Source organism: Orcinus orca, chromosome 20, assembly GCF_937001465.1.
Source record: "Orcinus orca chromosome 20, mOrcOrc1.1, whole genome shotgun sequence".
Lineage (NCBI taxonomy): Eukaryota > Metazoa > Chordata > Mammalia > Artiodactyla > Delphinidae > Orcinus > Orcinus orca.
In genome coordinates, this window is record NC_064578.1 from 38552682 (window position 1) to 38623861 (window position 71180).

The 71180-nt window shown below is 50.1% G+C and overlaps 1 protein-coding gene across 3 annotated transcripts; it reads left to right on the forward strand.

The window, feature by feature from the left end:
* The first annotated feature begins 17786 nt into the window (after positions 1 to 17786).
* On the forward strand, positions 17787 to 45516 carry VSTM2B (V-set and transmembrane domain containing 2B). 3 transcript variants are annotated; one of them, XM_049703348.1, is made up of 6 exons: positions 17787 to 18138; positions 18974 to 19597; positions 20148 to 20332; positions 21359 to 21388; positions 22679 to 23150; positions 44809 to 45516. In XM_049703348.1, the coding sequence occupies exons 2-6, from the start codon at positions 19516 to 19518 to the stop codon at positions 44895 to 44897; spliced, it is 858 nt and encodes a 285-aa protein (XP_049559305.1). In that variant the 5' UTR covers positions 17787 to 18138; positions 18974 to 19515; the 3' UTR covers positions 44898 to 45516. The 3 variants fall into 3 exon arrangements, with proteins under 3 accessions (XP_049559305.1, XP_049559304.1, XP_004284916.2); XM_049703347.1 differs by lacking the exon at positions 17787 to 18138 and adding an exon at positions 18241 to 18473; XM_004284868.3 differs by lacking the exon at positions 17787 to 18138 and having other exon boundaries at positions 18798 to 19597.
* The last annotated feature ends 25664 nt before the right edge of the window (positions 45517 to 71180 follow it).

Below are 71180 nucleotides of genomic sequence, written 5' to 3' on the forward strand. Positions count from 1 at the left end.
ACACCCTATGCCAAACAACTAGCAAGACAGGAACACAACCCCACCCATTAGCACAGAGGCTGCCTAAAATCATAATAAGGCCACAGACACCACAAAACACACCACCAGATGTGAACCTGCCCACCAGAAAGACAAGATCCAGCCTCATCTACCAGAACACAGGCAATAGTTCCCTCCACCAGGAAGCCTACACAACCCACTGAACCAACCTTAGCCATTGGGGACAGACACCAAAAACAACAGAAACTACGAACCTGCAGCCTGTGAAAAGGAGATCCCAAACAGTAAGTTAAGCAAAAGGAGAAGACAGAGAAACACACAGCAGATGAAGGAACAAGGAAAAAAACCCACCAGACTTAACAAATGAAGAGGAAATAGGCAGTCTACCTGAAAAAGAATTCAGAATAATGATAGTAAAGATGATCCAAAATCTTGGAAATAGAATGGAGAAAATACAAGCAACATTTAACAAGGACCTAGAAGAACTAAAGATGAAACAAGCAATGATGAACAACACAATAAATGAAATTAAAAATACTCTAGAAGGGATCAATAGCAGAATAACTGAGGCAGAAGAACGGATAAGTGACCTGGAAGATAAAATAGTGGAAATAACTACTGCAGAGCAGAATAAAAAAAAGAATGAAGAGAGTTAAGGACAGTCTCAGAGACTTCTGGGGCAACACTAAATGCACCAACATTAGAATTATAGGTGTCCCAGAAGAAGAAGAGAAAAAGAAAGGGACTGAGAAAATATTTGAAGACATTATAGCTGAAAACTTCCCTAATATGGGAAAGGAAACAGTCAAACAAGTCCAGGAAGTGCAGAGTCCCATACAGGATAAATCCAAGGAAAAACACACTAAGACACATATTAATCAAACTATCAAAAATTAAATACAAAGAACAAATATTAAAAGCAGCAAGGGAAAAACAACAAATAACACACAAGGGAATCCCCATAAGGTTAACAGCTGATCTTTCAGCAGAAACTCTGCAAGCCAGAAGGGAGTGGCAGGACATATTTAAAGCGATGAAGGAGAAAAACCTACAACCAAGATTACACTACCCAGCAAGGATCTCATTCAGACTTGATGGAAAAATTAAAACCTTTACAGACAAGCAACAGCTAAGAGAATTCAGCATCACCAAACCAGCTTTACAACAAATGCTAAAATAACTTCTCTAGGCAGGAAACACAAGAGAAGGACAAGACCTACAATAATAAACCCAAAACAATTAAGAAAATGGGAATAGGAACATACATATTGATAATTACCTTAAATGTAAATGGATTAAATGCTCCAACCAAAAGATATAGATTGGCTGAATGGATACAAAAACAAGACCCATATATATGCTGTCTACAAGAGACCCACTTCAGACCTAGGGACACATACAGACTGAAAGTGAGGGGATGGAAAAAGATATTCCATGAAAATGGAAATCAAAAGAAAGCTGGAGTAGCAATTCTCATATCAGACAAAATAGACTTTAAAGCAAAGACTATTAGAAGAGACAAAGGACACTACATAATGATGAAGGGATCGATCCAAGAAGAACATATAACAATTGTAAATATTTATGCACCCAACATAGGAGCACCTCAGTACATAAGGCAAATACTAACAGCCATAAAAGGGGAAATCGACAGTAACACAACCATAGTAGGGGACTTTAACACCCCATTTTCACCAATGGACAGATCATCCCAAATGAAAATAAATAAGGAAACACAAGCTTTAAATGATACATTAAACAAGATGGACTTAATTGATATTTATAGGACATTCCATCCAAAAACAACAGAATACACATTTTTCTCAAGTGCTCATGGAACATTCTCCAGGATAGATCATAGGTCACAAATCAAGCCTTGGTATATTTAAGAAAGTTGAAATCGTATCAAGTATCTTTTCCGACCACAACGCTATGAGATTAGATATCAGTTACAGGAAAAAATCTGTAAGAAATACAAACACATGGAGGTTAAATAACACACTACTTAATAACTAAAATATCACTGAAAAAATCAAAGAGGAAATCAAAAAATACATAGAAACAAATGACAATGAAAACACAACGACCCAAAACCTATGGGATGCAGCAAAAGCAGTTCTAAGAGGGTAGTTTATAGCAATACGATCCTACCTTAAGAAAAAAGAAACATCTCAAATAAACAACCTGACCTCACACCTAAAGCAATTAGAGAAAGAAGAACAAAAAAAACCCAAAGTTAGCAAAAAGAAAGAAATCATAAAGATCAGATCAGAAATAAATGAAAAAGAAATGAAGGAAACGATAGCAAAGATCAATAAAACTAAAAGCTGGTTCTTTGAGAAGATAAACAAAATTGATAAAGCATTAGCCAGACTCATCAAGAAAAAAACGGAGAAGACTCAATAGAATTAGAAATGAAAAAGGAGAAGTAACAACTGACACTGCAGAAATACAAAAGATCATGAGAGATTACTACAAGCAACTTTACGCCAATAAAATGGACAACCTGGAAGAAATGGACAAACTCTTACAAAAACACAACTTTCCGAGACTGAAGCAGGAAGAAATAGAAAATATAAACAGACCAATCACAAGCACTGAATTTGAGACTGTGATTAAAAATCTTCCAACAAACAAAAGCCCAGGACCAGATGGCTTCACAGGTGAATTCTATCAAAGCTTTAGAGAAGAGCTAACACCTATCCTTCTCAAACTCTTCCAAAATATAGCAGAGGGAGGAACACTTCCAAATTCATTCTATGAGGCCACCATCACTCTGATACCAAAACCAGACAAAGAAATCACAAAGAAAGAAAACTACAGGCCAATATCACTGATGAACATAGATGCAAAAATCCTCAACAAAATACTAGCAAACGGAATCCAACAGCACATTAAAAGAATCACACACTATGATCAAGAGGAGTTTATCCCAGGAATGCAAGGATTCTTCAATATATGCAAATCAATCAACGTGACACATCATATTAACAAATTGAAAGAGAAAAACCATATGATCATCTCAATAGATGCAGAGAAAGCTTTCAAGAAAATTCAACACCCATTTATGATAAAAACCCTCCAGAAAAGAAAGAGGGAACTTTCCTCAACATAATAAAGGCCATATATGACAAACCCATAGCCAACATCATCCTCAATGTGAAAAACTGAAACCATTTCCACTAAGACCAGGAACAAGACAAGGTTGCCCACTCTCACCACTATTATTCAATACAGTTTTGGAAGTTTCAGCCACAGCAATCAGAGAAGAAAAAGAAATAAAGGGAATCCAAATTGGAAAAGAAGAAGTAAAGCTGTCCCTGTTTGCAGATTACATGATACTATACATAGAGAATCCTAAAGATGCTACCAGAAAACTACTAGAGCTAATCAATGAATTTAGTAAAGTAGCAGGATACAAAATTAATGCACAGAAATCTCTGGCATTCCTATACACTAATGATGAAAAATCTGAAAGGGAAATTAAGAAAATACTCTCATTTACCATTGCAACAAAAAGAATAAAATATCTAGGAATAATCCTACCTAAGGAGACAAAAGACCTGTATGCAGAAAATTATAAGACACTGATGAAAGAAATTAAAAATGATACAAATAGATGGAGAGATATACCATGTTTCTGGTTTGGAAGAAGCAACATTGTGAAAATGACTCTACCACCCAAAGCAATCTACAGATTCAATGCAATCTCTATCAAACTACCACTGGCATTTTTCAAAGAACTGGAACAAAAGATTTCACAATTTGTATGGAAACACAAAAGACCCCGAATAGCCAAAGCAATCTTGAGAAAGAAAAATGGAGCTGGAGGAATCAGGCCCCCTGACTTCAGACAATACTACAAAGCTACAGTAATCAAGACAGTATTGTACTGGCAAAAAAACAGAAATACAGATCAATGGAACAGGATAGAAAGCCCAGAGATAAACCCACGCACATATAGTCACCTTACCTTTGATAAAGGAGGTAAGAATATACAATGGGGAAAAGACAGCCTCTTCAATAAGTCGTGCTGGGAAAACTGGAGAGCTACATGTAAAAGAATGAAATTAGAACACTCCCTAACACCACACACAAAAATAAACTCAAAATGGATTAAAGGCCTAAATGTAAGGCCAGACACTATATAATTCTTAGAGGAAAACATACGCAGAATACTCTATGACATAAATCACAGCAAGATCCTTTTTGACCCACCTCCTAGAGAAATGGAAATAAAAACAAAAAATAAACAAATGGGACCTAATAAAACTTAAAAGCTTTTGCACAGCAAAGGAAACCATAAACAAGACCAAAAGACAACCCTCAGAATGGGAGAAAATATTTGCAAATGAAGCAACCGACAAAGGATTAATCTCCAAAATTTACAAGCAGCTCATGCAGCTCAATAACAAAAAAACAAACAATCCAATCCAAAAATGGGCAGAAGACCTAAATAGACATTTCTCCAAAGAAGATATACAGATTGCCAACAAACACATGAAAGAATGCTCAACATCATTAATCATTAGAGAAATGCAAATCAAAACTACAATGAGATATCATCTCACACCGGTCAGAATGGCCATCATCAAAAAATCTACAAACAATAAATGCTGGAGAGGGTGTGGAGAAAAGGGAATCCTCTTGCACTGTTGGTGGGAATGTAAATTGATACAGCCACTATGGAGAACAGTATGGAGGTTCCTTAAAAAACTACAAATAGTACTACCATACGACCCAGCAATCCCACTACTGGGCATATACCATGAAGAAACCATAATTCAAAAAGAGTCATGTACAAAAATGTTCTTTGCAGCTCTCTTTACAATAGTCAGGACATGGAAGCAACCTAAGTGTCCATCAACAGATGAATAGATAAAGAAGATGTGGCACATATATACAATGAAATATTATTCAGCCATAAAAAGGAACAAAACTGAGTGATTTGTAGTGAGGTGGATGGACCCAGAGACTGTCATACAGAGTGAAGTATGTCAGAAAGAGAAAAACAAATCCCGTATGCTAACACATATATATGGAATCTAAATTAAAAAAAAAATGGTCATGAAGAACCTAGGGGCAAGACGAGAATAAAGATGCAGACCTACTAGAGAATGGACATGAGGACACGGGGAGGGGGAAGGGTAAGCTGGGACAAAGTGAGAGAGTGGCATGGACATATATACACTACCAAATGTAAAATAGATAGCTAATGGGAAGTAGCCGCATAGCACAGGGAGATCAGCTCGGTGCTTTGTGACCACCTAGAGGTCTGGGATAGGGATGGTGGGAGGGAGGGAGATGCAAGAGGGAAGAGATATGGGGACATATGTATATGTATAGCTGATTCAGTTTGTTATAAAGCAGAAACTAACACACCATTGTAAAGCAATTATACTCCAAGAAAGATGTTAAAAAAAAAAGAGTGCTTGTTAAATGAATGAGTAAATATTATTAATGATGATGAAATTTTTGTCACTGTCCTCTGCAAACTCCTAGAATTTGTAGAACATGTTCATCTATTTCATTGCACCTGAACATACAGCATCTTCCCCAGCCCCCACAATGTCTCTGGGACTCAGGTGGGGCAGCTGGCCTGGCGCCCTTTCTACAAGAATGAGGGCTGAGGAAATTACCCAGTCTTCTTTCCTCAGGGACTGTCATTTTTTGTGTGCTGATTAAGATGTCTTGGAGAGGCCCGTTCACGTTACTAGAGAGCCACCTTTTGGACAGGTGGTGTCCTTGCCTCCTCAGAGGGTATCCCCTCTCCAGGGTCTCCCTGCAGAGCTAGTGAGGCACACAGGCACCCACTGATGTGGGGCTCCTGCAAAGCAAGGCAGGCAAAGCATCGGACATGTTTTAAGAGTGAGATGGAAGTTGTTAGCTCCCATTTTAATTTAACAAGCCCAATTTTATAAATAAGAGTAAATTTTCCCAGGCTATTATTTCTAATTATGCATTTACATCAATTCACATTATGCGGTTGATGAAATGTTAATACCAAAGGCAATTTTCTGCTGACGGGTGGCATGGAGAAGAGCTTTCTTCCCATTACAAGTCAATATTTTTGGAAATAATTACCAAGTTGCTCACCAACGTCTGCACTGACTAACCCAGTAGCTGCGTCTACACAGCCCCCAACTGGAGATACTAAGAGGGGAAATCCCCCAACGGAGAAAGAAGGAGGAGACCAAGGACAGGAGGAGCTGAGCCAGGGACCCTGGACAGCTCCAATTGCTGGCCTCTGCTGGCAGAACAGGCTTCCCTCAGCTCTACCCAGTACCAGAGCTGTGCACTTGGCTTATGTTACTAAATCGCTCCAGAACTCAGACTTTTCATCTGCATAATGGGAATGATAATAGTAACTCTCCCATACGGTGTTAACGCATTCATGCCTTCATTCATTTATTTGTTCAGGAAGAATTTATTGCAGATCTACTCTCTGTTGGTACTCAGTAAATGGTAAGAATGATTATGAGGAAAAGAAGGAAACACACTGGACTTCCTGACAGACCAGGCTGGTGGGTGCCTCTCAGTCCTAAGTGACAACACATCTCAGGACTGACGGAGCCTTGCAGGAAAGAGCCAGAGGCCCACCCTTCAGCACAAAGACCCAGCAACTTCACAGAGCTTCTTTCACAATAGAGGCAAATGCTAGGTGCGGGAGACCTCAGCATGGTCCAGGGATGCCCAGGCCAGTTACTGAGACAGAGATGACCACCACGTTCGCAGCAGACCAGGCTTGTGGAGGGAAGTCATGAGCCTCAGGTGGACATCATGAGGATCCTTTGTGACATCTACATGGAAGCCCACAAAGACAAAGGACCACCTCCATCTGAGCCAGAGAAGAGGGCCTGGGACCAAGTTGGGCAGACTCCAACTCAGCAGCTTGACAAAGATGAGCAGCCAACAAGGAGACTGAGGGGGTGTGGCCAGAGCAGTGGGAGGGAAGCCAAGAGACAGTGTTGCAGAAGCCAAGGGAGCAAGTGCTTCAGGGAGAAGAGCATGCCCAACCATGTTGAATGTGCTAGAAGGTCCAGATTAGGACTAAACAGTGTCCCTTACATTGGAGAATCTTGAGGCACTGAGGTATCTTTTTGGGAGCCATTGCAATGAAGGGGTGAGGCCATGCTGAGAAGGACTGGGCAGCAAGGACACAGACACAGAGCTGCCCCAAGGAAGGGAAGAGAGAGGTGGATGGTGGCCTCTGTGGGCCTCTGCAGGAAGGCCTAGGAACAAGACATACCATCTGCCCTCCCTAGCCTGAGACCTTCCATCCCAGGAGCGGGGGGACAAAGCGGGCAGCGCAGGACCTATAGGCCAAGTTCCTCCTTCCTGTGTGTGAACCCAGCTTCCTCATCTGTAGAAGGGACAGGAATTCTAGACATAGGGTTGCTGGGAGGGTGAAACAAGGGAACAGAGCCTGACTGGCACCAGCTGCACTTCCCACCCCTCCAAGGCCACTGCTTCCCTGCAGCCAGCACCTCCCCAGACAGTCTTTGGGCTCAAACACTCTGGCGCCAGCACAGGTAAGAGACCTAAGCAACTGAAAAAAGAAAAAAGCCCGATTCAAGAATAACATTCTCACCTGAACTTGAAATGGAGAGAAAATTCAGGTGAGTCTGAAAAATCCACAAGTGCCGTACCTCATAGATACCTCCGGTCTCACAAGCGTCCCCACAGCTGGCACAACGGTGTCAGTGTCAGCCCTGCGTCAGTGTCTCCACAGTTCCAGTGGGAGGGTGAGGGCCACATCAAAAGTGTCTTGCCTCTGGGGCCTCGGCTGGGACTGCTGACGAGGCATACTGGACCCCGGGGTCAAATTTAGCCTGAAGACCCCGTAGGGTTTATTTTTGTTGTGAAATCAACTTAAAAATTAGATTTTTCATAAAAACCTGGATTTCTAGCTTCATCTAAAACACTAGAACATCAGGCCTCTCAGGGTCTGCACTGAGCAGTGCCCCCCACCAAGGTGGGGTGTGACAGCGAGGGCTGCCCTGTCCTGGGTACTCCCCAGCACCTCTGGGACCAGCTGCCTCACCCCTTCCTCGTCTGCCTGGCCCCGCAGGCCGGAGAATCCACATGCTGAGCTTCGGGCCTCCAAGAGAGGCCTGGGACTCAGCATGAGGGATGAGGGAGTATCCATGCTCTGCAGGCAGGTGGGCCCTCTTCTGGCCACCCCAAGCCTGTCCAGAGTCCCCATCCACTCCCCTAACCAGAGCCGCCAGGCACAAGATGGAACGGCCCAGAGGAAGGAGGAGGAAGGGAAGCTGGCTCAGATTTGCAGTCCTTGGAGAGAGGAGAACCATTAAAAGGAGAAGAGGAAGGAAGAAAGGAGTGAGCTAGAGTCAAGGGAGGGAGAGAAAGAGGAGGAAGTGAGGGAGGGGGAGGGGAGGCAGGACAAGGAGAGCAGAGTCTCCTGCTTCCTGTTCGCCAGCCCCCTGGCCACAACTTGCCTCCCTGCCTATGTGTGTACCACACACATGCTCCACTTGCACACACACTGTGCACACAGTGTCTGGGCATAGGCACACCATTTACACACACCCATGCTGTCTGCTCACACCAGCAGTCACTCATCCAGGCAAACACTGCCCGTGCGCACAGAGGGCAGTCTGTGCACAAGTGCCCCATCCACACACACAGACACACACACATCCTCCCTGCACATAAACACACCCAGCACGTGCCTACCACCCCTGTCCTGAGGGCGCAGCCTGGGACTCCAGTCTGTGGAAGAAGGGTTGGGGTAGGAGGTCAGGCCCATCGGAGACTTGTGGAGACAGAGGCTGCAGGATGTAAGAGGACGCGCACAAGCGATAGGGCCTGGCCATGCTGAAGGCGGACGTGGGGTGGGCTGCCGCCCCAGTCTGAAAGCCAGGCCCAGGACTGCAGGCAGGTGTGGGGAGAGCCATGTTCCTTCGTCACCCCACCCCGGGTTACTCCAGGTGCACGCTGCCATTCTTTCTTACCACGGAGCACTGCCAGCTCCTCAACCAGAGCCCCAGACATTTCACAGCTATACCAGCCCCTCAACCTGGCCACCCTGGTCTCCCTCCACCACCCTCAGCCGGGTGGGCTCTGGAAGCCCTCCTACCTCAGAGAAGGCCCACAGTGGATGCTGCTGCGCTCCCGTGGGGCCAGACCTCCCCGTCCCCGCACCAGGGAGCTCCACACGTACTCAGAGCCCCTGCGCCTGCTCCTCTGTGTCTAGGCTTGATTTTCCCCCACTGGGCCATGCACACAGCAGGTGCTCACTAAACGCTTGCCAGGCTGAGCTGAGTCTCTAAATACCACCTCTCTAAATGCCACGGCACAAGATCAAAACCTGACAAAAATTCTTGCACCCATACTCCACCCTGGAATGAGTAGGACTGGAGAGGGCAGGGCCAAGCCAGAGAGAGGAGGAGAGGGGCACAGGCTAGTGAGGGTCGGGGCCTGGGGTCTCCCCAACTCAGACCTCTTCCCAAACCAAGAATCTCATTCAACAGTTTTGTTCTGGTTTTTTTGGAAAGAGAAAAATGACATTTTGAAACATGACTGTGAAAATTAATTTAGGTCTGAAGCATCAAAGACATTTTGTAAACAAAACCAGGGCATTTTGTGGCTGGCCACTGCCTGAGTTTAACCCCCCAGGTGCCTTGGCCCAGCCATGAGTCCCCACAGGGAGAAGCAGCCGCACCCATCCGAAACCGCTCTCCTGGGGAAAGTGTGGCCTGACTCCAGAGCCCAGGGGGACAGAAAAGTAATCACACACGTTCGAAGCCTTGGCAGCCCCTGGCTCCCCAGGCAGGGTGTCCTTTTGTCAACTTCGGACAGGGACACAAATCTACCTACCATCACTCTGGATTGGCCTTGATTGGATCAAAATCCCATTGGAAAACAGGGGTGGGGAGACAATAAAACCTCCAGAATTGATATTAAACCACTGACATTTCACAAACTGAGCAGCACACTGGCAGCTGCCAGTCTAACGGCAGGAGGAACTCTAAAGGGGCAAGTCAGGCATGAAGGTCACCGCTGTGCTGTGGAGCCTCTCCCAGGCCCAGGCGTTAGCACCGAGGGGGCAAAGGGCTTAGAAGGCCAGGGTGGGAGCCCCTGCGTGACAGATCTGTCCCTTCTGCACCCTGTCTGTGCGCTTCCCCAGGTGCACTCAGGCAGGGGACGTGAGCTGACCTCCAGAGTCTCCCAGACCAGACGCTCTGAGGCTCTGAAACCAAAGATGATGTTGAACTCAGAACTTGTGCCCATTCCCTACTGTACCTACTGTAGCCCCAAAGTGGGGAGGGGCCACCATCTAGTATGAAACCGGGAAAGGTCCTTCAAAAACAGCCTGGCTCTGAAATTCTCCGCGAGCCGTGCAACTGCCCGAGCTTCCTGCCACATGCCAGGCAAAGTGTCCAGGCAGGTACAGACAAGCGTTCTTTTTCTGCAGATAACTCCACTTGGGCAGGAGCAGGGAGGCAGGCTGAAATATGGTGCCACCAGGACCCTGGCACCGGTCCCTGCCGCTACAGTGAGCCCTCCGGTTCACTCCCAGGCTCTGCCAATCCCAGGCACAGACCTTCGTGTGCTGGCCTTGAGGGGAAGCAAGAAGAGGAAGCTCTGTCCAGAAGTCAGGGAGCCCAGGAATTCACTCCAGAGATGGCATATCCCCTGCTCCCTCTCAGTGCCCCCATGCTGTTGGCAGACGTCACCGATCCATGACAGCACGCTTCCCTGCAGAACCCGGCTGTGCACCCCTGCTCTCCTCAACCAGAGCCCCAGCAGGCACCACCACCTCACAGGAGTCAGCCTGCGAGATGACAGCAGGTCTAGGCCTTCCTGAGAAGAGAGCTTAACCCAGGCACGATGGACAAAACGCAAGGGCAGCCAAGGGGAAGGAAGAGACCATGAAGAAGGCTTACTGGAGGAAGAGGGTCTGGCTGGCTGGAATCAGCCAGAAGAGTGGGGTGGACAGGCAGGTGAGCAAGCCTGAACTGCTTTGGCAGGACCACAGGGGGCTGTGAAACGGGACTCGAGTCAGCATCCTGAGCTCAGCCTTGGGGCTTCTAGGTGGGGCCAGAAGTGAGCCTTCCCCCAGACCTGCAGGGGCTGCCTCAGCCCGGGATGGTCGCAGTGGATGCAGAGCCCTGCTGCTTCCCCTCACCCTTCAGAGCCAGTCACGACACCAAGTCCAGCACCACTTCAGCCCACCCTGCAGGGAAGGAGAGGGAGCCGCCAAGCACCCGGGAGCCTCCTGTGGGCCACAGTGCCTCTCATTGGCCCCAAGGCCCCCATAGGGATGCTCTGGGCTGAAACTTCTAGGCGGTGGCTCAGAAGGATGTGGAAGGAAAGATGCCAAAACCTTAGGGACCTGGAAATGAAGCCATCTGTAAGCCCAACTGGCATTTCCTGAGTGGCTCCTGAGACCCAGAAATGCAGAGGATACCGGACCATAGTCATCAGCATAAATCCCCCACCGTGACAATTCACAAAGCTGCTTCCCAGACTTCAGCTCATCACTTCCCACAGCAGCCCCAGGAGGTGGGGATCCTGGTGACCTCTGACAGGGGGAGCTGAGGCTCAGCTCAGCATGGCAGAGAAACAGCCAAGATTCCCAGCTTTGACCATCCCATCGCTGCCTCCATAGCACTGTGCCCCAGGCCTCTGGGCTCTGTGCCTGTCTTGGTTCCCTGACTACAGGACGCCGAGTCTTCAGAAGGCTGACTGGTCAAAGGTACTGGGAGGTCACCAGAGGGGTCACCTCTGGCCCCCAACAGCATCTCCAGTGGAACCATCAAACAACATCTTGCCAAGGGGGAGATTCTCATGAGTCTAGAGAAAGCATTGGAGCCAGAGACCTGTTTTCTAATCACCATCCTCACCATTAAGGTGAAGAACACTCATGGGGAAATGAGAGTTTTATCTCAAGCAGATCGATCCACTCAGATCCATCTGCCCCAGCCTCTTAATTCTCCATAATGTCAAAGCAACTTTTGGTTAAGTATACAGTCTGTCCTGTACTAAATTAAACTAATAGATCCAGTGGGAAATAAAACCCCAAGTGTATTGCGAATATTAAAAACACACAACGCTCCATGGGTCTGTAAGATTTACTCTGGCAAATAATTATGTACATAACACACACAGAGGCTATAATAAACTCCATTAGAGGACACTCAGCTCTACTTATCACCTCCCCCAATAACACCATCCCTCCCAAGTGCCCAGGCTCAAGGAGAGCCAGTCAAGACCCTGAAATCCCCCATCCAACATTGTCACAACACCAAAGTCAGATAGGCATGCACTTTAAAATGTGAACTGTTGCTGTTAGTACTACATCCCAGGTGCTGAGTGATCTGCTGTAAACACTTTATCTTAAAATCAATCCTTCTATTCACCCTCTGCAGTCAGCACGGCTGGTATACCCTTTTTACAGATGGGAAAACTGAGGTTCCAAGAGGGCCAAGGCAAGACCAGGATCTGAACCAAAGCCCATCTGACTCCATAGCCCTGGACACCACCTTGCTCTGCTTTGTTTTGTTTTGCATTTGTCTTAATTTTCCATTGAGCAATGGATAGCCCAGGCCATGAGGATGATGCTCATCAGAGATGGTATCTAGAGGCCCTGGAGCCTGCCCACATACTACTATTCCTGCCAACCCTGGCCTAGCACCATGGGCATCTCCATGGAAGGTGGGGGAGGGAGAGCAGATAGGGCAGAAATTAGAACCCATATTGCAGTTGGAGAACCTGAGGCTTGAGGGCTTTCCCAACCAAGCCCAGAGGTCCAAAGACCTCAGCAGGTCAAGGACCCAGGAAGGATAGGGTGAGGCACTCTGCTGGGGACTCGGGCACCATGTGGTTCACCTGAAACCCTCACACCTTTTTTGGGCCAGGTGTGCTGTTGTTTTGTCAGAGCCAACTCTCAAGTGCAAAGGGAGTGGAGAGAAGAGAACAGTGACAGGTGAGGACTCATCAAAGGCCCCTCCTTGGAGCTGTGTCCAAACAAGGAGCGGTCTGTGGCAACTGCCTTGCACCTGCTCCCAGCTTCCAGACCTTGTCCATCTTTGAGACCTCCAGTTTCCCTGCTCCCACCCCTAACTAATGCTGCCATCAGGGTCAGATTTCCTCCTTGTCACCTCCAAGCCCAAAGCCTTAGCCTGTCCTGTCCCTCAACTCCACCCGATGATGCTGTCACTGGACTCTTCTCTTTGTCCCCAGACCTGCCACCTCCCATCCTTGCACAGGCAGCTACTTTGGGATGCTGACGCACCCAAACCCTGCCCCCACACTCAGTCAAAATCCTGCTCTGAGCTCAGGGCTGAGGAGTTCAGGAAGTCTTCCCAGGTGGGATCCACCTGCCACCTCCCTGAAGGTCCCTTGCCAGGGCTGGGGTCACTCTGGACTGGATTTGTATTCCCACTGGGCTCTGAGCCCCACTCTTCTAGGTCCAGAAATCCTTACTGTGGCTACAAGGCCCCGCATGCCCTCACCTGCCTGCCCCGCCTCCTAGCCCCACCTGAGCCCCTCATTCACCACGCTCTGCTGCCTCATACCCTCCAACCCCCTTTACCCTACCCTTGGCCTCGGCATTTGCCACGCCTTCTGCCTACAGCACCCTTCCTCTCCCAGGTCTTTGCCTGGCTGACACTTCATATCTTCCCTGACCACCAGGACTCCCACTGTGTGTGTCTGCGTGTGAGAGCATGTTCGTGTGCGGGCTGTGGGCTGCACGTTACACATCACTGGCTGAGAGGATAAGGCTTACTTTTTGTTTCCTCTTTGCGGGTGTGTCTCTGCCCCCTTCTGGGCTGAAATGCAGGCAGGATGAAATGTAGGCAGGATGCTGTGGGCTCCCCAGCACCGGGCACACAGTTAAATTGGTGCCCACAGATATGCACTGGATAAATGAATGATGAGGTTCTCAGGACACGCTGGCTAAATAAATGTTTGAGGTGAAACAGGCTCTGCCTGGAGTTTCTCTCCCTTATTCCATCTCTCCAGACAGTCTCCAAGTCCCAGCAATCCCGTCTCTGACAAGCAAACAAATAGCCCCAGGCTCAGGGAACCCAGCGTGGTGACACTGACACAGCATCCATGGGCCAGACCCTGGGGCCTGATAGCTATGGGTCCCCAACTGCTGCCAACCCAGAACAAGCTGTCTGCAAGCCAGGCCCACTTTGCGGTGTGCACACAGGCAGGGGCGGGCTCACCTCCCTGGCGGCCATGAGGCCTGTGAGAGCAGAGGGCCCTCTCTTGCCTCTGTGCCATTCAGGGGCTGACGCCCCACTGTCTTTCTCCTGGAAGTCAGGGCAAAAGAGGGCAACAGGAACCCGAACTGTGAGCTTCCCCACTTGCCCTCCCCGCCTCGGAGGCACTCCATCATCAGCTCCCTCTCATCATCCAGGACAGAGACCACCAGGGCACAGAGAGGGCCACGCCACTGCCACCCCCACCACCCCTCAGCTGCAGCAGCTGACCTGAGGCGTGCCCTTGGAGGGGAGTCTCCTGGGGCTAGACTTCAGGCCTTTATCCCCTGACACTAATGGCAAGTGAATGACTAAACTGGCCAAAAATAAAAGTCCCCATAAATCTGATCTTTTCCTTTAAGCTGTAGGGTACACAGAGTGTGGCCAGGATTATTGATGGAAAAGTTTATGGATGGACTGAATCTTAAAATCAAAATACATTATGCAAAATCAATGTTGCTGTACGTGATATGGGGAGGACAGGAAAGGTCAGCCGAGAGAAGACTATCGAAACCAAAACTCCAAGAGGGCCTGAACATTAAAATAAATTTTGAAAGTGAGTTCCAGGAAAACCATTTACTCAGGGCTGTAATTTAAGGGTGCTTTCATGAGAGGCTGGGCAGTCTTTCTAACTAGCACTTTTGAAGCATCTTTGAGAGTCCGGTGAATTCATCCACAAAATGGTATTGACAAGCACTGCATACCTCAACTCACAGCCCCATCAGAACAGCGTGTGCTGACGGTGGGCGTGAGTTAGAGAGCTGAGGATGGGCACAAGCAAGCCCCCAGGCACTGCCAGACCGTGGGTCAGGTGGGTTGAGTGATTATTGATCACATTACAGGAGGGCTCACCTCCAAGTCCCTATACACAGCGGTTCTGAAGGCATTTCAGAGCCTGTGGATGGAGAGAGGGAGGGAAAAACCTTGTAGCCCAAAGGATGGTTGTCACTACCTACTGATGACCACTCAGGACTGGGGATGCAACGGTTCTGAAATGCTCTCTCACAAATCCATCTGTGGGAAACCAGCTTCATTTCACATGGCCAATATTCCCTCTAAACAGGGCATCTTTGTGGAAACGCAAGGGACACTGGCAGTTGGTAGGGTTGAGCAGCTGTGTCCCCAGAGAGTAGTTTTCCTTAGGAGAAGCAACACACATACTCCATCACAGATGCCTTCCTTAGAGCTTCCAACTGAGACCACATCCCACCCTGACTCAGTGAGAAGGAACTGGCTTCCTTGCAGGAGCGGGGGCCAGCCAGGCATCGGCAAGGACTGGTGGGGGCTGCTGCCTGGTTTCAGCTCACTGATCCTCCAAATGGCCAAAGGGCTATAGGTGAAAGAGACAGAAGTCCCTGCCCTGCCCATCAGGAAAGCAGGAGCAAAGCACTGCTTCTTGACACTTCCTAACAGTGCTCCTGGTTCCTACATTCACGGAGCCCTACGTGTGGGTCAGCCCCAGCTGGGAGTTAAAGACACAGGGAAGAAAGATGCAGCCGTGGCCTCACAGTCTACGAGACAGGACAGAAGAGCAAACAGACCCTTTCGATACAGAGCTGCTGTGCACCACTGAAAAGCAGGGAAGAAGATGCACAACTAGCTCAGACCTCACCAGGCTGCCATCAGTCAAGGCAGAGGGGCCTTACCTTCTATACCAACTCCAGGTACAAGGACCACAGTCTCACCTGGGGTAGGGGTGTTTGGGTTAAGAATTAGGACCCCAGAGTAAGACAGACTTGGGTTGAAGCCTTACTTAGCTGTGTGACTTTGGGCTAATTCCTCAAGCTCTCTGAGCTCAGCCACCACATCTCTAAGATGGGTGAAATCACAGTGTCTACCCACTGTTATAGGGTTTAAATGAGCTCATTCATTCACTCCACAACTATGTATTGAGTGCCTACTGTATGCCAGACCCTATTCCAGGTGCTGGAGATACATCAGGGAACAAAGCAATCAAAGAGCCCCACCTGAGTAGAATCTACAGCCCACAAACAAGAAACACCATAAATAAGGATATTGGGTCGTATGTTGGAAGGAAGTTAGCGCTAAGGAAAGGAGAAAAAGAAGAGCAAAGAGGGATTGGGAGTGCTGGAGGTGGGGGGTGGAAGAGTGCAAATTGCAATATTAAAATGGTGGTCCCAGCAGGCCTTATTGAGAGGTGACTTCTTAACAAAAATCAGAAGAACGTGACAGAGTTAGTGAACCAGGTATCAGAGGAAGGATCATCCCAGTCAGACGAAACACCTGGTACAAAGGCCCTGGGGGTGGGAATACACCATGTGAGTGGTATTGTAGGAAGGAGGCCAGTGTGGCTAGAGGAGTGTGATCAGGAAAAAGACAGAAAACATGAGATGAGGACAGAGGAGGTGGAGGTGGATGGCAGATGGTTTGACCTTATCAACCACTGCACGGTCACTGATGTTTGTCCTGAATGAAAAGGGAGCCGCTGCAGGGTTTTGAGCAGAGGAAGAATAATCTGAATTCTGTTTGAGAAGGATTGCTCAGTTGTCATGTTGACAACTAATGCATGGAAAGCGCCTGGTACATGAAGAGTATGTAAAAAAGTATAGCTATTATTCTTATTAATAATAACACCAACTCATGCAGTGGGAAAGAAACACCTTACCCCACAAGGTGGTACAGGTTTACAAGATTCACAAACCTTAAAGTAAGCGAGGTATAACTCCCTCTAGCTGCAGGAATTCTCCCCATGCGCATCCCTGATCACTGGCCATCCAGCTTGACTTGGAGCTGGTATCAGGACAGGAGATCGCTGCATCTCCAGGCAGGCCACTGCACAGCAGGCAGCTCTTGCCATCATAACCCTGCTTGGACTCAGCCCCCAAATGAATCTGCTTTCCTACAATCCCACTGGTGTCCTGAGTCTGTGTAGTACAGTGCAAGTCTGCCCCCTCCCTTTAGAAGTTGAGGACAGCAATGGGGCCCTGCAGGGTTTTACATTAAGCGATCCAAGGGTAGTTTCTAAAGGAAGGTGGAATTATCAAGGGAAAGTCCCCTCTTGGGGTTGCGGGGGGGGGAGTTGAAAGGGCAGAAGGCAGCTGGCAACTGCTTCCTTGGGGCACCTGGAGAGAAACTGTAGGAAGAAAAGGAAGTCCCTAGACATTCCTCCCTTCCTAGCCAGAGACCTTGGCTAACAAGGGCTCAATAGATGAGCAACAGTGGTCTGAGTGGGTAGGAATGACTCCTTGGCCCAGATGAGATGCTGAAACCCAGGCCTAGGAGGGGTAAATGGCCCTGCCCAGGGCACCCTGCTGGTAAAGACATGGCTTAGAAAGGGCCTGCGGCTTCTTCCCCCCCCCCGCCCCCACCTCCCCCCCCCCCAACCGTGAGCATCCTGGACCAGGTCAGCTGCTGGTAAGTATTTGCCCAGTCGTTTTCCTTCTCCTTAGCTCTTGGGGAGCCCTCTGGCAGAGCCTCCAGGAAGGTTAGTGAGCAGGGATAGCAGCCTCGTGAATCTGCAGGAGCTCCTCTCACCCCAACCTTAGGTCAGAGCTAAGAGGTTAGAGACCAGGGATAGCGACAGAGATACTGAAATCCACGGACTGGGGTCTCCCTTGAGGAAGGGAAGCAAGAGAGAGCCAAGCCGAGGTGTGGGAGTCGCCCCTACAGCAAGGTGCCCCTCCAAACCACAAGCCCACCCCACGCTTCCCTTTGGGGACCAGACTGCACCCCCGCAGACGGCTGAGGAGGGAGAAGGCTCCGGGTGAAAGCTGTGAGAGGTGCGGGTTGCGGGGGGATGCGAAGCCAGGGGATGGGCTCCGGAACGCGGCTGTGGACCCGACCTTTGCCTCCTGCCTCTTCGGGATACCCCCCTGCACCTGGTAAAGCGAGGGCCGCGACCCGCGAAGAACAAGTGGAGACGCAGGGGTCAGCGAACAAGGTGCAGGAACCCCACCCCCGCCCGGAAACCTCCGGGGCCTTGAGTCGTGCCGGGCGCTCCCCCACCCCACCCCACCCCCGCCGCCTCTGCCGTCACTCACGGCTGCTGCTCTCTGGCTCGCTCTTGCGCTCTCCGCGCCACTGGCACCTGCTCGCCGGGCGCTCTGCGCTCACTTCTCGTTCGCACACTGCAGACTCCCGGCGCTACCGCCGTCACCCAGCCTCGTCCCCGGCCCAGCACAGCGCTCCGCCCTTCTCCCGGGCCCACGGCGCCCACCCACCCGCCATGGCCTGGGCCTGGGACAAAGAGCGGGGCAGCTTATTGCCCAAACCGGGGTAAGAAGTTGAGGGCGGGGGTCTGCGGAGAGGGCCTCGGAACCCGCGGGGCGCAGGGATAAGCGGCTGTCTCCGGCTCTGGAGGCTGGAAAGAAGCAAGGGAGAGTTTTGGTGGGAGGACCCCCAGCCAAAGCGGGTGCGGGGCGCAGCTGCGCTCCAACCAGAGAGACTGTGGTCCCTCCAAGCGACCGGGGTGGGGGGGGCGCTCCGGGGCGGGGGCGGTGCCTGCTGTGGAAGGGGAGAGGAGGGGATGGGAGGGGAGAGGAGGAGAGGGGAGGGAGAGGAGGAGAGGGGAGAGGAGGGGAGAGGAGGGGAAGGGAGGAGAGGGGAGGAGAGGGGAGGGAAAGGGAGGGGTGATGCAGCGGTGGAGGTGGCACAGTGCCCAGCCACTGACAGCCCCCTCCCTTTCTCTTTCCCCTCCCCCACTCCTGCCTCTCTCCGGCTCTGGGTCGGCCACGCCGGACCCTCTCTCCCCGGCGCTGCGCTGGGTCGGACTCCAGGTCTGCGCGCCGCGGCTGAGCGCCCACTTGCCTTACAGAAAGAGCCGAGGAGGGACCGGCGGAGGCGACAGCGGGAGGGCTGGGCGGGAGCCGGAGGAGGTGGCAGTCGGGAGCCAAACCAGAAGGAAACTGAGAGGCAGAAGCTCACGGCTCCGAGGCGCACACTCTCTTGGCCAGGGATGGGTCCCGGGGCGGCCCAGCCCCTGACCGGCCCGCCCGGCAGAGACTGAATTGCGGGTCCCCATCGGTCCAGTGTATAACCAGAGAGAGGGAGGCACGGACCGATCGCCAGTAGCCTCCCGGCGGGACCTCGCGTTCTGCGCACCCGGAGCAGCGCCCCCAGCCGGAGCCGCGCCGGGCAAGCCGGCGAGGGAGCGGGGCTGATTGGCGGCCGCCGGCGGCCGGGGGAGGGAGCGCCGCGCGGGGCCATGGCAGGCTCGGAGACGTCCTAGCCCGAGCCCGAGCCGGATCCGAGCCCGAGCTGCCGCCACAGCTGCCTTTCCGCGCCCGCGCTCCCATCGCCGCCGCGCCCCCTGCGGGAGATGGAACAGAGGAACCGGCTTGGTGCCCCCGGATACCTGCCGCCGTTGTTGCTGCACGCCCTGCTGCTGTTCGTGGCCGACGGTGAGCGCGGGAACTTTGCTGCCGCTAGGGGCTCGGGGGTCCTTGCCGGGGCCGCCAGAGCCAGCCTGCCCTTGTCGCCGAGGAGGAGGAGAAAGAGAAGGGGAAAGCTTCACAGTCTCCAGCAATCCCGGTGTGCAGCCCGGGCCCGGCGGGGTAGGGGGTGGAGAGAGGCAAAGGGTCGCCGCATCGCTGGCGCCCGCGCCCGGGTCGTTCGGAGCCGGACCGGGGCTCCAACTGCGGACAGGCTGCTTGGGGTGCCGGGAGCTGGCGCGCCCCAGCCTGGCTCTGATAGTGCGGCCAGGAGCGGGGAAGAAGCGTAAGCCGCCCCTGCTGCCCCTCGCGATCTGGAGGGAAGCAGCCTGCAGCTGTAGCCGGTCTCCCCTGCGGCCCGGCAGCTGCTCGACCGAACTTTGCCAGCGCCTGGGCCACACTAGTAGCTGGGGGGTGGGAAGCACACGGCCAAGCGAGCCGGGGACCGACCGTCTCTCCTGGGGTTGCCCCAGGCCTCCGCCCCACAGCTGGTCACGCCTCTCTCTTCCCCCGCCCCCAGCTACATTTACTGAAGTCCCCAAAGATGTGACAGTACGGGAGGGAGACGACATCGAAATGCCCTGCGCGTTCCGGGCTAGCGGAGCCACCTCGTATTCGCTGGAGATTCAGTGGTGGTACCTCAAGGAGCCGCCCCGGGAGCTGCTGCACGAGCTGGCGCTTAGCGTGCCCGGCGCCCGGAGCAAGGTAACCGGCCGCCCACGCGGCGCCCGTGCTCACCCGGCTCGTGTCGGGCGGCTGGGGTAACCCGGGCGAGGAAGGCAGGGTGCCGCCCTGTGATGCAACCCATTTCCTACCCTCCCCATGCCCACAGCACCTTCAACAGCAGCATTTGTTACCCCCAGATCCTGTTAATTCACTTCCTTCGCCGGAAACCTCCCCGAACTCCACGCCTGGCCCCTAAGAAGCCGCACCTCATCCAGTTCGCCTGCTTTTACTGGCTGCGGGCCCAGAGGCTGATGGGTGCTGGGTGTTGAAAGAAGACCCCTTGCTGGGGCCGGGCTTTCCCTGCCCTCTGCCACTTTGAGGTCCCCAGGGCACAGGGCCAAGGAGTTAAGCTCCTCTGGGCTGCGTTCCAGAGGCCGGCAGAGCACGGTGTACAGGTTACCTCCAGCCCCCGCTGGATCAGAGGGACTTCCCCCACTGCCCATCTGCCTCTTAAACCACAGTCTCTAGCACTGGCGCTCTCTCATTCTCTCTCTCTCTCTCTCTCTCTCTCTCTCTCTCTCTCTCCCACACACACACACACACACACACACACACACACACACACACACACACACCACCTACCTACCCTCTACCCAGAGTCCCACCCTTAGTTACTGTTCACATCTCCCACTGGGTCCTGTCCAGATACACCAGCCCCTCCATCCAAGGGGTTTAGAGAAACACAGCAGGGAATGAGGATGCTCCTCCGGAGGGAAATTGGCCTTTCTTCCCACCGGGTGGCAATCCAGCCTCCCCTCTTTGGCAGGCAGGTGTGCTAGGGCAGCCCCTCCTTGGCCGGGCGCCATGCTAGCTGCAAGCCCTGATTCCTTCAGGGTAAAACTCCTGAAAATCCTGATGTCCTTCGTGCCCTCAGCTGTGGCTACCTCCCGAGCGGTTTCGAGTCCCAGCCCGCCTGCGGAGGATCCTCCTGCAGGAGGCTCATCTGAGTTCCCTGAGCCTGAAGGCCGACAGCCTAATATCTCTCTCTCCCTCTTTGCATTTTAGGTAACAAATAAGGACGCAACTAAAATCAGCGTAAGTGTTGAGCCCAGCGCGGTCCGCGGGAGACCCCTTCTGGCCGCTTTGCGCCCTTCTGGCCGCTTTGCGCCCCGCAGCTTCCTCCCTTTTAGAAAGGCTCAGCGGACGTGCGGTGTAGGGCCCTACTCGCAGCCTTGCACTGTCGGCTGCTTGGCGTGTCGGGGCGCCGTCTGTCACCGGTAGCGGATAGGGTTCTCTTTCGTGTAAATCAAGGGTCCCAGGCCTGAATCTCCTTCCTCCTCTGTACAGTCACCTGTAAAATTCTCCTTCAGTCTCCTTGCCCTAGCTGCGACTGGTGCTTAGGCTTGTGGCCCCCACTCGTGCCCTGCACACACCCGGCGCTCCGCTGCAGCCCTCTCCTCCGCCTGGGTTGCGGGTCGCGGTGCCGGGGTGTTGTGGGCTGGCTTGGGGAGTTGTGATAGGGGGAGGAGTCTTGCCAGTGTTGGGGAGGAGACGTGCCCAAGCTTTCCCAGCTGGAGCGTGGAAGTATCAGGGCCTGGAGACGACCAGGTCTTATGCTCGGTTCAGAGGTGACGGTTCTCTGGGCGCTCGGTGAGGGCTACAAAGCTGTTGCTCCCTGGCGTCTCCACCAGGCGGCAGGGAGATGAGCTTTGTCCGGAGCTTCATGCTGCCGCGGAGAGGCAAGTTCATAAGTAGCAGGGACTGAGCGGGTCCGGCAGCAGCCTCTGCATCACCTGCCTCCTTGGGAGGGCGGAGGGTTAGCTGAGAAGGGCTGGAGCCGGGAGCAGGTATATATGCGCACTCTGAGGGCAAGGCGGCTTTCCTACGGACACCACCCCGGTCCACCGGATTCTAGAATTAAGGAACGTTAGTGCGAGTAGATGTGGAGGACCGGACGTAAGGCCATACCTCACAGTGGATGCGGGGCCGAGCCTGAGGTTTCTCCAAGGTGCCAGAGGGAGGAAGAAGGGGTGGGTTCTGCGGCTCTGAAGGGAAAGCTATGGGAAGACGCGAAGGTAGGTTTGTATGAGCAGTGGGTGCAACCTGAGGCACTCCTTTAAGATATGGGGCAGCTGGAGACTCGATGCAATGGGCAGGGCCACCCAGGGTCCACTCAGAGTTGGGAGCTCCATACCACTGGGGAGCCACGGGGGTGAAGGAAACCTGAATCATGATGATGGGCAGAGCCGGGTCTGAGAAGTGTTGGGGTGCTGTGGCCTGGGAGCGCCCTGCGGGGCTGGGCACAGCTGCACTACGCTGGCCAGGAGCGCGGATTACGGGCCTGCCCATCCCGGCCTCTGACCCCAGCCCCCCGCTCTCTTGCAGACCGTGCGCGTCCAGGGCAATGACATCTCGCACCGGCTGCGGCTGTCGGCCGTGCGGCGTCAGGACGAGGGCGTCTACGAGTGCCGCGTGTCGGACTACGGCGACGACGACACGCAGGAACACAAGGCCCAGGCGCTGTTGCGCGTGCTCTCACGCTTCGCGCCGCCCAACATGCAGGCCGCCGAAGCCGTGTCCCACATTCAGAGCAGCGGCCCGCGTCGCCACGGTCCCGCCAGCGCCGCCAGTGCCAACAACGTCGGCGCCGCGGGCCGGGCCACCTCGGAGCCCGGCCATGGCGACAAAAGCCCGCCTCCCGGGAGCCCTACCGCCGCCCCGGGTCCCGGAGTCCCCGAGGCCGCCGCCAACTCCGCGGCCCACGCAGCCGCCACCACTGTCGCGGCCGCGACCGCTGCTTCCTCAGCGTCGCCGCCACCCCGTGAGGCGGTCCTTCTGCGCCAGAGGCACGGCTCGGGTAAGGGCGGCGCCGAGAGGGCGCGCTTGCGCGGGGGTGGCTCTCGCCGGAGGGGCGGTCCAGCTCGGGTAGTTTGCGGATGCAGAGTCTTTGGTGGTTCATCTGGGTGCGCCCGGGAGCGTTTTCCGCAGCCTCGCTTCTGCGCTCTTCCTGCTGTTTTCCTGCCTTCACTGTTGGCCGCTTGGAGCATTCGGGACGTGTGTTTATGAGTGTGCGCGCTGCCCAGCCAGCGACTTCCCGCTACACACGGGCTGGAGGGAGGGGAGCCCTCCTTGCGTTGGGAGAACTGAACCCTGCGGGCTGCCCTCCGACGGCAGTGGGCCTGCTTTTCTCCTGGAACCCTTAGCGCCTAAAGGGTGGGCACTAGCACCCAGTCTAGAGTGAGAGGAGGTGGTTACAACTCAGGTCTGGTAAGTCTGGCTGGTGCCTGACTGGACTGAACAGACATACTTTGTTCAAGCCAACAAGGGTGGCCTGGCTGTGTAGGCTCTGCTCTCCTTGGCTACCTCCAGGCTGGTCCTAGACACAAGCTCTGCTATAACTCACCACTCCAGTCTGCTTTAGGCCCTCGTGGTGGGGGGTTGGGGGTGAGGATGGAGCCCTGCTATTGTTAGAAGGGCACCCAGAGGTTAAGGCCTGCTCTCCTAGGGAGCTGAGAGGGTTGGGGGAAGGGGAAGGGAGTGATGTTGAGAAGGGAGTCAGAGAACAGAGAGTAAGGACAATGGACTGACTGCAGAGCAGGCAGGTCTGGAGAAGGAGGGGCTGCTTAGCAGTGGTGAGGTTTTATGGAGGGTGGAAGGGCCTACTGCCCAATGTGCCCTTCCTCCCAAGGCATCCCCCACTCCCAACTCAAAGATGGGGCCTCAGAAATGAGCTCAGCCCCAGTACTCACTCTCTGTGTCTGACTTTAGGCTCATCACTCCCTCTCAGTTTTGTTTGATGCACAGTCCCATAGAGAGCATCTCTACTGTCCTTGCATCACTGGGAGGCTGGGCTCTGGGACAGTCGTATATAAACCTACTGGGGGGCAGGGAGCACACTGTCATGCCCTACTCTCATGGTTCTTAAAGTACAGACCACCTGCCACCAGCATCAGCACTTTATAAGGATGCAGGCTCCTGGGATCTCCTGCTGAATCCGAGGAGACAGGCATCCTAGCCTCCCTCCCTGGCTGATTCTTAAGCCTTCAGACCCTGCCAGTTGTCTTCCACATCAGTTCAGTTGTTTCTCACGAAGTTATACTCCCTGTGGGAGCTTCTCCATGTGGCTCAGACTGCTGGCTACATCTGGAGGCCTCGTCCCCCTTAGGGTCCACAAGACCTTCCCCCAGACTGTGGGGGAAGGTGGGTCAGCTGGGAACCTGTGGAGGTCCTCTCCCCAAACTCCCCCACCTGTCTTGGAGCTTTCCCCCATATTAGTTTAAGATAATACCAGTTTCTGTGCAAAACCTCAAAATGCCAGAGGCTTAACACAATTCAAATGTATTATTTCTGGTTTACATCACGGGGGGGGGGGGTGGTGGTGGGAGGAGTGGCTCTGTTCCATGCAGTCATTCAGGGACTCAGGCTGACAGAAATTCTACCATCTTTAAGAGGTGGCTTCCAAGCTCACACTGGGCATCAACATACAGCCCACAAACAAGGGAAAAGAGAATGGAAGCAGCTCTTCTCAACCCAGTTCCCTGAGCAAACCAAGCCCTAGGGCTCTAAGGCACACATTGCATGTGATGAATTGACTTCTTTCTTATGCATTTAGAATGGATCTAGTTATCTGTCATTCTTGTAAGATTGAGAAAATGGCCACTCAGATCATTTTGGTAGGGCTTAATTCTCTCAGAGAAAAGCTGATATGGGGAATGACAAAGGAAGTTTTTAAAGGCCAGGCCTGGTAAATGTTAATTCCACCCTCATCCATTGGCCAGAACTCAGTCAGATTGTTCAACAGATGCAAGGCAGGCTAGAAAATGTCCTCAGCTTGGCAACTGTTATCCAGCCTCATCTATTCAGGGTGGAAGAGGAGCCTGAATCATGGGGCACGTAGCCATCTCTGACTAGCACACAGTACATATACTGGAAAAGCGCTTACTCACTTGCAGGGTGACTGGCTTAGTTGATGAAGAAAACACCCTTCTGCCCCATCCCCTTGGGCACTAGCAAGTAAACATGTGTGTCTTGAGCTGGAATATTCCTCTGGGATATCCCCTAGACCATGAGTAGAGCGGCAAAGCAGAGGATTTGGAAGGCCAGAAGCCCAGATATGCATTGTGCCTCCTTCATTTACTGGCTGTGTGACTTTAGGCAAGTGGCTTACCATCTCTGAAAGTACTTCTTTCAGAAATACTTAGTAATCCCTGACCTCAGAGGGAACTCAGAATGGAAATTGCTGTATAAGGCTCATTGTTATCACCAAGGCCATTATCTGCTCTGGCCAAAGAGGAGAGGTTGAGGGAGATGAAGCTGAGTGGCTGGTGGTTGGCAAGCTGTGGAGGGCCTTGAATGCTGAGTGGAGCAACAGGGATCATTAAAGCCTTTGGTCAAGGAAGCGCTATGTGAAAAGAGATCATTCCTGCTTGAATCTCCCTTGCCCCCTGGCCAGAGCCTGACCCCCTGAGCCTAACCAAGGCTGACCTGACTATGCCTGCCATGGCTGGTCAGATGTCCAGTCTCTGGGCTCGACCACAAGGAGGCTCCACGGTAACTCATCGCTATAGCAGGAACCCAACCATGGAAGGTGGCATGGACAGTGCCCTTCTTTCTGGAAGGTCCTCAGGTTAGCCCAGTTCTGATGGCACCTGCCAGCCACAGGACAGCATATTAATGCCCACGTGGATAAGGGCAGCAGCCCAGGCAGGCGACTCCTCTGCCCTCCCTGGAGAAAGCACAGCCAGCTGGGCTCCCACCAGGGCTGACAGGGCAGCGCAACTAGGATAGGGTATGGTGGCCCCTAAGGTCTCTGTTGCCCCAAAACCATTGCTAGCTCCTGAACAGGCCAGTAACCATGCAGACATATCTCAGAAAGAACCCCAAATTTCTCTCCATCTCCAGTTTGGAAGGCCAGTAAGGTGGGGCCTTCAGCTGGAAGACCAAAAGGCTTGTAACCTCCACTCTCCAGGTGAGCTCTTGGGAGAATCACTGTGCTGTGGGCCCCTCTGTGTCCCACTCTGGGCATGGAGAAGTGGATTAGAGGACTTCTAATCCACAAACATACCTGAATGGCTTGATGCCAAGGAGGGACCCATACCATCTTAAGTGCCCCATCTCGCCTCACCACTCAAGGCTGCCAAGCCTGTGGGCTGTGGACGGAATGAAGACTGCAGACTATGTTATGAGTCACAGCATTAGTAACCTTTCTATAGGGCTGTGTTGTCGAGCAGTGCTTGGGCCTCCCGAGCCTCCCTGGGATGCAGCAGCCCAGCCAATCACTCAGAGCCACCACCAGCGTGAGTCAGAAAGGGAGCTCGAGGCGGTGACCTCAGTCTTGCTCCCCCCGCCTGCTGTCCCCACTCTCCTCACTCCACTCTCAGTTCTTAGCAGCTTAGAGGGGAGGGGACGAGGAAGGACTATTGCCCCTTGGTTACCAGGCAAGGGTGTTTGCAGAGTATAGCAGTGAGGATGCTGGCGAAGCAGATGGCACACTCAAGCAGAGTCATGGAGGAGACGCAGTGAGAGTATTTTTTAAAGGTGTGAACAAGGTTAGGACAGCTAAGGATGAGAACTGGTCCCCAGGGCTAGTAGCACTGAGAGCCACTGGCCTAAAAGGGCCTGAAAGGGGCAAGGGGAGGGAGCAATTAGCAGAACCCAGAGAGGTTAGCTGGACGGAGAGGCCTCCCTGAAAGAGCTGAGGCCTTGGGAGAGGGACACAGCCGACCCACAGTAGCCCAGCAAGAACCTCACTCTTCTCCTGCCCTCCAGTTCCCTGTCAGGGCCTCCCATTGGCCAAACCTTCCTGGGCATGGAGGGTAAGGGTACCAGGTGATGCAGGCTATACAAGCCAGCTTCCAGGGGCTCAAAGCAGAGTGGAGAAAGCCGACGGGTGGATCTGGAGGGACAAAGGGAATAACCCAGCTCTCAAGGGAGGAAGATGAATTCTGCCCCACCCCAACTCCAAGACAAACCCAGAACTGAGTTTCTAATTAAAGAGGTCACATAAGGCCTGGGTTGAGTGGATACACTAGCTATTTCAGATTGGCAACCTCAGAGTTGGTCCCAGCCCACCTCCCCAGACAATTGTTAAGCAATTGCTCCTGGGAGGAAGTCAGAAGCCCCAGACAACACTGTGTTGCTGTGTTTTTTAAGCAAGCCTCTTTACTAATGCTAGGAAAGGGATGAGGGTACTTACTCAGAACTTCATACTTTAGCTACCGCACAGCCAGGCCAGAAAAGCCTTCCTATGCTCCATACATGCCCAATGTAGCCAAATACATATTTGCACTAAAAGTTTATGTGCAAAACTCATTCATTTCACATCTCATTTGTCAAAAGACATTTTGATATTTGTGCTTAAAAATAACATGGGCTAGATTAACACAGCAGAGCCAGCACAGGGGATTGGGCTCCTTCTTAGCCATGTTCATAAATCTGACTCCTAATTAATCTGAACACTGAAAATATTTCATGAACACTTTGTTGCTGCCTGCCATTTCCAGAAAAAAAAAGAAAGAAAACAAAACGGTATCTTCCAGATAAACCCTTCTAGCTGGAAAATTGCCACAATGAAGCCAAGTGTGGCCTTAATAGAATACAGTTTGCAGCTGAAATGCCTTGTATGTTGGCAAGAGGTTCCCCTCTGCAGGGACCTGGGGATCAGCTCTGTGGCGTGTGAACCTATAATTAGCCTTGGGGCTCCGGCTTCGAGAAGAGCCACCATGGCCCCTACAGAGAACCAGCTGGATGTGGCAAACTGCTGCCTGGTGCCCACACAGAGAACTGGCTCTCAATATCTCAATTAATAATGAGAGAAAGACAACCAAGGCCATAGGTGTGACAGCTTTAGAGAAACTGTTACTGCTGGGAGCCATCAAGAGGAGCATCCTTGGGTGTGGCCATGGCAACCGTAAACCATGACCGAAGGGGACTGTGGATAAGGTGAAGGCACTTACTCTCGACCCATGCCCCTGGTGGATGACAAAGCTGGCGGAAACAATGCCAGTGTGACCAGGGAGAATCTCCTTGCAGTGGGAAGGGTCTCCAGCTAGGCCAGCAAGCCAGGCGGCAGTCACCTGGTCTTCCCATCTCCCTAGGCCCACAAGGACCTGAAAACCATCACCTTAAATAAACAATCCACTCTTCCCTCAAGCTCTGATGTGACACAAGGATCATAATTAAAGAGAAAATAAATCTGGCAAAAATCGTCCCAGAGAAGAGAAAGTGAGGCTGTCTGAGCATCCTGAAAGAGAAAATTAAAGGATTTCATAAAGGAAATGGCTGAGCCTCACAGCTGACAGGAGGCACCCACATCAGTGGCAAACGTGTGTGATTATCAACTACATGGTGTCCCCTCCCTCGTCTGCCAGTCCCATGGTTGCCATGAGCAGGAACCAGTGATTGCAGTCACAGACTCAGCTCAGAGCATCAAGGGCACCCGTGGAACTCCAGGACAAAGCTGTCTGTGTCAGTGGAAGTCCCGAGGGAGGATAGCCCCAATCCAGCTGAGGCAATCAGAGGAGGCCTCCTGTAGGCAGTGTGTGATTTCAGGCTTGAAAGAGGCTCCTGGGGCTTTGTCCTCCTGCTTAGGTCAGTCCTGGGGAAGTTTCTGGAGGCCTCTCTTTTCCTCCCCACTCTGTGCCCCATGGATTGAGAAAGTCACACCAAATGGAAGGGCCTTTGTCCATCACCGAGCAGTCAGTCGGCTCACTGTGCGGCTGTTCTCTCAGCATCAGGGAGACCCCAAATTAAGGACGAAACAGCTGCACTAAGGATTGTAATAATGATAAATAATACTTGCCTTTCACTGAGTACTTAGTGTATGCCACACACACATCTCACTGATGTCCCCCCTTTCTGCAGTTCCCCATGACTCTTTCTGCCCCACTTCATCCAACAGTCCCCTCCCCAGAGCCCAGACCCTTTCTTCAGCCAGGGTGGCAGCCCCCTGGGAAGGGCGGAGAGCCAGGCTTTCTAAGTGTCACCGGGAGCCGAACCCACCAAGAAGCTTCTCATTAAATATGCCAGGCACACATTTTAAAAGCTCTGAATATTAAGGATTCCCCAAGCATCCATGGGAATAAGTGAGGTCAAGAGCTTTTGTAATATGATATTGATTACTTCTGCCCCATGTGGACAGAGGCAAGGGCTCGGCTGTGGGCTAAACCTCTAAGCTTTATGGCAGATGCCAACTTGGTTTTAAGACACCTTTGCGGCACAAGGAAAAAAAAAGTCTCATCTTTTCTATTCCCCCATGCTTTGCTGACGGTTACTAGGCATCTCTTGGAAACTCCAAAGCAGTGAGAAGCTTCATTTTGTCTTATGTAAGGGCTGCAGGAGAGTTTAAGATTACAAGCAAACAGGCCCAGCACCTACAACTGCTGATCCCTACCTCTTCCTTATGAAGGATGACAAACCTCCTCCCCTGGGATGTAGCTTCTGGGGGAAACAGCCTGCTTGGTGGTGGTTTTGGTGTTCTCAGGGAAGGTGTGCTATAAATACAACATGGATTACCCAGTTCGGCCTCCTCTGGGTTAGGGTTTAGCTGCCATTGAACAGAGAGCCGTGCAAGCGGCTGCAAGGGGTGCTGAGCAGCAGCGAGGGTGTGAGGCCGACCGGGACCTCACTCGGGCCCCCTCTCACGCCACCCCCTCCATGAGACAGCCCTTGAGGGGCAGGCCTTGTGAAGCCTTGTCCCTGCATCTGCAATCCTGGGTGAGGCTATTTCTGGAAAGTACTGGTTGTTCCATTCCATCCTTACCACCCCCCAGGCTGAAATATCAAAGCTACTCTGGACTGGCTTCTGGTCTTTGTGGTTCAAGGAGAGTGTTTTGGGGGGCCCCACCATTCACCCACTCAACCACGCCCTCAGGCTCTGCTCCGTCCATCTCAGAAGTGACCACCCTTCCAGAGGGCTACTTATGTGTGAAGGCCAGCTGTGAACAGGGCACCTCCCGAGTGCACCCAGCTGGACACCAGCACTGTTAAGGGGGGAGACCATGGTCAGTCAGGGCCTAGACAAGATCTCTTAAAGGAGCTGCCCATGATGGTGGAAAAAACAAAACAAACCTGAGAGAGGCTGACAACAGTTCAGGAGAAAGTGTTACCACTTTTCCAACCACTTAATTCTTCCTCTGCATCTCACACATTCAGCTAGCTGTTCAGCTAGCTGGCTAGTAGGCAGGCCAGGGTTTGAATGCCAACCAATCTCCCTATTTCTGGGACTTACAGAGCTCCAGCCACCCAGAAGTCACAGTACATGCCTCATTCTCTCACCCTTCGTAAGTACTGTGCTTCTCATTTTCCACATGAGTCCAGCTGCTTGCATTCGAATCCTTGATCCAACGCTTCCTGCCTCCCACATGCAAGTTCTCACGCCTGTTATCATCTGGATGGCACCAGTGACCGGTGCCAGAAGGCGAGGGGCGGGATCAGAGGAGATAATCCACAGAAAGAGTGGAGCTCAGCACAGGGCCTGGCACCTAGAAAATGCTCAGTAGATGCTGATCTTATTATCAGCGTTATTCGTGGGAATGGCACTGACTGGCCAGGGTCGTTTCATGAGGCCTAGGGGCTCCGATCTTGAGACTTCGCTCTGAGACGTGTCTCCCTCCATGCACTGTGCATGTCATGGGGCTAAAGGAGAGGAGCTGATGGAGCTTCAGAACAGAAAATGCCCTCAGATTGCCAGTGGCTCAGTGAGATGCTATTTTTGTCCTTTCTCCCTCCGTGCCATTTGGAGGGGGGAGGAAAGGAAATGGGGCTGATGCCACGTCCTCATCCTTGTGTGGTGGCGGCTATTTTGCATGAGTCAGGAGCTCCTTGGTGAGCAAGGACAGGTTCACTATGGTTCCTCGTGTCCCACCTGCACATTGCACCATCACATCTGTGCACCTGGACCCCTAGTGACGGTCAAGCAGCCAAAGAGCCTCCAGGGCCGGCCTAAGTGGAGAGGAGGTGCCCAGTGTCCTCCTCACTGGGACTCTTAGCATACGAGATGGAACCACTTGTGTGGGGAGGCCGGCTGCCCCGCAGGGATGGGCGTGTCAAGTGATGGGGCTCAAGCCTGCACTGTCTTCCACCACGTGCTCTTGCATTTTGTCTTTCATATCCATACCTGCCTGGATCCCTTCGCTGTGGCTCACTGAGCCTGATGACTGCCAGTGAAGGTGCTGCTTGGCACCCAGGGACCAATGGGGAGAGGGTAGGATGAAGAGCGGGCTGCATGCAGAACCAGGAGGCCAGGACCCCTTCAGGCCCCACATGAGGCTCATCAAGAAGGAGGTCTGCCTGCCTTTAACGGATGGATATAGCCAAAGGTCCAGAGCCCCTCCCTCTGCTGCCACACCCCCCCCCCACCGCTGCCTTCGGCTCTCCTCAGGAAGGTCTTGGTTTTCTTTAAGCCAGGAAAGCCCAGCTGCAAGGTCAGTCCCCTTACAATGACACTTATTACAATTGATTATCACACAAATGCCGCTTAGCCCAGAGAAAAGATCCTTAATAAACCCCCGGGGAGATGGAGCTGACATAGTTCCAGGGCTCATTCTGAGCTGGGGTAGGGGTTCCTAGCTAACTATATCTGGTCTAGCTAGGGCCAAGGGGTGGGGGCTGCCCAGGGCATCAGATAGACCCCACCTCTGCCTCAGGGAGGAGCTGATGGCCCAGCAGTGGTGGCCAGACTGAGCAGCAGGTACTCTGAGAATGAACTCAGGGCTCAGCTGGGACACAAAAGGGGCTCAGAAAAGGTGCAGCCAGGGTGGGTTGGTAGTGGGGGATCACTCCACAGAGGGAGGAAGTCTTCCTGACCCTGCAGCCCAAGGGGTCTCATCCATCCTGAGCACTCAGAAGGGCCCCACTGCTCTCTTAGGCCCCCAACGTTTCCCTCCTGTCCTGGAGTCAGTGCCTGACTGAGCACCCCATCCAGACTGATGCCCTGGGAAGGCAGGCCCAATTCTTTCTCATGTCTGTATCCCTACCACCCCACATTCACATTCACTGTGCATGGCACTGGTTTGTTCAATCATTCATTTACTTGTTCATTCAGAAAATGTCCATTGAGCATCTTATGTGCAAGAAATATGCTAGGCACTGAGAACACAATGTGAATAGGACCAACAAGGTCCTGGGAGTCAGAAGACGGAGAGACAGACATTGATCAAACGGTCACATAGCAAGTAAAAATTTGCATCTGTTGCTGGCACTCTAAATGAGGGACCCATGGGCTATGGGAACTAAGAATAGGGGGATGTGACCCAGTCAGGAAAGGGTCCCTGAGGGAATGACACTTAAGCCATAATCTGGGAGATGATTAAGAGTTGGCTTGAGAAAGAAAGAGAGTAGGGCCTTCCAGGAAGCAGGGACAGCATGTGCAAAGGTCCTGTGGCAAGGCCTGACAAAGAGTTACTATGACTAAGGCAGAGAGAGCAAGAAGGGGTGCAGGGGGAAATTAAAGTCAAGAGTAGTTCAGGGGTTAAACCCCACAGAGATGGAGGCTTTGGCTTTTGGCAATGGATGGGGAGCAAGTGGCTGGCAGGGCATGATGCTTTTTGAAATGACACCCTAGCTGCAGTTGTGGAGAATGGAGAGGTAGCAGCAGAGTGGATGTGGGGAGAGCACTTTAGAGCCAGTGATCCAGCCAAGAGATGGCAGGGCTGGGACTAAACGTTTGGATGGATGAGTGACGGGATGGATGGATGGGTAGCAAAATAAGTATCTGATGAGTGAGTGAAGGGAAGGATGTGTGACTGGATGACTGAGGTTGGGGGTGGGTGGGAGGAAGGATGAATGGACATGTGGATGGGTAGATGGATGGAAGGAATGTGTGGGAAAAGGGTGTAACTGGGTGGATGGATGGGTAAGTGGGGGATAGAAAGAAGGATGAGTGGATATGTGCATGAAACACGGATGGGAAGTTGAGTGCATGCGGCATGCAAGATGGGCCTTGCAGGAGGAGTGGGGCTGGGGCTGCAGACGTGCCTAGGGTTCACATTCCCCACACCTGCACTCTGCACACTCAGTCCACGTCCTCCAGGAAGGGGAGGCCACAAGGAGAAAGGTCCCAGGTGGTGGCATGGCACAGACTGGCTAGGCCCAGAATTTCATGCCAGGTCATGCTTCTGCCTGCTGTCCCAGGCCACAGAAAGGACGGGTAGAGCAAGGGGACACAGCCAGTCCCCAGCCTGCCCCAGATCCCCGAATCCCTCAATCTTCAGAAGATACCTCTGTCACACGTTGTTGAGGGGCAGGAGCAGGGGACCCCTCCTTCTGCTGGACACTGAGCACTCTGGTGGATGTAGCCTGGCCAAGACTTGATGACTATTGCACATGTAAAAGTTAATATAGATATATTTTTTCAAGCATTTAAAAAATCAAATCTCCAGGTGGGCAGATGAATAACTGTAGTCACGTTAAAGACTAATGTAACAAAAAATACACAAGGCAATAATTCATAATGCATTCTATTCTACAGAGTCATATTTTAATGTGTGACATATCCTGGGCAGCTCCTCTGTGCTAATTTTTTTTTTTTTTTTTTTTTTTTTTTTTGTGGTACGCAGGCCTCTCACTGCTGTGGCCTCTCCCGCTGCGGAGCACAGGCTCTGGACCCACAGGCTCAGCAGCCATGGCTCACGGGCCCAGCTGCTCTGCGGCACATGGGATCCTCCTGGACCAGGGCACGAACCCGTGTCCCCTGCATAGGCAGGCGGACTCTCAACCACTGTGCCACCAGGGAAGCCCACATGTTATAGAATTTTCAGAGCACTATCCCTGGGTAATTAAAATGTGTTAACCTTTTCAGTTAAATTGTTTCTGAAGAAAAGTCCTCAGTGTGAAACAGAAAGAAATATCCAGGTGTCACCGAGGTGGAATCTAGAGGAAGGAACTGCTGTTGTGTCCTTGCTGTGCTGGCCTCAGGGACCTGCAGCCCTTCTCCCCTAGCCTTGAGCTTCCAGTCTGTCATTCCTGCTTTTTCTTGGCCAGGCCCAGCTCCACTGAGTGGGACAAGGGAGACTGAGGCCTGGACCCACACAAAGAGAAGCCTGCACTGAGCAGGCATTAACTGAGTGTTCACTGTTTGCCTGACCTGGGGAATTTGGGGCACACTCTGCCTCAAGGGGCATAAAGGCTATGGAGGGGACAAGTGGGATTTAAACAGGGCTGCAATGCTCCAAAGAGGGGAAGGGACCACTCACTTGAAGCCCTGACAGGTCTCCCTTTCCCCATCTGTGTAATGGGCACCCCAGCACTCCAGCATCTACAAGTCCATGAGTTTTAGGTCTGGAAGGGGCCCTGGAGAGTCTCTAATGAGTGGTTCCCAAACTTTGTTCCTTGGAACCCTGGGCCGCCAGCCCTACCTCCAGCTTCAACCAGAGCAGTTCTGCCTCTAATTTTTTTTTGGGGGGGGGGTTGTGTGGGTTTTTTTCCACACCGCCCGGCATGTGGGATCTTAATTCCTCAACCAGGGATCGAGCCCACACCCCCTGCACTGGAAGCACAGAGTCTTAATCACTGGACCGCCAGGGAAGTTCCCCCTCTAATGGTTTTAAATATTGGGGTTCCACGCAGCATTTAGCTTGAAAAAGGAGTTCCACTGCTTTAAAAGATTTTAAAACAACTGATTTAGACCAAATATTTATATATATATATACATGCAAATATATAAATATATAAATTATACAAAATATACAAATACATTTTTATATTTTTATGTATATAAATTTTTTTCTCCTAAGGGAAAAATTTGAAGCGGTTTATAAAGCTGCACGTGGCCTAATAGAACAAAAATTATTTAATGAAGAAATTGGAATAAAGGGAAAATGGTGAAATTCATTTGAGAAAAGGTAGACAAAGAGATGTGTGTACACAGTCTTGGGCAGTTGAAAGGTCAGATAGCGATGGGCCTCCAGCCCCAGAGTGTATTTGGAGATACAGCTTGTGTTTAAGATGACAAACATGAAGCATCTGGCCGATGCCTGGCGCACATCATGCCTGCTTAGACTGCTGGGGGCGTCTAAGAAAGACTCCCATTCATTCGTTCAACAAATACATTGTGAGCACTGCAGGTGTGGGCAGGGTGCTAGGTGATGATGGGTTTACCCACTGGCAGAGGAGACAGGGGAGACAAGTCCCGGCAGGATTGAAGCTGCTTCCCTGAATTTGCAATTCAAAATGATCATTCACCACAGGACTTGGCAAAAAGAGGACTCTACCCCTGTCTTTAGATTTACAGTCTAAAGACAAGTAAACCGCAGTGGCTGCCCAAACACAGCCCAGCGTAAATGTGACTTGCTCCGGAGCCCATGGGACAAAGGGAGCCTCCAGCAGGGCCAATCCAGCAGGGCCAAGGAGGATGTGGTGTCTGAGGGAGCCCCATGGAGGGGAGGGGCTGGTGGTGAATGAGAGGACAGGGGGTAAGCAGTGTGGAAGGATGCTGGACCCGGAAGGGAGAAGTAAGGGTGCAGGGGGGCTGAAGAGGGGCCCAGTGAGGAATTAGGTCTTCAGCCTAGATGAAGCCTCTAGGGGTTTGGCGGGGCGGGGGTATGATGTGTACTTTGCATTTTAAAAGGACACTCTGGCCTCTGGCTAGGCAGTTGCCTGGCTAGTGGGTTAGTGGCTGTGGAGAGCCCAGTCAGGAGTACTGCGTGGCCAACCTGAGCGCTGATGTGGTAAGAGGGAGGGTTAAAGGACCAGGGCAGGGGTGGGCCTGGGGCAATGTGGGTCAGGGCTGAGAAGCCGACAGATTAAGAGCTGTCTTGGAGGTCACCTTGTGGGTGTCTCTGGGCTGAGCTGCAGAGGATGGGTGGGTTCTGGGCAGGAGGGAACAGGAAAGGGCTGTCAGCACCAACAAAGACCTGGGGGGGCAGGAAAGTGAGGGCACGTGTGGTCTCTGTGCAGCAGCCCAGTTTGCCTGGGTCTTGGGGCACCTGAGGCAAGTGTGGAGGCAGGTGAGGCAGACCTTTCCCCGAGGGTAAGGTCAGGAAGGTGTCCTGGACTTGATTCGAAAATACCAGGGAGTAAACTAGAGATAACTCCTCTACTGCCTACCAGCTGTGCAACCTTAGGCAAGTCACTTTACCTCTCTGTCTCACCTGTGGAAGGGCATAGTGGTTCCTACCTCCCAAAGCCTCCTGAGAGGGTTAAAGGAAAGAATTCTCTCAGCACCAAGAACAAAGAACCACAGGCCTATTTGCATCCCGCAGCCTCAAAGTTTAAAGAATATGAATGGGCAGGTGGGAGATCCTCCCCTGAAGACGAGGCTCAGAACTGAGAGAGACCCCCCCACCATCCCTGCCTGGGAAGTACCCTGATACTGTGGTCAGGGCTGCCCTGGCCCTGCAGACACCAATCGCCTAACCGTAGGGAAAGGCCTGTTAACCATTTTCATTAAGTGGCACCATTAAAGGATCATCTGGGGCAAGACTTCATTTCAAAGGAATTAAGAAGCTGGAAAGGAGCTAGCAACAAAGTTGACCACATTAAAAAGCCATTATAAATGTTAAAATCCAAAAAAAAAAAAATCTCATTCCCATGCTCTCTCCCTTAGAAGCAGCCTGGAGCTGTGGTCTAGCCGAGGCACTGTGGGCAGAAGAGTTCTGGCTCTTCACCCCTGAGAGTTGGTGTGTGTGGTGGTTACGTGTGTGGACAGAAGCCAGATTGTCTGGGTTCATGTCCCAGATCTGCCATTGATTTTAGTGTGGCCTTGGTAGGGCTGCTAGATTTAGCAAATAAAAATATAGGACACCCGGTTAAATTTGAATTTCAGATAAACAGTCAATAGTGTTTTAGTATAAATATGTCCCATGCAATATTTGGGATAAATATATACTTAAATTATCAGTTGTTTATCTGAAATTCAAATTTAACTGGGCATCCTGTACTTTATCTATCAACCCTAGGCTTTGGGCAAGTCAGTTTACCTCTCTGGATCTCAGTTTTCCCATCTGTAAAATAGGGATAAAATAGTAATTCCTGCAGTAAAGAGAATGGGATTTCAAGTAACGTGCTTGCCATGGTGCCTGGCCCCAGCAGGAGCTAGCCAGGTTTGCTATCATTATCCTGAAAGTGCTTGGCTTGGTCTACTTGAGCCCCGGATGTGGGTGGGGCTGCTTGCTGGGGGCAGAGGAGGGGAGGAGGCCTGGGGCCAGCCCTCTGGCACCTGTGGTTCCACCATGGCTGGAGAGGTAGGACATGTGAGGAAGCCGTTTATGGGGCTGGGGGAGAAGGGGACACGGGCAAGGGCCATATGAACACAGACATTCATTTGTGCCAAGCCCTCTGTGTCTGGGTGCTCAGAAAGGGCTGCCTGGAGGAGGCGCACTTGTTCCAGGCTTAAGGTACAGGTCAGACCCAGACAGAGAAAAAGGAGGACTCAGTGGTTCTGCAGGGTGAGCCTGGAGTGCACTCGAGGTGCTGGCAGGGAACAGTGGATCAGAGCGCATGACTGGTGGCAGAGGAGCAGTGAGGGTGAGGTGGCTGGGGAGGATTACAAAGCAGCCCCAGCAGTGGCACTGACATGGTAGCACTTTCTCCTGAGGGCAGAGAGAACCCATTGAAGATTTGCCCCTTAGGGATAGTTATCCAGGTGCGTCAGAAGGTGGGAAATAGGCACGGGGTGGCGGTTGAGGCAGGAAAACACTTTAAGAGGTCACTGCTGCACTGGGGCCATGGCAGGGGAGAGGGCACAGTGAGGCGTGGCTAAAATAGGCGCGACCCCTGTGTCTGCCCCCTTTCAGCCCGGGAGCACTCAGGCTCCTCCCACTGCCTAGACAAGGAGGCTGCCCGTGGGCATCACTCCCAGTAGGCATGCTGTCACCCACCAGGAGGACAGCTTGTTCTCAAACCCAGGAGCCAGCTGCCTAAGGCTGGGGTAGGACAGGCCAGCAGAGCAGGGTCAACACAGGACTGAGGGACCCACATCTCATCCCTTCTCTCGCATCTCCACATCCCACACTTCCAATTTCCTTTAAAACCCAAGGCCATTTGTTGCTCCTAGTTTTTGCCCTAGTTACCAGCGCACATTAATCTTATGGCAGAAATTAATTCTGTCCGATTCCATTAGTGCTTGATTATTCCTTGCTGACTCCCTTTGAATAAATATCCATGAAGAGGCTTAAATTAAAACATCAACAACGGAAGTAGCCTCTTCCAAGGTGGCATCTTCCCACCCAGCTGCAGCTGGGCCACCTGGCCTAACCAGCACAGCGTGCAGGGGAGGGCAGAGAGCCAGAGTAGGATGGGTGCAGGTGGCCATCAGGAAGCCAGGAATGTCAGGGCAAGGAGGGCTAGCTCCCCATCATCACACAGTGGTGTAGGTTTGAAGTCGGCTTGAAAGCCAGGCCCCCTGGATCCCACACCAGAGCTGGCTCCGAGGTTGCAAACTCAGTCAGCCACAAAGGGCCAAGTGTGGGGGGTGGAGGTGAGTGAGGCGGGTTGGGAAGGGAGGCCTGACTGCACAGGGGGCCAGGGAGGTAACTGGCAGCCTCCCTGTGCCCAGCTGAGGGTCAGGAGAGAGCAGTGAGAAGGAGATTCCTGCAGAGAAGACAGCTGCTGGTCATGTAGCTTGGTGACTAAGCAGGCCCAGAGCTGCTGTGTCTTGGGCCTTTCCAGTAGACATTCGGATCTGTGCTTTTAGGTAGAAGTCTCCCACATTTTACATGTTGGATTATAATTTACAATTTTTAGAGCTCTGTGTGCACCAAGTCAGACCCTTCTGCTGTCCAGATTGAATCGTCAAGTGGCTACTTGGTGCCTTTCTGTTGCCCCTGGGCTCTTACGCATCTCCCCTGCAGATAACGGCATGGTGCTAACCGTAGCCAAGATGACTCCTAAGAGCTCTCTCTGTTCTACTCCACAAGCCCCTGCAAAGCACAGAAAGACTCCTTGTACCCTGGCCCCAGGAAGCTCCAAGGGGAGCCTTCCTCTTTGGCTGGGCTTGGCCACCACCACACTCACAACGTGGGTCTAGGATGGAGCTGGGTCAGGGCTGAGGGTGCAGGGCCAGTGATGGGAACAAGGTGTAAGAGCTGGTCTGTTCCCAGCTGCCCCAGGCAGACAAACCGTGGTTTCCATGATAAGTGGATGTCCAAGTCCAGCCCATAAAGGCCAGCCAAGCTCAGACTGTTGCCACTTGGGAGGTGTCCATCTTCTCTCATTCTCAGATGGCAGCAAAGGGGGAAAGGAATAGAATCCAACATCCACGCTGAAAGAACCTCATCCAGGGCACTCCACTTGGTTTTCTAACTTTTTTAGCCAAAAAGCACTTATTCAAAAGACATGTCATGACAGCACAAAATGCTGAATGGACATAAGTGGGCTTGCTCTTCTTGACACAGAGGAGGGATCTGTCCTCCAGACCCTCATCATAGTCCTGATGTTAGGATATCCATGCTTACCGGTGGAGTGGCTTTGTCCTCTGAGACTGGACTAGTTCCCTTCTGGCTACCTGTACTCAACATGGGAATATTCTAGTGCAGCGCTGGAGGGGGCAAGGGCAAACCCACAGAGTGAACCTCCAAATTTGCTTAGGTCATAAGAGCAGAATCAGCCCGTTAGCCATTCCTGCATGTGGAACCAGACCTCAGATGTATCTTAGTTTTACTTACTCTTCTCAAACCTGAAATAAATTTTTAGTTTTTAAGCTATAGCCAAAACAAACAAAACAAAAAAATACAGCCTTTGGGCAACACCAGACTCTGAGGGGCACTGTTTGCAAACTCCTGACCCAGATTGGCCCCTCGGCTGCAGCTCCCAGGCCTGCAGTGGGGAAGCGGAGAGGCTGCAGCTCTCTCCTATCCACAGCCTGCATGACAGGTGCTGCAGACCACAGCCGGGACAGAAGTTACCCTTGAGACCAGGAGAACCATCCGTGATCCTAGAAGCGTGGGCTGGGCAGGTGGAGGGAGGGCAGTGTCTGTCCTGGCTAGCCATCCTCACTGGTCAGCTGGGGAGCAGCCCACCACGATTCTGATGCCTGCAGAGTGCGAGTGGTCCCCTCAGTGCCCTCAGGCCTGTAGGAGTCCAGGCCAGAGTGGGTGTGTCCAGCTACCACCTCTGCATCCCCCCAGGAACCAGACTCACAGGCTTGGCCTCCAGACAATGTGGGCAAAGTGCGGATCCCAGAGGGTGGCTGGAGCCAAGCCTCCTCCTTCACTTTCATCACTAGGTGATAAACGGCCCCAGAGGTTCCCTGTTGTTTTCTAACATGGTCTTTGGAGTTTTGCCATTGCTGGGTAAATAGAGAAGCAGGATTTTCCAGTGGAAGCTGCTTGGACTGGCGCCTTTGCTGTGCCCATGGGTCTGGGTGAGCCCACATTTTTGGGAGCTCCTTTTAAATGGCTCTGGCTTGAGTCTTATCCCACTCACCATCCACATGATAAGAGTTTATATTTGCAGAGCAGCTTTGATTTCTTTAAGAATGATTAACAACATGGTGATATTTGTTTCATATAAAGAGTGAATCAGCTACTACTTCATCAGATGCTTCCCTCACCTCTCAAGCAGCCTGATTTTCCAGCTTAACCGTGACATAAGCAAGCTTCTGTGTGTTGTAGAGCTGTCCCCGGTACGCCTTAGGAAATGGGGAAATAGATAGATTGTTAGCAACCAGTCATCACAGCAGCCTCCACGTCCTCGGGAACACCAGGAACACAGACCTCTCCGTGCCGCATGATAAAAGAGGCCAAGATAGGAGGTCCTGCCTCAACTGAGGCGCCAAAGGCACCCTCCTGGCCCCTGCCCTGGAGGGTCGAGGTGAGCCCTGACAGCAGTGGGCAGTCCTAGCTTGCTCCAGGAAACAGTGAGAACAGGGACTAGGGCAGCAGACGCTGAGGGGTCGGGGGGGAACAGCCAGGTACTAGACAATTGTCAGTGGCCCGCCAAGTGGATAGTATGTGGGGAGGGGGACAGTGGGCTGCCAGACTCCTGCATTCTAACCCATTCTGATGTGAAGACCCCTCTTCCTCCAGGAGCAGCCTGGAAACCAGTCTTCCTTGGTCTGCCCTGGCTCATTTGGGTATCCGATGGGTGATGTAGTAAGAGGTTCCAAAACCTGAGTCCTCCTTTGCCCTGAGGTCCAGGCATGTCGGTCCGTCTTGAAAAAAAATGCTTGGGGAGATAGTTTCCCCTGCTTATTCTATCTTGGAAAATGTTCCTCTTAAAAGGAGGACAGGGCTTCCCTGGTGGCGCAGTGGTTGAGAGTCTGCCTGCCAATGCAGGGGACGCGGGTTCGTGCCCCGGTCCGGGACGATCCCACATGCCGCGGAGCGGCTGGGCCCGTGAGCCATGGCCGCTGAGCCTGCGCGTCCGGAGCCTGTGCTCCACAACAGGAGAAGCCACAACAGTGAGAGGCCCGCGTACCACAAAAAAAAAAAAAAAGGAGGACAACCCTCAAAACTGGTTCTTCTCCAACACTTTTCAGAAAAGGACTGTGTTGCCCGTTTCATTGACATTTTATTCACTTCCAGACTGTTTGAGGCCCTTTTGTTTACAAGACTGTATCTATCAATGAGCTTTTGTTGTGTAACACAAGACCTAAAACTTGGTGGCTTTGGTGTGACACCACAGTCATCTGTTTAGGTCATGATTCTGCGGGTCAGCTGGATGTTTCTCCTGCTGGTGTCTGTCAGGCTCATTCATGCATCTGTGGTCATCTGCCCGTTCATTTGGGGGCTGCTTGGTCTAGAGGGACCTCTGCCAGGATATCTCCTAGCTCTTACCCTGCAGCAAGCCAGCCCAGTCTTCTTCACGTGGCAGTGGGTGCCAAGAGCCACAGAGAGAGGGCAAGCCTAGTGCACTTTTCAAGCCTTTGCTCGTTTCACATTTGGTACTATTCATTGGCCAAAGCAAGTCCTGTGGCCAGCCCCAGCGTGAGTGTGCGAGGGCACTATCATGGAGTGTGGACCCTGGGGGCAAGTAGATGAGGGAGGATGGGGCATTGGTAGCCATTTTTGAAGTCTGCCACTACGATCTTGCTAATCTGGACCCCAGCCTGGTGAGACATGCCCTGCACATACTCGTTTCCTGGAGCCATGCATATGCACATCCCCATTTTATGGAGTGTGCCACAGGACCCAGAGAGGTGAAGGGTGTTGCCCAGGTCGCACAGCAACCTGGCCTGGAAGCTGTCCTGGTGCCAGCCCACTGCCCCATACCACCTCCCTTAGTCCCCTGTATGGTGATGCTGGGTCAGAGAGAGGATGAAGTACCACCCAGGAGCCAAACCTAGCTCCCCCCACCCCCAGACATCCACCAGCAGAGACACTGAAGACCCTGGTGTCCACCCTCCCCAGATATTGGCCTCTGGGAGCCACCAGTCCCATCCTCCAAGCCCCAGCTGCTCCCTCCTTGGCCCAGCACAGTGGCAGGCTGGTTGTTTCAATCCAGGGTCTTTTAAAAGTCTCGTGCAATTTTTAAAAAATTTAAATGTGAGTAGGTGAGACTGTAATAGTGGAAAAGACAAGTCAACAGTATTTGGAGGCAAATTAAAATTTCTCCTCCCTTTTCCTGTGCCCATCGTTCTGCAGTGTTCACCTTGCCTGGCTCGCAGCCCATTTGCCATGCCTCCTGCCCCTGAGTGCCTTGAGGATCTGGAGTTCTATTGCACACACACATCTGCTTTTAAATGCCTCACGTGCTTGTTTCTGTCTCGCCTGCATGGGCCTGAGTGTCAGGGTTTGCAGGAGCAAAAAGATCGGCACCAGGAGATGTGGAAGCCAGTGGGCCCGGTCTGGCCACGTGAGCCCTGTGTGCCCAGGAGCCAGTGCTCTGCTGGCTACATCCCTGTTTCCATGCATCTGAGCCTCGGTGAATCCACCCGGGCATCTGGCCATCCATCAACTAGTCCGTCACTGCATCCACCCTCGTCCTTCCCAGAGACACGTGGCAATGAAGAACAGCAAAAGAAGACCCAAGTCTTTGGAGTGACCACACCGTGGTCCTCCCCAGTGACAGATGGCAACAGGCAGGATGTCAACTCGGGCCAAGCTGCACGGAGGGCCAGGAGTGACGACTGTGTGAAAAATTAATACCCCAAGGGAAGGTTAGCACGTTTGGATTCTCCAGTCCTTGTGCTTCTCAGTGGGGGCTCAGAACTATGTGCAGAAATGATTGACCTTGGATAAGACAGGCACGGGGATGGTCTATGCCCTCTTTTATTTCAGATCTTCAAACACAACCCTTGTTTTTTGAAAATGAACAGATGGAATCCTGGCATCTCAAGCCAGAATGGTCCTGGATCATTTGTCCAACCCCCTCCTTGTACAGAGGGGAGACTGGGGGCCAGGACACAAGAACGATTTGGGATTGAGGGAAACACCTTGGATAGAAAAGACAAATGGCTCTTCCACCTGGAAAGGGGAGGAGGTTGTGGGTTCAGGCCCAGCCTTGTCAGGGAAGCCACAAATCTGGCCAGCCTGGCAGCAGCTCCTACAGGTGGCTAAGTGGAAGTGGCCACAACCTCTGTACCATCTGCTTGGCACAGGGAAGGGCCTCCTGTGTCTCTCCTCCCAGGTACGGAGCTCCAGCCCAGCTGGCTAGGTGGGGTGAAGGGAGGACAGGCCTCCATATGTTGCAGGTGAGCAGGGTGGGGCTGGAAACTGCTTCCACGGATGCAGCCCGATTCTATGCAAGTTAGTAGTGATGTCCCCAGGGTTTGGGCAGTACCTGGGGCGTGCACGGTGCTTCTACATTGGCTCCTCTTGGTAACCCTGGCGGGAGCATCCCACTCCCAGGTGAGGAGCCTGGAGTTCATGGGTAGGCTTTCGCCCAGTTACACAGGAGGCCTTGCAACCAGATGAAGACCTTATGACAGACAGACGGGGAGCTGAGCAGGCAGCCCAGGTGAGGAGGAGGAAGGCACGGTGTTACCATCCCAGGAGTGGGCCAGAGGCTTGGGTGGGAGGCCACACTGAAGGAGCAGATGGGAGTGACCTCCCAACAGGACAGTGCTTGGGTCACTGCTGGGGGGCCCTGGCCCACCCACCTCCACCAGCAGTGATTGCTGAGCACCCCACTGTGACCCCAAGGGCTGGACTGACAGTTTGTGGAAAGGACTCATGCACAGACATCAGGATGCCTCAAGCGGGATGTTTGTGAATGCAAAACTGTGCAGTTCAGGCAGGAGTTGGAGGGGCTGGAGTTGTGTGCAACCACGGAGTCTCTCTGGAGGAGTGGGGAGCTGGGCCTTAAACACTGAGGCCACTTTGCAGCGTAGTCTTGCGGGTGGGGGTGGAGAGGGAGCATATTGTCTTCCTATTCAACTAAAATAACGTTTGGATTTTGGATCTACTATCTAGCGCACGCCCTTCAGGCAGGGGCACCCCTGTGTCTGACCACGGTCAGCTCCTGTGCGGTCGGTAAATAGGAAGCGAGCGCAGAGCAGCTGCGTGCCAGCTGAGTACCAGCTGGGTGCTGACATCAAGAGCCCAGCCGGGGGAGGGCTCATCCTCCCCCATCTGTGCATAGGCCACTGGGTTCTGGTGAATCAGGTGTTAACCCTGTCCCTCTCTCGTCGCCTGCAGGCACCGGCCCTAACTACGCCGCAGACCCACTCCTGTCCCTGCTCCTGTTAGCTGTACATAAGTTCCTCCGCCTGCTGGTGGGCCCCTGACAGACTCGCCGTCCTGCGCTCCTGAGTGGGCCCGCGTGGCTGCCCAGTCCCTGGGTGAGGACTGCGTCGCCAGACAGACGCAGACAGACTCAGAGAAGCATGACCAAGTCCACGTGGAAAATAAATAAATCATATTTTTGGGGAAGTTACACAAATGTAGACCACCTAAAATAATGCATCTAGTTTCCAAATAAGATGGAGTTTGGACCATGCATTATGCATGGGATCAATGATTTCTCTATTTTAATGTATTTTTCTTTTCTAAACTTTTCCTCCAAGTCTTCATTTTGCACGAACTGTTGAGCAGTTATCTTTAGGATACTATGTAAAAATGTTAGGTTAAAGCCTTTCTGACAAAGCAAAATATTTTTAGTAGATTATTGTGTTTAGGAAATTTTTAATTTACTTTTTCCTTTGGGGGCTTTTCTCTTTTTTTATTAAAGTAAATTATTTCTTTTGAGACATTTTGATTAAAAAAAGATACATCTTATCATAATTAAAATTCACTGTCAATAATATTTATTTTTAAATAAAGATTGGAAACAAGGTCAGACACTTGTTTATAAACTGTATTGTATAATGCTGAATAACAGTTGAATAAAAAACAACTTTGAAATAACCTTTCTACAGACATGTATGAATGTTAAGCCTTGGTGCCCAAAGCAGCCCGAATGCTGAATGCCATGACCTCATGGTCTCTGATGCCAGCTGCACCCTCGGCTGGCTGTGGCCCAGCCTGGAGGACAGCTCAGGGCACCCAGCCAAGGCCACACTGAGTAGACTGGAGTGCTTGCCCAGCCTCTGCTAGGCACAGGGAACCTCATGGAACCAGGAGTGAAAGGCACCCCGGCCTGGGTCCTGAAGGAAAGGAGTTCCTGTCCTGGGAAGAGGTGTGATATAGATCAAGAACCATTCTCTTCCCTTTTGGCTTAACTCTTTGTGCAAATGCATTTGCCCCGTTAGAGATTATGCACCCAGGTGTGATTACCGTTGTTGGACTCACTGCTAGTTTGAGGAGAGCATCTGGGGAGAAGGTGGGGCATTCCACACTCTTTCTTCATGCATCCAGAGATTGCTTTGAGCCTCTGAAATGTGTGTGTTTGGGGCAGGTTACACATGTCTTCAAGAAATAGACAGGCTCTGGGGGCTGTTATTCGTCATTCCATGACAAGATCACATTAAAGCACCAGATCCCATGGATTCGTTTAAAACCGAGCCAGTTTTCAGACAAATGTGCTTGTCACTGATGTTGCTCACCAAACATCTCTATCTCTTCACTGGCTGGCACGTGATTAGGACTGTGCCTCTTGGTATCCTGCGTGGGATACCAAGAAGGTGGGGCCGTGTCATCAGCTCTGGCCAGCGAGTTGTGAACAGAAGGGGCATGCACGATTTCCAGTCCCAGACATTGGTTTGCTAATGCAAGAAGCATTCTTTTACCCTAATAGGATGACTGGCAACTTTCAAGACAGTAAATGCTCTGCCAGCCAAGGTCCCAAGTTTCTATGATGGGCAGAGCCTCCTCTGCTGGCCAGCACTGGAAATGCAGCATGATGAGGTATCAACCTTGGCTGTTTCAAGCCACTGAGCTTTGGAGTTGTTTGTTATTGCAGCATAATCCAGCCTATCCCTACTGATTTAGCAAGGTACTGCCATATTTATTTGAGAGGAAAGAGAAAATAAAAGTGAGTTTGGACAATCCTACATGTGCAGAGAGCCCCAGTGTGGAGCTGACATACTGGGATACCTGTGAGAAGACAACCTCGGGCCAGCTGTTTCTGGTGGCTACGTTAAGCTGATTCACATTTCATTTATATTGATCAGCACCAGTTGAGTTGTAAATTTAATCATTTTGTCTGGTAGGTAGTGATTCTGTCCAGAAGGATCATCTCTGTTTATAGTTAACTCAATACTGCCGCAGGCTGTCATGTTAAATACAGGCCCTCTGTGCTTAAAAAGAAAAAGGAACTTCCTGGAGGCCAGGTTGAATGGAAGCCATGTGTCAGTGATGGGCTGATGTTGTGCCAGATCGCTCTAGGGGCCAGGAGCCGGGGAGCCATTTTCCATCACCAAAACCAAATCCCTCTGCATACGTGCAATCAGCCAGGTTCCCACCTGGAAGCAACTGGTCCTGGTGTGATGCGTGTGGGAAAGAGGAGGCAGGTGTGCTTTGGGGATCTGCTCCCACGGGCTGCCCCTTTTCAGCACAGAGAGGCAGTGTCTCGCACCCAGAGGAACAAGCCCTTAAGTCTCTCCTTGGCGATCAAGGACTTCTGGGAAGGAAGTCATGACGGGGCTTGGCAAGTTCCCTAAAGTGGGAGCTTAACTGCCCCCCCGCCATAGATGAAAATGGAAGTCAGACTAAGGAGGAATGAGTGTCCATAGGAGGCAACAGCAAATCCCTCTGACCCTGGGACACCCATGGCCCAGCATCCCTGCTAGTTTGGTGCCCTGGACTCAAAGGAGGGAGAAGTGAAGTGTTCCCCTGCAGATCCACAAAGCAGACAGATGGGGATCTTGGCACATGCTCTCTGGGGTCCTTTATGCCACACTCCAAGATAAGGACAAAGACTGAATAGCCTGCATTGAATTTTATGGGATGCATACAAACCAGGAGGGCCAAGCACCACTGAAAAGGGAAAAGGTGGGATTGGACTCACCACCCAAACCACCTTTTCCTTTGGATTTTAGTTCCAGCCCAGGGCAGACAGGGGTCCAAGGACAAGACAATTTATTTCAGTTTGGGAAGGACACACTGTGGGTGATTCAGGACCTCTGGTCCCAGCCTGTGAGGACCACCCACTCTGCCTGAAGGGACTGTCAGCATTGCAACCAACACCAAAATGAGGGCGTGGAGGCAGGAGGGAAGAGGAGGGAGGTGATGGCGGGGCAAACTCCAGCCCTGCCAGAGGCAGAGCGAGAGGGTGGAGGAGGGCAGTAGGGGAGGTGAGGGGGGAGCAGCCCCCGCATCTACTGTTGTGACAGCACCTCCTGTTGCTGACCCACATGGGCCCTTCAGATAGCAGGTGGCACTTCAGGGCACAGCCTTGGGGGAGGGACAGGAATTCTCAGTCTGACAGGAGGTGATGTGACCAGAGCCAGGGGCATGCTGTGTTTTGATTCTATCACCACCCCACAATCTTAGTTACAGCTCTGAGTCAGAACAAAGAGCTCTGTCTGACTGATTCAAGACTGGCCTTGGTTGGAGTATAACCAATCAAGCCGTTTGTGAGCTGATCTTGTAGCTAAGGTGCTTCTTACACAGGCAGGCAGGGGTACCCGTTCTTATCTTTGCATTGCTTCCCCATACAGGCCCACCTCCACATCAGACAACATTGGCATCCGTTTTGCCAGGGTTCAGAGGGTGCAACCCCTTCTTTTTCTGGATAACAAGAGGCAAGAAGCTCAGTGCATCTGCTCCCTGTGTCCGTGCATATGCCTGCTTAGCAGTCTGCTGCTCTAAACACTTTCCTTCCAGAGGGAGGAAGGGAAGGATGCAGCAGTGGAGTGACCCACCCTGTGCACCAATTCAGCCAACCTGGCTGCACAGTGATGCTGCGGCCCTGCAGAGCTCCCTGCCTTCCTCAGCCCAGAAGAAACTTTATCTCATCCATGGGACTCCAGGGGCCCTAGAATGCATGGAAAACCCATGTCCTTTAGGAGGGACCCATCCTATTTTGTGGCTGCAGACACAGCACGAGGTAAAGTCTAGAAACAACACTGGCAGTGACCCCTTTTAAATGAGAAAGAGCCATGGAGCACTAAAAATACATTTCAAGTCAGAAAACATGACTTCACACCAAGTCTAATCTGCCAGCAACTAGCAAAAAAACCAACAAAAATCAGATTTGTTCCCCGGATCTAATTTTTTTTAAGGGGGAAGTGATAAGTGATAGCTCTTATCACTAAGTAATACCCTTGGAAAATATAGATGATATATCTTTTAGATTTTGAAGTCAGGGAGGATTTCTTAAATAAGACATCAAAAGTGGTCACTATAAAAGATAAGATGGATAATTTTGACTGCATTATAATTAGGAACATTTCTCAAAAGCCACCGTAAAGAAAGTGGAAAGAATTCATGAAATACAACCAACAAAGGATTAGTATCAAGCATGTATAAAGAACTCCTAGGAATCAATAAAAAAGCACAAATAATACAATGGGAAATTAGATAGGAGACATGAACCACCATATCATGGAAGAGAAAATACAGCCAGAAAATATATAAAAAGGTGTTCAGCCTCAAAGTGATAAGAGAAATGTGAATCAAAGCCACAATGATTATGCCCACTCAATTATCAACAATCTAAAAAGTTTGACAGTACCAAGTGTTAGAGAGGATGTGGATCACAAGATCTCTCACTCATTGATTGTAGGAGGGTAAATTGGTCTAACGTCACTGGAAAACACTTTGGCACTAATTCTTAAAACTGAACATCCACATACCTTGTGGCCCAGGAGTTCCACTCCTAAGTGGCAAAAACTCTTGCTCAGGTTTGTAGGCTCAGGGAAGATGTAAACAAAAGTACACGGCAGACCCATTCACATAACCTGGAAACAGACAAGTCCCCACAGGCAGGAGAATGGCTGAATCTGCTGTAGAACACACTGATGGCATATTACACAAGAGCCAAGGTGGATGAACTACATCTCAGCATCTATTAGTTGAAAAAAATAAATTACAAATGATTACATATAGTATAATACCCTTTTTATAAAGTTAAAATCCAGCTAAAACCAAGAGATAAAGAATCTAAAAAGGAAAGTAAGGGAGTGATGAATATGGATACCTTGGTAGAGGAAGGCAGGAAGCGGGTAGGGAGAGAGGAGCCCACAGGTGGACGTAGCTGATTCTCATGATCCTAGTTTTCGAATTGAGTGGTGGGGTAGGGAACTTACTGTATTATTTTGAATGAATGAATGATGCCATACAGGAATCAATGCTGAGAGCCTATCATAAACAAGGACAGACCTTCTGTGCAGGTGAAATTAAAAACAAAAGAAGCCAAAAAGACTGAGACCTATCAGGGATTTATATTAAAACAAAATAACTTTCCCTTTCCAAGCCCCCAAGACAAATGCACATCTTAATCTCCCATCCAGAGGTTGCAAACTGGCAGTTCGTGGGCCACACAAGGATGTTTGGCCTGCACAAGGATTTTTATTATTACTTGACAATATTGGGAACTCTCATGTAAAAATCAAATTTCTGGCTTCTCTTGAAAAAAATCATAATATGGGGCCCACATTCCCACATGATGAATGTGTCAGTGCCAAGCAGTAGCTGTCCCCTACAAAAGGACAGTCTCCCCACTTCCCTACAAGCTCTACCACTCCCCATCACCTTACGCAGCCTGCTCTATGCAGATACACAGTCTGTGAGCACCTGCAGGAAAATGAGTATGCACCCAGGTCCTTTGCCATCTCCATCCCGCCTCTCCCCTCAGCAGCCTCTGACAGCTGTGGTCACTTACAGGACCAGAAAGCAGCCATTCAGAATGCTCCTCAAAGAGGCTGAAGCAAGAGAAGGTTCAGGGTTCACGAGAATCCCATTCCCAAAGCAGGTAATTGATGTTTTCAAGTACCATGTATCCAGTTTTTTATTTAAGCACACAGCAAAGTTCAATTGGATTGCAGATAACCTGAGTTTTCTTTTCCTTGCAAATGCTAATTTTTCTGTGCCTTTTGTTTTTAGTAAATTATAGTATACAGAATTCTCCATTTTGCTTTGGAAGGTCTGCGGTATGTCTGCAACACAATCTACCAACATACTTTATGTAACTAATTCGGTTTGCAGCTGAACAGATTCCTGCTCCTTGAACACCAAAAGCCTTGGTCTTGTTATTCCAGCTCCCTCCACTCACCCAGCTCTAAGCGCTTCCACGGTGAAAGTTTGATCCCTCCACCACCTCCTTCCACAGCTTCCCCGAACTGGGCCCTCACAGATCATCGGTGCTTTTAAATAAGGCAGAGCACAGTCACTTTTCAAAACGTTAATTCCCATAAAATGGAATGTCAGTTTTACACAGAAGGCTCTCCTTTATCAGCAAAAACTGATTCCATTTGACTGATTAATTGTCTTTAGTATTGTCAAGGCTTCCAGACTAGAGGTGATGGCTGGGGAGGACGCAGTGTTGTGATGTGGGCACTCCTGGACTGGGGAAGCCAGGAGATTACAAATGCACAAATAATTAATTCAAATCAATACAACGAGGGCTTCAGGCTGAGAGACATTCAATTATATTGTTCAAAGAGAAGATGCTCATCTTTAGCTAGTCTGCTGCATGCTGCAAATGATAGAACATTTTTAATTTGTATGGCAGGGATGTTAATCTTTTGCCATGTAATCCAGTCCTTGAGGCACACCATGAATACGTGGCACTGGGTGTATGAGGAGGGCACTCGATCAAGCCAGCGCTGGCTTCCCTCCCTGTCTCTTTATCTCAATCTCTCAACACTCAGTTAGGAAATATACGATAAGCTAATAGATGATGGATGACGATGGATGGATGGATGACGGATGGATGGATGGATGGATGGATGGATGGATGGATGGGTGGATGGATATGGAGGCAGAGATAGAGACAGAAATTTTCAAAAATGATCAGACACAAAACCCCCCAACCATAAACAGTTTATGACTTCCAGATTTTGCCTGATCCAGTAGCACAAATAAATCCCAGAGGAATTATTCACATCCCAAAAGGAATCACTTTAGAATTCCTTTAAGTAGCAAGCTTCTGTAGCATGTTTAAAATAGGATTTGAACCCCAACTTTATTACACAGAGAAAGTGAAGCACACTGCAAATATTAGGTTTGGAAGGTTATACATCAAGGAGTTAAACGTTTATGTCGCCATGGTGGGTGGGATGATGTATAATTTAATGCCTGACTGTGAGGTTCAACTTTTCTGTGATGAACATTTATTACTTCTGTAATAAGATAAAAGCAATAAAATATTTTTAATTAAAGAAAAGACAACTTCACACACACACACACACACACACACACACACACACACACACAGGAAGATTCAATTATGAAGGTGTAACTTCCCAGTGGTTTTCAGAAGGACGTTTACTCTATGGAGAGGCTCTGCAGGAATGTAATTTTTCTCACACCTGGCTCCGTGGTGGCTGGAGTGGAGCAGATAGCTGAGGCAGGGAGCCTGAGGCACACCTGGGGTGGGTGATCTACTACACCTGCCACCGGCAAAAATGGATCTGTTTGGCCTAAGCAGGGGAGAGGTGGCAAACAGGACTCAGAGGAAGGGGAGTTTAGGGATGTGGGGTGTCCTGGGGGCCAGGGACCCACAAGGTCTGCAGGGCCTGGACATTAGCTACTTGTATTCATTCAACAAACACATTGATTATTATTCTGTAAACTGCCCCATATAGCAAAAAGAGATGAATACGGAAGGATTCACCCCCACCCCATAAAGGAGCTGGTGGTCCAGCAGGAGGGATAACACATCCACAGTTAACTGGAATTTAAGTTGGACCATGATAAGCACAGAAATGGGGTAGAAAGGGGCCCCGAGGGAGGAATAATTAATTGCGAGGAGGTGTCGGGGAGGGATAGCAAGGACTCATCAAATGTTAGTGGAATTGAATTGAAGCGGCATTTGAGCTGAGACTTACGAGGCCTCCCTCCCTCTCCCCAGTGCTTGGAGAGTCCTATTAGACCAGACACAGATGGATTTCCCCTACCACCAGAGCTGCTGTCATTTGGGCAAAACTCAGTGCTTTTTCACAAATGGCTGTCACCAGAAGTAGAGGCCTTATTACATCTCTTTCCAAGATGTGTTGAGATATGGAAACAAGAACCAGTGAGTCTCAGGGTGTCTGAGCAAAAGGCAGCCATGTGGGGGTCTCAGAGCCCACTCACGAGCATGGGTCTGGACAGGGCTGTGACAGGCAGCAGGTGCAGAGCTGAGTCAGGCACAGGGAGTGGGACCCATTCTGAGCCATTCCAAGCAGGCGGTGCCTGGGAGAGACAGTGCTGCACCGCATGAATCAGAAGGCACCTATAATGAGGGAGACAGATGTGGTGGAAGCCAGGCACACCACAGATCAAAAATAACAAGGAAAACTCCAGTCAAATAAGACTGAAGAAACGTCAGCTCTTCTGCTCTTAGCTTTGCCAGAGCCGGCCAGTCTGTGCACAAAGACTCACCTGGGAAAACAGAAACATGAGCCACGTGGAAATTTTGCAAATGAATAGGCGGATCCAGGTCCAAAGGATGTATTTGTTGCCTTTGTAGAAAACTAAAATCAGTCAAATAAATGAGACATTTGCCACTTCCCTCCTAAATTTTATAAGATAGGGACTAAGAAAATGATCTATCCGGCAGGAAATATTTCAGCAGTTGGTTTTTATTTATTAAAGAGCTGCACGGTGTTTGGCATGCTACAGTGCGTTTTCTACAAAATAGAAATCGTAGAAAGAAGTCCATAAAACTGGGGAGAAAACTCAGAGATTTTTGTCCTTGCTTGTTAATATAAATAAGTTCTCGGGCTTCCCTGGTGGCGCAGTGGTTGAGAGTCCGCCTGCTGATGCAGGGGACACGGTTTTGTGCCCCGGTTCGGGAAGATCCCATATGCGACGGAGCGGCTGGGACCGTGAGCCATGGCTACTGAGCCTGCGCGTCCGGAGCCTGTGCTCTGCAACGGGAGAGGCCACAACAGTGAGAGGCCCGCGTATAGCCAAAAAAAAAAAAAAAGAAAGTATATATATATATATATATATATATATATGTTCTCAATTTCCCAATTTATGCCATTGGTAAAGATTAACAGGGAAGTTTCGCTGGAAGATCATTTGCTCTTGCCACTTGTGATAATTTCAGCCATTCCAATTTGGGGGCGTCTACTATGTTCCCACATCTGGGTTACTTAGGCACAGAGGGGATGGAGATGTGACTGTCAGTATGTCCTGACTGTGACGGGTACTTTCTGGGTCACATAGGACTTTGCCTCAGCCCTCTCCGACTTCACACAGCTGTGGTGGATGCTTCCAGACAATGACTGAGGCCCCACCTCAAGGTGCAGCCTGTGCTCTCTGCTTTTCTACCAAGGGCTTCCTCTAAGCTGTGGAACCTGTTTCCATCAAGAGAAGACACAGTAGAAGCACACTGGGGGTGGGCAGTGCCCTGGAGGATTCCATGGATGAATGTCCCTGCCTCACCATCCTCAGGCGGATCATTCTGGAAAGCATTCTGCCTGCTTCTCAGTGTACAGCCAAGCTACGCATTGTCAAACACATCTGCTTGTCTTCTATACCAACTGGCTCCCTTTGCTCAGGGCACTGCAGCTGGTGAAAGTACACCTATTATACATCCACTTACCCAAGGAGAAGTTGTATCCCTGCCCCCTGTCTCTCTCTCTCTCTCTCTCTCTCTCTCTCTCTCACACACACACACACACACACACACACACCAGTCCTATTCCAAATTCCCAGAGAAGGGCTCTGATTGGCAAATCTTAGGTCAGATGACCAGCCTTAATCTAAGTGAATGTGGTAAGGAGCTGGGGTCATGGTATCCAGTATGGCTGCCAGCCCTACCCCATTCTGCTGGTGAGGGAACAGGGTGCCACTGTGATCTGGTAAGATATTACAATGGATCCATTACTTCTGTGCTTCTCACACTTCTCTGTGCCACAAGCCACTGGAGAATCTTGTTAAAATGCAGGTCTGGGGTAACAGGTGGTACTGATGTGAGTGCACAGTCCATACTTTGCGTAGCCAAGGAGGACACACTCAGCCCTCTTCAGTCTCACTAAGTAAGGGCCCACCCTGCCCACACTTACCGTTGAGATATGATAAGAAGTGAAATTGTCAATGACATTTTGATGGGCCTTGTTTTTACACAGGGACATTTAACTCAGCCTACAAACCAAACCATTAAACTTATAGCCAAGTAATTACTTTTACCAAGTAATGATCAAATCGGATAACATCAGACCCTAGGCCTGAGCCTTACCCCATAATCTGCTAGGGATCGTGATGGGAACATCACGGATTAATTAAAAGCAGTGATTTTACATTTCAACATAGCACTTTTGGTGCAGTCACATCAACTGGCCAAGTCAAAGTGATCTGCTTCATCTGTCCCCGTTACCCAGTCCCTGGAGTGTTCTCAGCTGTCCATCCTGGCCCCAGCCTCTGGTAAATCTCATTCCCCTACAGCCCCCCTTGCCTCCATCTGCATCTGTTCTATCCTGCCCTGTCTGTGGCCTCAGTGACAACCAGTACCAGGTGATCCTATTTCACCTGCTCTTCTTGGCTGTGGCCACATGCCCCTCACAGCCCTTCCCTTCTTAATAGCCAGCTAGGAGATGGCTAAGTTCTCTGGCTAAACCACCATGGGGTATAGGGGGTGCCCATTTAGGGCAGCAACACAATCTCAGTGGACAGGCTACCACCCGAATGCTGCAGAGCCTGTCTGTAAGGCTCCACAGGGGCCGGGGAGGACCACCTGGCACTGTGCTCCATGGGTGAGGCTGCAGGAGCAGTGCGGCCTTGACACCTATTACTCAGCATTTCACATGGCCCCTGTACCCCACCTTTTTGTGAAAACTCTTATATACCTCTCTTCTAGGAAAAGCCACCAAAGGCAAGTTTCCCAGTTCATAGAGTTTAATCTTTTGTAGGCCTGGCACCAGAGCCAGGAGTTTTCTTCTCAGTAACCACACCCAAGAGTAGCCCACAGCTCCATTAAGAAAGCCATTTCTGAGAAGGGAGCCCTGTACTCCCCCAGGGAAACCCTCTTCCCAGTTCAGCAGCTTGCTCAGGACTGGTCCAACTGCAAGTAACAGAAAAACAACTCATGTGATGAAAAGTACAGGCATGACCTAGGGTGAAACACCATTACCAGGCTCTATTCTCCCTCCATCTCCCAGCTCTGCCTTCCTTGAGGCTCACATGGGTCCTGGGCAGGCCCCTCTCCATGTGGTAACTCCTGTGGCTCCCAGTCTGCATCCCACTGCTTTAGCAACCTGTGGAAAGAGACCACCTCTTTCCTTAAAACTCCAGCAAAAATCCTGGGGTTGCCTCTCATTGGTCTGGGTTGGGTTATATGCCAAACCTAGAGCCAACCACAGTGGCCAGGAAGATGTGGCACTCTCACTGGCCAACATGAGTTATAAGCCTCTCACTAGAGCTGAGGACAGAGGATGGGAGAAGAATGTTCCTGAAGGGGAAGTTGAGGGACTGCTCCAGAAGAAGGCAAGCACATTATAATTTGGCTAAAGCAACTAGACCTCTGGGGATAATGCATAAGTTCTTATAATTGTAATTATTTTACATAATGTTATATAAGCCATTATCCAACATGCCCAAGAAGTAGCAGGTCATGGATAATCCTATATTTCTGGTTAATATGTTGGGACCACACACACAACATTCCCAGATTACTGAATGTCTTAGTTTGAGTCACCCCAGATTCAGCTACTGGGATAAAGATGTGAGCAAAAGTAGTTTGTTTGGGAGATCATGAAATATCTATAGGGGAGAGGGAAAGTGAAACAGGGAAGGAAGGCTATCGATAAAGGGTATGTTACCAGGCTAGTTACCATGATGGGAGATTGAAATTAATCTCAATGGGGAACTCTGGAAGACAGCAAGTCACACCTCAGAGTTATCCCACCCAAGGAATGAGGGAGCTGCGGGTTTTAGACACCAACTCCTGTTATTGTTGAGAACTGCTCCTGGAGCTCTTCTAGCTTACAGTGCCCAGTGACAAAGGAGTCCTCCGGGAAAGAGATGCAGGTGCTAGCTATTGGAAACGAGGCTCACATGCACTAAAGTGAGAAGGGTAACAGGACGTGGGCAGGGAACCAACAGCATCCGCGATTTCCAAAGGCTGACTAGACTGAACCACATTGTTTTGGAGGTACTAAAGTCACTTGAGAATGTTTCAATTCCTCCAGGTCTGTAATAGTAATACCATGTACCACTGTATCAGGCCCTTTACAAAAACATAGTTAGTAGAGATTTTTCATAGGTAGAATATTGAGTAAAGTCACTTTATGAGCTTTAAAAGTTAGAAATGTCTTCTCGGGCTTCCCTGGTGGCGCACTGGTTGAGAGTCCGCCTGCCGATGCAGGGGACACGGGTTCGTGCCCCGGGTCCGGGAGGATCCCACGTGCCGCGGAGCGGCTGGGCCCGTGAGCCATGGCCGCTGCGCCTGCGCGTCCGGAGCCTGTGCTCCGCAACAGGAGAGGCCACAACAGTGAGAGGCCCTCGTGCCGCCAAGAAAAAAAAAAAAAGTTAGAAATGTCTTCCTGAAAAATGATACTTTTTTCCTCTTTGATATTATTCTAAGAATTTCAAAACATTTTATAAATAACATGGTCTCTAAGCCACCCCAAGAAGGGAAAACTGAATTTCAAGGTTTTTTCTAAAGTCAATTTCTTTTTTGAAAAGATCCAAACTGGTTGCATAATCTTCTGGAGACAATGTAACTGACAGACTGATTTTTGCATTTTTTTTTTTTTTTTGCGGTGCGCGGGCCTCTCACTGTTGTGGCCTCTCCCGTCGCGGAGCACAGGCTCTGGATGCACAGGCTCCGGACACGCAGGCTCAGCAGCCATGGCTCATGGGCCCAGCCGCTCCGCGGCATGTGGGATCTTCCCGGACCGGGGCACGAACCCGTGTCCCCTGCATCGGCAGGCGGACTCTCAACCACTGCGCCACCAGGGAAGGCCGGATTTTTGCACTTTTAACCCAGTTGTTCTGACTTTTGATGAGATGCCACCATAACAGACACAGAATTTAGCCTCTCGCAGACTACCCTGGCCAGTCCCCAGAGCTGGGCCCCAACTGTCTTCATCCCAAAGAGGTAAAAACTGGAGTTTAAAGAAGGAACACTTTGCCCCCAAAAAGTCCAAGCCGAGGGTTTGATCATGACGCCGAAGAATCTTCCCAGCTGTAGGCTATTAACCCACATGCACAGGGCACTTTACCATTTAAAAGGCATGTGACTTGTGAGATGGGAAGGACATGGATTGTGAGTTCCACTCCACAGACTCATCCAGGCAAGGGAGTTACCAGGGTTGATGGAAGAAGTAGAAACCAAACTCGACTCTAAACCCACCCAGTCCTGGCATATAGTTCTTTCCAACTACACCATGGGGCCCCAGATGTTTGGTTTCCCAAGCGTTAGTAAAATTATTAGATTGAATCATCCAAACTTGCCATTCTTATTGGTCAAATGATGAAATAAAAGCAAATTTGCCATTTTTATAGGTCAAAACAGTCAAATATTAGCAATTTTACATGATTCGACTGAATACAAAACAATCTGGTAACTGACTTTAGTAAGCAAGAACATTGGGGAAAAAACTCCATTTCAAACAGGTAAGACTATTTTAACCAAAAATATAGGAAGGTTCCTGTCTCACAATGCCAGACATGAAGCACTTGCTGTGTTGTCTGCACTGTGCTCATCAGACCAGCCAGGGACCCACGTCACTCTGGGGTCTCCAGGCCTGACTTTCTCCATCTTGACAAAGAATGCCAGGGAAGCCCATCCTGGGGCCACTACCATGGAAACTGTGCTCCAGGCATAAAGCTCTGCTTTAATGGCCCCTCCTCCATTGCACTGACTCAGCACCACCCTCCCCCACCTCCCCAGGAGAGGGAAGAGGGTAGAAAGTACAAGGCAACTGTCATTGGGTCCCCAGGCACTGCATGGCAAAGCATCAGAGGGGCTGCCCAAGTGGCAAGAGACATGATCTGCCTGTGGAACCACCCCCACTGTACGGTGGGGACAAGCAATGTGGACACCACGAGGGCGAGACCCCGATGCATCTCAGAGGATTATGTCTGTTTATTCTTTCTCAGCACTGAGCTCAATATTTAAATGAAGCATTTTTATGAACGAGTCTCACAGATCATCATCTCTGCTGCATTAGTTCTAATTGCAGTATTGCTTAATTGCAAAGCAATAGAGTGTGTAATTTGGGAGCTGTAATGCCTGGGGAGCCAAGAATGATTTAACTGTTCTTGCAAAGTCCAGAGTTGGGAACACTGTCCTGAGGACAGCACCAAGAGTCCAGCATCTCTCTCCAGCTGCCTCATTGGACAGTTCAGCTCTCTCCACATCAGGGAGGTGGCAGAGAACAAAGATCCCTTGGATCATACCTCATGCTACCCTTGCAGCAGAACCTCATGAAGAGATGCAAAGTTTAGGAACAGTGTGTCCACTGTATGCCTGCTGCTGGGCTGCATGAGCACCTGGGATGCCAGATGAATGTGGCTTAGTTCCTGTCTGCAGGAGAGCCAGTCCAGTGAGGGAAAACAGACATGTCAACAGAGCCACTCAGTGATGGAGATGAGCTGAAGAGGTTTCTTCACACAGAGAAGCCTAGACCTGAGTCTCCAAAAGAAAAATTTAGGTAAATAATGAGCTGTGAGACTGAGTAGGTGCTCACCAGTTCTTGCTTCTCTTGGGTGCAGTTGATTTGTTGAAAATATGCTGCTGAAGCTGCTAGCAAGGAGGTAGGGGGGAAGCAGGGTAGAGAAGGGGAGAAGGCAAACAAGAATGATTGATGTGACTGCACATGAAAGTCCCAGACTCAGCCTGACCCATGGGAAGCTCTGGAGCATAAATTACATCTTGGAGTTTGACCTGCCTCAAGGCAAAAACGCTGGTCTTTTCTTCTCCCACAGCAGTCAATCATGTCTCATGTCACACAATATTCTCTACATATATGGGAGGAGGCTCTGGTAAACAAGAGCAGCCCACAGAAGGTTGCAGGGGCCATCTGTAAGCAGAAAACAGACAGATGCTCAGGGATAGGTGCATGGAGTTGATGAAAGTGACCCAAGAGCATCAAGGTGGGCCAACACCCAGTCTGTAACATGAAGTGACTCGACTATGGCAACGAGATGTGGATGGAAGGGAGATTTGCCAAATCCAGCCTGGCCATAAAACTCCAGGCACAATTAGCCATTTATCTGCTTCCTTTCCAGTTTGTGCAAGTACTCCAACTTTGTTCATCCTTTTAAGAATATTTTAGCTATTTTAGGACCTTTGCAATTCCATTCAAATTTTAAAATTAGCATGTTGGCTTCTTAAAAAAAAAACTTCTGGAATCTTGATTGAATTTTTGACCATGTTGAATCTATAGGATCAAGTTGGAGAGAATTAACATCTTAACAATACTGAGTCTTCTGATCCATGAACATGGTATATCTCTCCCCATTTATGTAGGTCTCTTAATTTCTCTCAGCAGTGTTTTGTAAGTTTCAGTTTACAGCCTTTGCACTTTTTTTGCCAATCTCTAGGTGTTTCAAAATTTTAATGCTAATGTAAATTATATTATTTTAAATTTATGATTATTGCTAGTATATAGGAATACAATGTACTTGCTAGAAGTGAATAGAAATGAAGAGAAGTGCATAGAAATAATAAGAATGGACGTCCCTTTCTTGTTACTGATCTTACAGGGAAAGCACTTTGTCTTTCACCATTAAGTATGATGTTAGCAGAAGGTTTTTCATAGAAACCCATTATCAGGTTGAGAAAATATCTTCTATTCAGTTTACTGAGGATTTTTATCATGTTTGTTTGTGGATTTTATCAAATTATTTTCTACATCTATTGAGATGATTATATGATTTTCCTTTTTAGTCTGTTTAAGGTCAATTACACTGATTTATATTCAAATGTTAAACTGCTTGCATTCCTTAGATAAGCTCCACTTGGTCATGATGTATTCTTTATGTTTTGTTGGCTCCAATATGCTAAAATTTTGTTAAGAATTTTTGCATCTATGTTCATGAGAAATCTTAATTTGCAGTCCCCTTTTCTTATATTGTCTTTTTCTGGGTTTGAAATTAAAGGTAATGCTGGCCTTACAGAATGAATTGGGAAGTGTTCCCTCGTCTTCATTTTCTAGAAGAGTTTGGATAGAATTGATATTACTTCTTCCCTAAACGATTGGTACAATACCCCACTAAAGCCACCAGGGCCTGGCGTTTATTTTGTGGGGAGGTTTTTAACTACAAACTTAATTTCTTTAATAGATATAAGGCTCTTTGGGTTATCTACTTTTTTTCTTGAGTAAGCTTTGGTAATTTGTGTCTTTCAAGAAATTTGTCCATTTTATCTATACTGTGGAATACTGAGTATTTTTCCACTCTGGTCACTGGGAACATGACCTATTTGGGGCCTGTATCAGTTCCAGAGATTGTTCTACCTGCTTCTTCCTGGTGGTTCTTCCAGTGGCCTCAAGTACTTTCCTCACATTCACACACTGACAAATACTCAACTAAAGACTTGAGCAAATTTTCAGGACCCTCTATCATGCTCTCTCCATCTCTTCTCTGGTATTCTTCCTGTAAATTCTAGCTACTTTGCCTCCCTGAATCCTCCACTCAGCCTTTCAACTTAGGGAAACCACTGGTCTCTGTGTGGACTCCGTCTCCCTAGAAACCCACTCCAGGCAGGAAGCTCAGGCAATCTGGCCTCACCTCATTTGTCTCCCTTCTCTCATAGATCACTGCCCTGTGCTGCCTTTTATTCAATGGCTGAGAGCAGTTGTTAATCCATTTTGTCTGTTTTTTCTTTTTTTTTCTTTTAGTTGTTTGTGATAAGTTCAGTTCCTTTTGCTCTGTCATGGTCAGAGGCAGAAGTCCATTTTGGACATTTTGAAATTGAGATTCCTGCAGAATACCCAACTGCAGATATCTAACCAACAGTTGTAAGTAATGGGAGAGGTTGGGACCAGAGATAAATATTCGGGAGCAAGTGCATAGAGCTAGTAACTAAAACCATGAGTGCCACTGGAGAGAGTCTGTAGCAGAGGAAGGACAGTATCTTAAAGGCAAAACCCACAGAGGCAGGAACACAAAGGAGACCATGAAGTAGAGAAGTGGAAGAAAGAGAGAACTAGAAGAAAACTCATCAGAGAATGAGGTTGTGGAACCCAGGGCTTAGAGAGTTTCAAGTAACTGAAGGGCTCCAAATATCCAATGCCCCAGAGACCTACACACAGGCACATACACAGAAGGGCATACACAGGCACAAAGCCACCCATGCCTTGAGTACATTCTGTGCTGTAGTTTTGTGTATGCTGCTTCCACTGATTTTGCCAATATGACAAACTGGTCCCCTTTACCAGAGAAGATTGCAGTGGGGGTGAATGAATGAGATGGGAGGAAGTGGTATAGACCATATTTTCAAGAAGCTTGGCTGACAAGGGAAAGAGATTAGTAGCTAGAGGATGACAGGACCAAGGCCAGGGTAGAGGACACTTTCTGCTCAGTATCCAAGTCTTCAATCTGTGCTTGGGAGGAAAAGGCAATTAACAGGTAGAGCCTGAGAGGTGGAAGAAAGGATAATTGATGGAGCAAGATCCCAGACGATGGGAAGGAGAAAGGAGGGAAGAATGGGTACCAAAGCAATGAAGGTTGAAGACTAGAGCGAGAACAAGTCTGCAATCCAAGTACCACTCTCCCTGTTTGCCAAAAGAGGTTGACAAGACACAGACAGGTCACATGCTAGACTATGACAGCCTGACCACAAACCCCAGATTTGTTTCTACCAGCCCAAGCCTACAATTCTGAGACCTGTCCTCAAGGCTGGTAGATGTCCCATAAATGCATGGATGCAGTGGACATCCGTGCATGGTACTCAAGACCACAGTTTAGGACTACCTTGGGGCACTCAAATGGTGTGACATACAGACACTAAAGAAATCCATTCTCCACAGCACCTGTACCTGAAGCATCAGGTTCCACGTAGGAGAGGTGGGCCCACCTGATCTCTAAGAAGTAAAAGTGTATCATATTGACCGAATATGGCAATCCAAACTGGTTCAAGCCAAAACAGAATATATGGGCTGGATTTGGCTGCAGCTGGGTCCAGGGCACAGAAGCATTAAGGCCTGTCCTCTTCTTGCTGTCTCTCAGGTCTGCCTGATGCACAGGTGGCTACACATGGTGGTGAGCCCATGGCAGCAGGTCCACCAGCTCAACCAAAGTACCGGAGTTGGCCTGGCCTGGATCATATGCTCATTGGAACAAATCGCCAGGGCCAGAGGGACTAAATGTGCTGGTTGGGTGAGCCCAGGATGGACTCACCTTCATTGGATGCACGTGGGCTAAGAGCAAAGAACAAGTAAGCTATTCCTAGGAGGGAGGCGCATGCTGGGAGGCATAAATAACTAGTGTCCTCTACAACTAGAAATCTGAAGGGGCCTACTCCAAGGTGTCAGCTCTGGAGGGACTGCTCCAGGAATGGAAAACACAGACACAAGGAGCCATGTCCTACGCGTGCATCTGTGATGGAATGTAGTCCTCATAGGATATGTGTGAGAAGGAGAAAGAGTAAGCCACAAGCTTGGAAAACAACAACGTCATTCTAGAAACACGTCATTTTTCAGACTGTGCATCATGTATGCTTAGAAAACAGTGGTCATTAGCTTCTCCTCAACCTTTGAGCCTGCTGCCCCTTTCATTTCACTTCAAATGAACCCATAATCCCATCTCAAGAATTCAACTGGAACTAATTCCTTTATTAAATAAACTTCATTTGGGGCCTGACTGCCATGGATCTTGGGAGAAAATCCATCTTGCTTTTGCAGAGACCAATCTAGGTCAGCAATGCAAAAGCTTCTTTTTTAGAGAGGTGAACCTCAGCTTAGATGAAGGGCCGAGGAAGCTTCCACACTGACGGTGCAAAGTGAAGAAGAGGGAGTAATCACATGGAAGCCAGCTCAGGGGGCAAACAGAGTGCACAGCCACCTGCTGCTTCCCCTGTTCCCTGCCAGGAGAGCCCTCTGAAGCAGGGGCATCTGTGTTCCCGAGCAGGCACCAGCAACACCTCCAGGGCAGACTCAGAGCTCTCCCCACTGGCGGGGACCTGAGGCAGAAGTTCCAAAAGTAGTCCCTGCAGAGGCTGTCAGTTTGATCAGGAGTAAGAGTAGAAGGGATGAACCAAACACTTAAAAATGGTTAAAATGGTAAATTGTATGGTATGCATATTTTATCATTAAAGTAAATAAATAAAAGAGAAAAAAATAGACAGGGGAATTGAGGGCTCGGTTCTCCAGTCCCGGTGCCTCTTCAGGCAGGAGACAGCCCTGTGACAGCCAGCCCCCCAGATAGTCCCTAATGACCCCTGTCTCCTGGTATTGAGTAGTACTGGCTTGTGCAATCAGTTCATTGCAGAAATGATGATGTCCTTGGAGGGTAGGTCATAAAAGATACTTCAGCCTCTGCCTTGCTCTCTCTTGCATCGTTCACTCTGGGAGAAGCCAGCTGCCATTTTGTGAAGAGACTCAAACAGTGAGTGGAAAGGCACACACAGCGAGGAAGCAGGGACCCCCCACCCATATCCATGAGAGCCCTCCTGGGAGCAGGTCCTCCAACCCGAGTCAGGCCTTCAGATTACCGAAGCCCTGGCTGGCATCTGGACTGCAAGATGAGAAACCGTGAGCTAGAACTCCTCAGTTAAGCCACTCTCAAATTCCTGACCCACAGAAACTGAGATCATAGATGTGCTTTTAAGCCACTCAGTTTGGGGTACTCTGTTATGCAGTATTAAGTAATATAACTCCACTTCCAGTTGCAGGCTAACAAGTCTTGTCTCCTTGCTATCTGTCTCATGTTTGCAGGACTTGCTCTCCCTCAGTGCCACGACCCCTCCCTGCTGGATGGACACTTCTGGAGGGCAGGGACCAGGGTGTCATTAATGCCCTCTGCCTCTCTACATCCCCAAGTCCCCTGTGCACTGTAAATGCTCAATAAACATGTACTAGACTAACTTAAATTTCTATCTTTCTGTAGGGGAGAAACCTTGTGAGCATAGTGTTTCCTTCTCCCAGCAATCCCTTTCCGTAACTCAAAATGAGAAATGCAGCTGTTTAATTAATAGAAAACATCTCAACCCAACAAGTCAGATCACAACAAATTTGATGTGATTCAGGGGCTGCATCTTGCAGAGACAACAGCTGCTTGCAAAAGAATCCACAAGTCAATGCAATCAATTTCAGGAAATTGTGTCCAACCAGCAACCTCAGTACCCCAAGAAGGACCTCACTGCAGCACAGATCAGCAGCACACGTCTGCTTAACCATCCCTGCCAAGTCACAGGCTTCAAACAGCCCATCAATAAGGACTTAACACGTTCCCACCACCACCTGCCACACCACCAAGGTGTCAACGCAAAGCCCTTGGGAGAGATGTTGGGAGACAATTCCTCATGAGCCTCTCACATTTCTGCACATCTGGTGACAAGGGACCCTTGAACTCCAGGTTTTACCCTGCTGGTTCTTGAGCAGGAAAATTACATATGTCTTCAGCCATTGAAGAGTGTCACTGAGAGCACAGGAAAGTGTTTTGATAAAGGGTCATTGATTGATTGGGTTGGGTTTGTTGGTTTTTTTTTTTCCCAAGATATACAGAAATCTCTTAAGAAAAAAGTTAAGTTCCTTGGATCGTTTTTCTTAGCAGGAGTTAAGTAAGAGTCTACAGGGCAGAGAGGGGAGGAAACCTGGTGTGCCCAAGCAGAACTAGGGAAAATTGCCCGTGACTGTGAGCCCACTGAAGTCTCCAGGACACCTGCCTGGAGGGGTTAATCAAATTTGCCCAACCTCCAAAACAAAGAGACTACTGACCAAATCACCATGTTCCTCTGCAGACACGGTAGTCTGAACCTCTTTGAGCAGTATCTTAGTCTGCTTGGGCTGCCACACAAAATACCATAGACTTGGTGGCTTGAACAACAGAAATCTTCTCACAGTTCTGGAGGCTGCAAGTCTATAATCAAGGTGTCTCCATGGTTGGGTTCTGGTGAGGACCCTCTTCCTTGGCTTCTAACTGTGTCCTCACATGGCAGCAAGAGAGGGAGCAAGCTCTCCAGTGTGTCTGCTCATAAGGGTACTAACCCCATCATGAGAGCCTCATCTAAACCCAACTGCCTCCCGAAGTCCCCATCTCCAAATACCCTCACACTGGGGATCAGGGCTTTGACATATGAATGGGGCGGCAGGGTGTGTGTGGGGGGGTGGAATTCAGTCCATCAAGGCAGCCTGAGGTCCTGATCCCCAAGAGCTCCCAGGACACCCTCACAACTACTGATTCATCCTAGAGCACTCCTGGACCCCTCAAGCCCAGGGAACCTTGAAAACCACCTGTCACCGAGTGGGGAATAGCAACATTATCTACAGTAGGTGGCTGGTTATTCCATTTTTTAAATCTCAAGGGAGCAGGAACCCTCCTCACCTTCTCTCAACCACTCAGTGTACCCTGATGGTCAGATTGGTCAGATCATCTGAAGACATTCCTTTTTGTTTTCATCTAAACCTAATTTCCTGACTTTTTGGTCTCACTAAAAAAAACAAACAAACAAACAAACAAAACCACTTGGTTATTCTAACAATAATTTCTGCTTAAAACCCCTCTAAATTGTTTTAAAGTCAAATAGGCAGTTGGAAGAAGGAAATGTGAAGGCACCCCCATGACCAAGAGTTGTAAGACAGTCTGCCATTATAATTCAACATCAGGCAAAAGCAGTAAAGAGGTGAGATGTCACAGGAAAGGAACCTCCTCAACTTAGTGTCTGAGAATCCAGAAACTTCAGCAAAAACCAGGGACTAGAAAAGCTACCATAGCAAAGGCCAGGCTGGACTAGAGTCTTCGAGTCAACTGGGCCCGTCGTCTATGGCAGTTCCCCCTCCGTCACAGGGTAGCGTAGTCACTCCATAGCAGGGGCTTTGACACTTGAGATTCCCAGAACCCCGGGGAGACAATGCCTCCTGATCCACTTCCTGGCCAGCTGTCTAGAAACGTTGCACCTTCACTCACACGATAACAAGCATTTCTCACGAAGGTGAAAATAACTCGGGCCCATATTCAAGACCAAAACACAAAAAAATGACATTAAAAAAAGCGATAGGTCAACACTCAAACTAAAACCCTAGAAGCTTTGACACAGTTGTCATCTTTCACAGTAAAGTTTTCTCACAACGGTTACAAGATATGGGGCTTAGAAAATAAAACGTGCTGGAGGGGAAGAAAGAAGAGGCTCATATCTGGGGTAGAAGCAACAAAGGCTTTCCTAAGCTCTGCTGTGTCATTTGTCCTTCTCAGCACCAGAGGATTGGAATGGCCTTTCAACTTGTCTTCAGAGTCCACCTACCATTTTATTATCTGATGAATAGGTTGGTAAAATCAAATCTGGACACCCTTCAAGGGTGCGGTTTCCAGGTCCCACCTGCTGATACACTAAACAGGTTTATCCCTTCCAGTTAGCCCCTGATGAGGGTATTGATGTACTGAAAATTAACATCACTGATCTTCAACCAAGAATATGGTCAACAAGGCATAATTTCTTCTGATCAATGCTGCTGATCAATGACCTAATAAAAGGGGGTAAAGAGGAAGGGCTTCCTTGGCATCAGAGTGAATTTATGTGCCTCCCATGCAGCACTTATATACCTCAGGACTGTTCTCTGCTCAGGATTCCACCTTAATAACAGATGACTTTTCAAGCCCAATGAGAAATTTGTGCTGTGTGTTTCCAAGGAAATCATGTGTGTCTCCAGGAGGGAGAAGAAGTCAGCACCTCCTGAAGCAACCAGCCTCGGGGCAAACAGAACTTCATGCCTGCTACTGCTGGGTAAAGCAGAGTGGCCCACTGTACAGAAGAGGCAGGCGCTGCTGGCCCCCACACCTGCCCCTTAGTAGTCTTTGCATACCAGTAACCAGAACCTCCATGGAGAGAAGCCCAGGGATTCATGAAGAAGGAAAACAATTGACTTCTCCCCAGTTACATCCAAGTGAGATAAGTCAAGCTCTCAAAACGCTCCACATCAGATGATATTCTAGGTCCAGGTTTTCACTGTGAAGATAAATGGGCAAATCAATCGAGTGTGTGGTCAGTCCCAAGTCTCCCCACTTTTTAGCTCTTCTCTATGCCCTCGTCTCCCACCCCATCCTGACTCCTCAGTAATGGCTCAGCTACCCCTAGAGTTCACCTAGTCACCTGGCAGGGTTAGCCTCAATAGGGATATTTGCATTTCAAAATAAAGCTCTTGAGAAAGCAATGCTCTGCCTAAAAGAATGACTCTCCATGGTTGGAATTCCAGGCACTCTGGTTCCCTGGGGGCAGGAGCTTGTTTGTTACCACACTGTTCGGGGTGAAAGGGTGGTATTTTATGGTGCCCCTGGAATCGCACTGCTTAGGAAGCCACCTCTTCGGCCTAAGCATGAGGTGGCCCCTCTCTGTGCCCTTCAGTTGATTTCAGACATTCAGTCATTCGTGCCTCCTTCCACAAATGCTCTCAAGGGCCGCATCCAAGCACTGTGGCTGCACGAGATCCTGACGTGCCTGTCGGCCTCTCCTCCACAAGCGCCGGCTGTCCCTTGATAAGAAGGAGGGAAAGTTGCAGTCAAGTGGTTCCTAACCCAGATGTCATGAATAAATGTCACCAGATAGTTTCTAACGTAAAAAATAAATTGGTAGCAATTTTGCTAAGTAACTTCGGCTCCCTTTGTCTCAATTCCTACCGCTATAAACACAGAAAAGGACACTTTTCACATGAAACTCATGAGCTTATGTCTATACATCACTGCCCGGTGTCATATTATTTGCTCCTCAGGTATGAGTATCTCTTTCCATGGTAATAACAAGGTCACTGGGAAGATAATCATTTCATAGTAAAAGGAAAAAGGGACACCTCCAAAAACAAACCCGACAGGAGTGGTACTCCATCCCTCACCTTCCTCTAGGCAGCCCAGTCGGGAACAGGCCACAGTCTACCGCAAATCCTGCCAGCAGAACCGCTCCTCACCTCCTCTCCTTACACCTCGTTAATGAGCCATCAATTTCAGAATGTCATTGACAATCACACCGCTTCCACAGGGTCTCAAACTTCTCTCTCCTTTAAACTTCTATCTTTTTAAACCACTTGACTCTGTAACTGTCCGTTCTGGCACAGAGGGTGTTGATCAAAATCAACTGTTTACAGAGAAATAATCCTAGCTTCTGGATGTCGGTGCTTTGTAGTACCACAGGCTGCAGTTCTTTGAAGTGGCCGGTAAACCGGATTTTTAAGGGGCTTGGAGGGAAATAACTCCCAAGACTTGAGGAAGAAGCACCAGGCCACTGATTCAATCCTTGTGTTAGGCTGCCATCTAGTGACAGATGGGGATATCTGCTGCGGACCGTGGGCAGCTTTTACCTCCAACATCCTAAGTTGGGGGAGGGGGGAGTAAACCTATAAATAATAAATGCCAATACAACCTGTCATAGTCCAAATGGCCAGATTAATTTTCAAGCCATTCTTCTTCAAACGTCAAGAAACATCATTATATAGGAAAAGAGATTTCAAAGCAGACTCAATCGTTGTCAAAAATCTGAAGTATGCCCTATCATTGGCACCTCCAGCCACCCCCTCCCTCAGGTTCTCCCAACAGTGTCAGATGGACTGAGGCCCTTCTCTTGGCTCCTATGGGCAAAGTGTGGGGGACTCCCTCACAGCCATCAATGCTCCAAAAGCCAAGGTCAGCAGGCTTTCATGTGTGTGTTGGAGATGTATCCACCATCACTACATTTAGCTCCTGGGGGTCCCCACTGAATCCCAAGACCTGAGACAAAGGAGCCACTCCACGCTCACAAAGAGGGCTGCAGTCCCCCTACCCCCAAGTCCTGACTGCTCTGAAGACCAGCACCATGGATAAAGTGGGGCCTGGTCACCAATACTGCACTGACAGGCAGAGATGGAGCCTCATGCATGTGGGTACCGAGAAGATGGAAAACAATTGAGAGTCCAGCCTAAATGTGGAGCCACTCTCCCGTTGGCAAGCTCTGCGTCCCAACTTTTCTGATGCCTGAGGCTGCTCGGAGAGCTTCTGGCCAAGTAAAGCGGCCCTCAGGACCCAGAGCACACAGAGAACCTTTCCGGGACCTGACCCCTCTAGCACCGGGTCATACAAGAGCTGCAGGGAGGCTGGTAAGAGTCCCCAGGGTTCCCTCAAGCAAGACACAAGGGCCTAGAGAGGGCTCAGGGCTTATGGGAGATAAATATTTATCAGATGATTTAAAAAGAAGGGGGTGTGTGGTCTGGGAACGTATTCTCAGTAGTTATGAAAATGTTAAGTGTGAACATGCAGGCAATCACAGTTGCCATCACAGGGAACAATGAAAGTCTTTGTCAGCTCAGAATTTCCATGTCTCAGCTGAAATTCTCCATCTTTACACTCATTTTGTCCCTCTTTTTCTCTAAGCTCTTTGATTATTTATTGTATAATGGTATTTTAAAGGCCTTGTCTTTCAGTTCAAACAGCTGGGTCATCTACAGTTCTGTGGTAGTGACCATTCTTTTCTCTTGATTATGGTCACAGTTCCTGCTTCTTTGCATGTCATATATACTGGGTTGGTTTTTTTTTCACATCTTAAGCTGTATGGTGTGTATTAAAGAACAGAAGAGAGAAGACTATCTGTCCCCTACCTCCCACAGGGCTTTGACTCAAATACAAAACCAGGTCTCTTCACTTTTCAGCCCATCCCAGTTCCAGTTTGGGGTGATTTTATATCAGCTCCTTCTCCCTCCCACTTTCCCATATTTTGGACCAGAATGGACTCACACATATATATAAACACACAGCTCTTTGGCCAGAAGCCAACGACTGCTTCCCCAAAGTTGAGCCCAGGGCAGACAGGCAAGGAGAAATAGGAGCTGCATGCACACATGCCCCATGAAGCTTGCAGTGATTTCCCTGTAAATCCTTCAAGTGCCCCAAGAATTACCCCATAAATGCAGCGAAGGAGACCTCTTAGGACCCCAAAGAGCCTCCTGTGCATTCAGATACTCCACCATGGAAACCAAAACCAAGTGTTTCTCAGTGGGATCAGCTCAGAGTGAAACTTCTTTAGGGAACTGGGCAAATCTATTAGAGATGTATTTTAGACCTTGGGGATCAAGGCAGCCTTGAAGTGTGACTTCTGGTTGTTGACTGAGAAATCTGGCTTTCAGATACTGCTATCTGACCACACATGCCAAGTGTGTTGCCAATAGCAACAGTCCTTACTATTCAGAATCCTAAATGGTCGGTCTTAAACTGACTTAGAGCGCAGTGCCGCCTCTTTGATATGGCATCCTCCCGTAAACATCAGTCCTTTGCTTCTTGTAGCCAGAGCACCCAACTACCCAGTGGGAGAGGGTTTGCCTGGCAGAAATGTCCAATGTCAGCACTCGTACCTTACTGCCTAGTCTCTTCATTCTGTCAGAGTGGACAGAGGGCACTATTAAGCCTGAGGAATGACT

What these genes read in the sequence shown, in the direction of transcription:
- VSTM2B (XM_049703348.1), top strand. Translation starts at nt 19,516, where the DNA reads ATGGAACAGAGGAACCGGCTTGGTGCCCCCGGATACCTGCCGCCGTTG. An exon ending in GCTGCTGTTCGTGGCCGACG is followed by an intron (nt 19,598 to 20,147) that starts GTGAGCGCGGGA and finishes CCCCGCCCCCAG; the next exon opens with CTACATTTACTGAAGTCCCC. An exon ending in GCGCCAGAGGCACGGCTCGG is followed by an intron (nt 23,151 to 44,808) that starts GTAAGGGCGGCG and finishes CGTCGCCTGCAG; the next exon opens with GCACCGGCCCTAACTACGCC.